At 39.4% G+C, this 67,862-nt stretch overlaps 1 protein-coding gene across 2 annotated transcripts; it reads right to left on the bottom strand.

Moving 5' to 3' along the window:
• Positions 1 to 10,561: 10,561 nt before the first annotated feature.
• SFSWAP (splicing factor SWAP) lies at positions 10,562 to 60,878 on the bottom strand. Of its 2 annotated transcripts, XM_009911017.2 has the most exons (19): positions 60,456 to 60,878; positions 57,935 to 58,104; positions 57,259 to 57,396; positions 54,172 to 54,257; positions 50,493 to 50,718; positions 49,410 to 49,525; positions 47,934 to 48,069; positions 45,925 to 46,162; positions 44,858 to 44,989; positions 43,770 to 43,863; positions 41,027 to 41,201; positions 38,300 to 38,533; positions 36,018 to 36,208; positions 25,990 to 26,255; positions 19,807 to 19,962; positions 18,314 to 18,439; positions 13,863 to 14,033; positions 13,287 to 13,359; positions 10,562 to 10,990 (listed from the first exon to the last, which is right to left on the bottom strand). In XM_009911017.2, the coding sequence occupies exons 1-19, from the start codon at positions 60,719 to 60,721 to the stop codon at positions 10,925 to 10,927; spliced, it is 3,060 nt and encodes a 1,019-aa protein (XP_009909319.2). In that variant the 5' UTR covers positions 60,722 to 60,878; the 3' UTR covers positions 10,562 to 10,924. The 2 variants fall into 2 exon arrangements, with proteins under 2 accessions (XP_009909319.2, XP_009909321.2); XM_009911019.2 differs by lacking the exon at positions 19,807 to 19,962.
• Between the last annotated feature and the right edge of the window lie 6,984 nt (positions 60,879 to 67,862).

The following is a 67,862-nucleotide window of genomic DNA, read 5'->3' as shown; positions in this document are numbered from 1 at the left end:
TGCATATGCAACTCAAATTACAGCTGCACACCGGCAAATAGCCACCTGTCTGTGTACCACAGCATGATCTGACACAATGAGTGATCATCTGGAATGCTTTCCAGGGAGTTCTGCTATGTGCTGAACGCTGAAATACCCCTCTAAGAAGGTGGAGAAAAACAGATGTGATTGACATATCATTTTTGTTTACTGGCAGATCATTCACAGCCCTGGCCTCCATGCTATGAACAACAGGAGGATTTGGAAGGCATTTACAAGCAGCCCATTCTGCAAAGATCATGCATTTTCAGGGAGGTTCTGCAATTTCTCCCTCACTGCTAATTTCTGACTAGGCAATGGAAATGGCATTGAAAGCTTTTTTATAACAGAGTGAACAAGATTTCAGCTGAACTCAAACGATGTGACATGGATAGAAAAGGCAACTATATAAGAACAAGTAATGGGAAGCTGTTTCTTAAGGTAACAGTTCTTTTATACAGACTGTTGAGAAGCTGCCTTTGTACTGCTGACAATGCTTGAATGAAATCAGTGACTCTTCAGTGACTTTATAAAGAAATTGCAGACAGACCCTGCATTGCTGGAGCTTTTATTAAAGTGTGAAACTCATTACTAGCAAGGGGCTAAAAGGTATAAAACTTTGGTTTGGAAAGTTCCAGTGTTCACATGATGAGAGATCTTGGAAGAAGATAGGTTTTGAGTGGGCCATCAAGTTCAAAGTGAGCTTTGAGATACTCATTATTAGAAACACAAAAAATTTAGCACTTCAGGGTCACAGCTGCTTACCTCTTTCCTCAGAGGATGATGTGAATTTTGGCATGAGACAGGGACTTCCAAGAGACCTGAGATGAAACTGGACCAGTCATAAATGAGTCACTAATCAAGCAGAAAGCAGGCACCAGAAGAAAAAAAGTGTTTATAAGCATCCAAGGACTAGCTGCTTTCATCCAGCAGATCCCAGCCCATAGCATTCTATGATTCTATGAAATAGAACAATAAATTAGAGAGACTGTATGGAGACACCTGGCCACCAGCCTTTTAAGAGGCAAAGACATTATTTCCCTGAGCTGATGGTATCAGTTGATGGCTGCCCAAACTTGTTATTATTTTCAGACTTCACAATATGTTCTGCAGATCGCCAGCAAGGTGAAATGGGAAGGGTAAACTTTGAAGCATAAAAAATAGCAGCCAAGTGCATTACCTTCAGCCATAGCTACAGCCCAGTGGCAACAGAAGTGAATCACCTGTCCTTGTTTAGATGATGGCTAAGCTAAGTTGTTAATTTCTTATGACTCAGTTTTTTTTCACAACTCAGTTCTCAAACCTGGACATTATTCTGCTTGGTTCCAATGTAACTGTGGTCTGACTTCCCAAAAGATGCCAGCTGTGGGATCTAAGCTGCATCTGTCCAAACCTGAACAAGCAGTTTGTAACCCATTTGAATCTACTCGTGCCATTTTAAACTCGGCAGGCTATTTTAACTGGCATTTAGAATACATTCCCTTCTCTTTTTCCTGTGCAAACAGGAGGAGATTTCCCACAACATAAATAATAGCATTTACTGTATCTGCATATTCTTAAAGCATAAAAACAAAGAATATTCTTTCTTTATAGAACAGCTGAAATCTTGTGTTTGCTTGTGGCTGGAATATGCCCACCCCGCTTGTGGAAAACACTAAGAAGTCAGCAAGATACAAAACTTAACTTTCAGTGATATTTCAGAGTGCCTCTGATGGTGCAAACTTCAGCAAGCTGTGTGCCGCAAGACAGCAAGGCTCAACTGAGCTGCAGGGAACTGGAGCACTCCCCTGCCTCATGATGAGCATCCAGCCCATAGAGCAGAGGTCTCTCACCCATGCACATCCTCAATAGCTGTTTCTATTTCTGTCTCACTGTGAGATGTCACCCACTTATCCATAGGAGGAGTAAACTGCTCATTGCTTCAAATAGAGACACAGACAATTAAACCAAGCCCCTACTTGCAAAATGGGATTCAACCTATTTGCCCTCTGCAAAAAAAGGACCTTAGGTGTTACAGAAAGCATATTCTGAGCTTTCCCAAGCCATAACTTCTGCTTTTAGCTTGGAGGATTGTCAAAAAGAGGGCAAGTTCAATGATTCTGAAGGCCTGTAGCTCAATCATTCCTGTAAAGCAAGCAGCACTCTGACTGCACACTGCCTGTTATCCTCAGCTCCATGTAAAGTGTCACTGTCCTGGGAAGGAAACGCAGAGTTGTTTCTGCCCCTGCTGAGAGAAGACTTCATTCACTGCCAAAGTTGCACTGGCATTAAAATCCAGCAAATTTTCACGGTCACAGCATAAAAACATCCTTTGCACCACCGCTTATTGTGCTCATGCTCAAAAACCCATCAGAGTGCCACCAAAATCATTAGGTTGTCAGAAGAGAGCGAATGCCTCTTTGCCAGTTAAGGAACACCAGACAAATGCCATTGGGTTTGCCAGCACAGCTCACTCATTTTTACAGCGTTCTCTTAACTTCAACATACAATATCACTCTTTGTCCACTTTGTCTCCTTATCTACAATGCTTTAAAATAGAAATAGCTTTAGGAGCGGGTGAAAGATGTGCTTAATGTTTGCCAAGTGCCCCACCATTAAAGTCATTAGTCAGTATTGGTTCCAAACAGAATTTAACGTGCTCCTTCTGCAGGATTAGCAGATACATATAATGTTTTTGTGCACAATGACAGCTTGGGGCTGTAAACTTCTACCATTTCCTGATTAAAACCTGTCAGATGAGATTACACCCATTCAAGAAGAACAGAACATGCAACTGAAGACAAATTGTTAGGTGAGGTATGAAGGTTTAAAGCCTAAGAAATTTTTTGGCAATGGGATGTGGTGGGTTCAGGGGGGGTGCTTGAATTGGCTCAGGAAGCTGCCAATGTTCAGCTCTGAGGTTTCCCAGACTGCAGTGTTTTATCACATCTTTAAATGTATCTTTTATCAATGGAAAGGAGGTCAATACAAGATACTTCAGTTGTACCTTCTGTAGTCTTTGAGACAACTTCTATTGCCTATTGTGGTACAACAAAGGGGATTCACCTTTGGATTTTGTATAGCTCTGCAAAGCTATTCCAGAGACACAAGGAACAGCTTCAACTGGAGTATGCAGAGTGGAGGCAAACCCAACCATTTCTACCATGATTAAGATGGGCAGTCTTGGAGTGTCAGCAAACATGAAACAGAATAGCTGAGGTTAGCAGAGCCCTCTGGAGATAATTGCATCCAAGCCCTCAGGGCTCAAAAGGATGTCCATGTCTCTGTGCAGTCAGGTTCTGACTGTCTCCAGGGATGCAGACTCCATAGCCTCTCTGGACATTGAAAACAGCCAGTGAGTTAGACTTGACAAACAAGTGCCAAGGAGCAGTGAGGGCCAGCCACCCCCTGAAGGATGGGGGCTTGTCAAGATAATGCAGGTGTCAGAGTAAAGACCTCATCGTGCTGGACACAGCTTCATGGTACCCAAGTGAGTAGGGTAGGTCCAGGAACAGCAGCTGGGATTAGCTGAGAGTCCAGATCACCAGATGTGTGTGGTGACAAAGAAGCTCAGAAGCCAACTGAGGAAGTCAGCCTGGAGGTCAGCAGGGTCCACAATCAGGCGCAGGCACAGCTGTTCTGGACCTAGAGATGGACATACCTAGAGCCATCTTAGCAGAGCGAAGGTGTCAAGCAGAGATGAATCCTCCAGTCAGAGACTGTGGGTGAAGGTTCTATGTGAGGTTGGTCAGATCCATTAAGGTCTGTCAATGCTTCCAGGGCTCTGACAGAGAGAACACATATGAGCTGGAAATATCTTCCAGCTGATAAATTGCAGCACAACTCAGAGGGACAGTGTGAACGCAAACAGATAAGGGCCCCGCACAAAAGCATAATGATCTCTATTCTCTGTTTGCAATGGCAATTCTGAAGAACTATTAACTCACAAACTCAAAGGCTTGCACAATTCATGATTCAACTGAGTGAACTGGTGGCTTCTTATTATGCAAATACAGGAGATGTTTTGTTCTGGGAATATAAAACGATTGGGGCATCTAAAGAACCTTTATTCTTCTGTCTGTCATTATTATACCACTACACTTAAATCCCACATATTTTACCATAAGAATCCACAGGAATAAGAGGCTTCCTGCTAGAAATACAGCTCTGGAGTAGTTGCCTTTTCACTCTCGTGTTGAGTCTCCACTGGGAGAAGGTTTCTAGGTGAGGTCAAGGCCAAATAGCTTTCTAGCTTCTCTTGCAGCATAGACAGCTTACTGGAAATGGACTGCAATAATGCCATTTTAACACAGGCTCCATCCATCTTACCATTTTTGAAGGCAACTCCTTAAGATTTTGATAAAATCTTTTACCCCTTGTATTGTGATTTATAATTTTCCCTGTGTGTAAACTAGGGCAAAACCCTGAGGACAGTGTCCTTTCGATTGTCACAGTTTCTTCAGGCTGAAATATCTTCTCACTTGAGAGGTATTTGATTTGACTGAAATACCTTCTTTTTCCACCTGAGTCAAGGTGGAAAACCAATCATCAGTCCTTAAAAATATGAATTTCTCCTTTCCTTTTTTCCTTAGAAAATGAACTAGATTATTATCAGAAAGGAGGAGCAGAGATTAGAGGTTACTTCTGTTTCCTTCCTTCTGATGGCAAACCCTCTGACCTGCTTCTTGATCAGAATTAAAGTTATTTTTTTCCCCCAGCTATACCACTTCTGAAGAAAAGAAGCTGTTATAACAAATGAAAGCAAGAATTCAACAATCAAGGTTGCCACATCCTAAATAAATAAAAGTAGAATAGAACAGAACCGAACCAGACCAGACCAGGTTGGAAGAGACCTTCGAGATCATCGCATCCAACCTATCATCCAACACCACCTAATCAACTAAACCATGGCACCAAGCACCCCATCAAGTCTCCTCCTAAACACCTCCAGTGATGGTGACTGTACCACCTCCCTGGGCAGCCCATTCTAATGGGCAATCACTCTCTCTATGAAGAATTTCTTCCTAATATCCAGTCTGAACCTCCAGATACACATCTTTGGACTGCATCTTAACCAACCCCTCCCTCAAATTTTTAATAGAGGAAATACAAATAAAGTATGTATGGGACTTCTCCTTGGAAGAATACATACTTAGTATTGATTTACAATAAACAGGACAAGGAAAAACTTGGATGCCCAAACGATACCATTTTCATTGAAGTAACAGATCACATCTGCTGCTCTTGTCTGGGAAGTTGATCTGCCCTTCTCCAGTACTGCATCATCATGGGCTGAGGTGAATCTGATGCTGATATTCAATACCAAAACTCTTTATCTCAGCTCAGAGGGTTTGTTTATGTTGCTTTCCTTCCTATCTGTGCTGTGGGAGAGGGGCTTGTGAGAGCAGGCTGTGCTAACCCAGAACACACATACTGGGTTTTCTCTTACCCCACACCAGGCAGCTGTATTTATAACAGTCAAACATCATCAAGAAGTCATCACATTTTCCATTAGAGATCAACAATTTAATACTCAGTCTAAAGAGAAAAATGAGTTTGTCAGCATGGATCTAGATGTGTAGCCATTTTGTCCTTATCAGAAAAAACCATGTCACAGCACGTCCCCTGAGAAGAGTATGGCAGTGATCCAGAAATGGCAGATTACCACCATCGCTTTTGAAATGGTCTGGCAGAGCTTTTTGTAATGTTTGTCATGCTGCATGTTCAGGATTAATTGTTGCCAGGAGATTACCATCTTCATTCATATTAAAGATATTAAATTAATACCACAGAAGTTTCAAGTTCACTGGAAGGTAAAAGAGGATTTGTTATAAACAGTCAGGACTTGCTTTAAGATTATACAAGATCCAGTGGGGCATTTCTCTACCTATATTCACCTCCTGTGCTATCCCTAGCAGGGAAAATTAAGGGAAATATCAACAGAATGCTTTATATCATAGTATCATAGTATCAGTCAGGGTTGGAAGGGACCACAAGGATCATCTAGTTCCAACCCCCCTGCCATGGGCAGGGACACCCGACACTAGATCAGGCTGGCCAGAGCCTCATCCAGCCTGGTCTTCAACACTTCCAGGGACGGGGCCTCAACCACCTCCCTGGACAACCCATTCCAGGGCTTTACCACTCTCATGGTGAAGAACTTCCTCCTCACATCCAGCCTGAATCTCCCCACCTCCAGCTTCATTCCATTCCCTCTAGTCCTATCACTACCTGACATCCTGAGAAGTCCCTCCCCAGCCTTCTTGTAGCCCCCTTCAGGTACTGGAAAGCCACAATGAGGCCACCTCGGAGCCTTCTCTTCTCCAGACTGATGGTTCAAATAGTAACAAAAGCAGTACCACACCAGCTGGCCACCAGAAAGGCTGAAACCTAATGGCTGTGCAAGCAGGTAGCAGTTTCCAACCTACTGCTCCAAGCAAGCCCTTTCTGTCAGATATAACACTTAACCAAACCTGGCAGAATCCATCTAAAAGCAACCCGAAACACTCTGAACTTGTTTGTTCTTAAACACTGAGCTCTCAAGCTTTTAAAGAGATGGATTTAGAAGAACTGAAAATTTTCATAAAGTTATAGCCAAGCTAATTTAGGAGCTGACTAAGGATGTTAGATCAGAGCAACGCTGTATTTCAAGCTTTTGGATCATGAGGCAAAAGAAAAATTAGTAAAGAAGATGCTTTAGCATTTTACTAACCACAGGTCTTCTTTGCTTAGTAAAATTACTTGCTGGGTATGGATAGGAGAAGAGAAATAGATAAGTACAATTTAATTAAGTAATTAAATAGGCTTTCCCAGTAAAATCTCTTCACAAAGGATAACAGGCATTGCCTTACATCCAAGCAAACATGAGTTCTAAATGTTAGTGTTTGCTGAAAAATGGAGACTATGGCTTTGATGGTCTCCAATGGGTGAAGTTTACAAGCGAGAAAGTGCACATGCTGAAATAATTGGTGTCAAACAAAATGTTAAGATATCAAGTTACATGAGATGTGAAACCATGATCAATGCCAAGAGCCTGCAGATACATCTCAATGGCTCTCATCCTCCTGACAGAGCCAAACTGTTCAATGTCAACCCATTAATTCAGCTCAACAGAAGCTGCCTTGGAAGTGGAAGCAAGGTCTCTTCACCTGTAGAAAAGCAAGTACTACGGTGAGATGGGCAAGTGGTTTTATCAACAGGTTACCCACCAGCTGACTGAAGAGCCAACTAGGAAGCTGTTGAACAAACCTAATTAATTCAAATCAGAGCATCTTTAATAGACGTTACTACAAATCCATCTTTTGAACTACAGAGGTTGAGCACAGCTGATGAAGTCTGTGCTGAGAAACATGCTCTGAAGGAAACTGGTAACAGGGATGGGAGGATAGATATATATAAGCACCTCACACCTCAGTTCCACTTGACCATGAAAGGTGGAGAATTTAAGGCTACTCTTTACCTTCGCTTTAGTAATGCCTTTGTCCTGTTAGCTTTGTTTCACAAAGCTCTCCAAATCTGAGAAAGTCTAACACCTACAAGTACCCAAGGCTGCAAATGATTCAGTGGTTCAAAACTTAAAGTTAAGTACTTCTTTTTTCTTTTTTCTTTTTTTCAACTCAGTTGAACCTGAATCTCTAAAGAGAAAACAGATACCTCTTGAGCAGCTTCTGCTGTTGGTGAGGAGAATGATTGAGAGGAGGCTACTCTGCAAGAAAGCAGGGAGAACAGAAGTTTTGTTGTATAAACTGGCAACATTAAGAAAAAAAAGAAAAGAATTCTTTTTCAAATTCCTTCCCAACCTAGAACTCCCAAGACAACACAGGAAAGTTGGCTGGCAAAAAAAGGCTCTTCCAAGGTGCTTAGGAAAGCAAGGGATAGCATTCCAAGTCCTTCTGGTATGCAACATGCATGCAGAGAATTCAAAGTACCTCCAGCAAGAGAGTTGCTTAAATTATGGGATTTGACCACACCTAAAGCAAAGCAATCTCATGGTGTATTGTTCCCCCCAAACTGAGAAATTATAGTTGAACTCCCTTTTACAGCAACCATATATTCCCCCACCCCTGAAAAAATGTATTTGGTAATACCACCAGGTGACACAGGGCCTCCTTAGGCCACTTGATGTGGCCACACAGCAAGGAGCCAGCAGAAACTGTACCATCACAGACTCCATGCTGGCTTCACAAGCAGTAACAACAGAGCTTGTGCCTGTGAACACACCAAAAAAAGGAGCAGTAATTTCTAAACATGAATATATACAAAGGAGTTATTCTGGCAAAGCAGTTCAAGCCCCTTTAATATGGCAAAATGTCCATTCTGGGTGGAAAAAGAAAACATAATCAAAACACTACTGCTTCTTAAATTCTGGAGAATTCAGCTGCCCATGAGAGAGTGCTAAATGCAAACAAACCTCAGTAAACAGTAAAGAGTGTATAAAAATGCAGTTTAATCTACATTTTCCTGGAGCTAAACACTCCATCTCACTTCATACCACAGAAGGGAATAAGTAAGTTTTAAAAAAAGGAAAGGAAAAAAAGGAGAAAGAGACTAAAAGACTTGCTCACAAGGAGGGAATTTAAGTCATTAAAGCAACAACTTTTCCCAAAGAGAATAAATCCACAAAGCAGCAGCCAAACAAGCTGCCCAGTCTATTTTATCAGGGTTGGGCTTTTTTTCCTATTACATGACAAACAACTGGCATCCAAGCTGCCAATTATTTAACCATGCTGAGACTTTTAACTCCATTTAGGAGGGGGAAAATACAGCTGCTGGAGATGTAACACAGCACAACAATCTACCAGCTGCCTACAGAATTTGCTTGATGTTCTTTCTTATCTGTCTCTACTAGTATTGTTTTATCAACACATACAGGGAAAAGGTGCTCTCTCATACTGGTTGCAGGTTACTTTGTCCTGGTCAAAACATCACAAATGACTTGGAAATAATTAGGTAAATGGTGGATGACATGATTCTGCATTACCATTTAGATAGCTCCGTTTCATCACAATTTATGTGCGCCGTGAAATTTGTCTGCATCCGACACAGCATTTTGTATTGTCTGCAGGAGTAGAAATTCTGCTAATTATTAGTGGCCAAAAACTGAAGAGAAGCCAGATTACTGTTCCCAAGGGTTTAAATATTGTTCCTGCATTCCAAATGAGCACCAGCCAGTGGCAACCAACCACCATTTGTGTCACTCAAAGGCTAGCTTGTATCAAGACATTTTTTCCCCTTCCCCTTGCTTTGAACAAAAAAAAAACCCAAAAGGAGTTATTATTAATCTCTGTAGCTCTATGTAATTAACTTACCAAGTAGTCTGTGAGAAAGTGTAACTTCACCACACTAATTTCTCTAATCCATGCCCAACCTTCACCTACTCTCTGTAGAATTTGAGAAGTAGGAGGACATGAGTCACTAGAACCATTACCTTTCTGATCATAGACTACAGATTTTTTCCATGAGTCAATAAGAGCCCTGACTCCACTCTATGAAATCAGGTAACTGGCAATAAGGACACCTTTTGAATACACAAATTACTACAAAACCTCATAGCTAAAAGCAGGCTTGGGGAAGAATTCACACGTGCCTTTTTGTATTAAGAATTTATCAGTTAAAACTTAAATAGCCTCGGTGTATCACAGAATCACCAAGGTTGGAAGAGACCTCAACGATCATCAAGTCCAAACTGTCACCTCAGACCTCATGACTAAACCATGGCACCAAGTGCCACATCCCATCCCCTCTAGAACACCTCCAGGAATGGTGACTCCACCACCTCCCTGGGCAGCCCATTCCAATGGTGAACAATTCTCTCAGTGAAGAACTTTCTCCTCACCTCAAGCCTAAACTTCCCCTGGTGCAGCTTGAGACTGTGACCTCTTGTTCTGGTGCTGGTTGCCTGGGAGAAGAGACCAACCCCCTCCTGGCTACAACCACCCTTCAGGTAGTTGTAGACAGCAAGAAGGTCAGCCCTGAGCCTCCTCTTCTCCAGGCTAAACAATCCCAGCTCCCTCAGCCTCTCCTCGTAGGGCTTGTGCTCAAGGCCTCTCACTAGCCTCACTGCCCTTAAGCAACAACAAAGCAAGCATAATAAATAGATGTGCAACTATGCCGAGGCCACGAGCTTTCTGGAGAGCATGATCTGCTGTATGTCAGTAAAACAAAAGTCACTAAGCACCTTTCTCAAGTGTATTAAAGATGTGAAATCAGAATAATTCTGGGTTTCTGTTGCATGATCACAAAAATACACTCTCTTCTCTGTGGCTAACTAGATCAAAAGGCACATTAAGACAAAGGGGCCACTGATCATTAGTTACTGGCTTCAAAGCATTAGCTCCTCAAATGGGAGGCTCAGAGACCTTCCTAAATGATAGAGAGAAAACCATGTCCCTTGCCCCAGAACTGTTCACTGCAAAGAAGCAATCTTACATTGTTCTGTGCATGAAGGATGATAAAAAAAGTGTTTCTCAGCTTAAGGTGGTCAGGCAGGCTAGACAGCAGAGAGTGAAAAATAAAACCAAACCCACAAATCTACACCAAAAGTCAATCCCAAACAATGAAGGACTCCATAAAAACTCTGCCTAATGAAAGATGTTTCCTTCTTTATTATTGTGTAATACTTTCACAGAAACATGGTATTTACAAATATACACATATAGAGCGCTGATCATAAAATGTTACTGAAGAATTAGTCAAAAAAATCAATTTACAAAACCCAAAAACTTTCCAAAGATACTCTGGCTGTAAAAGTTTAATGAAACTTCAAGGAGATGCTTCTGTACACAAAGTCAGGTTTTAGCTCCTCGAGTTCTGGGAGTATTAGACGGGCTGTGAAACGAGTGAGCCAAGCTCAGCTGTACATTTGAGATGAGGCAGTTTTTTTTATTGTTCTTCTCCTACAGTTGCTTGATGGTCAGTTCAACAGGTCTCAGGAGGCACTCGTGTGTATGTTTTTGGAAGCTGCAAGCATTGCTCTCACTTTGGCCATTAGATCCTATGGAAAGCAAAAGGAAACTGATCAGACGTGTCTGGGCTTTGAAGGGAGCTAAAGCATGTGATTGCAAAAACTTGCATGAAAGGGCTGGCTTTATGCTCCAGCAACATGGAATACTTAGATGCACATAGATCAACAGATATTAACAGTCCCTAGGCTAAATTAGTGACATAACCTGGACAAAGTTCCTAGACAGCAATTGAAGTCTGCTTTTACTACAATGCTACATAGCCTTCTGCATAAACATTGACAGAGGAGTTTCTACACCACAGAACACAGGAATCAGTCAACTGAAATGGAAAGAAACTATGATTGCACCTTCACCAAAACTGTAATGGACACACAACTACCAACCACTGAGGTTTTAAAAGAGAAAAGGAAAAAAAAAAGACAATAGCTGGGAATAGAGTTCTCACAATTACTACTTCTTTTGTTTGCTTTGTAAACCTGAACTGAAAATTTACCTAGCACTGGTATTTTCACAGAGTGACTCAAACTGTGGCTAAGCCACATTGCTGTGAAACCAAACAGCAACTCTCAGTCGTGTCTGAGTAACCAGTGGAAACAACATTACAAAAGGAAATGAAATTTCAGGTAAGTGGCATCAAACAATTGGGTTGAAAAAAAGAAATAAAAATCACAAAATAGAAAGTATCTATCAAGAATGAATTGAAGTTACTTAAAACATTTCTTTACAAATGTAATATAAATGACTTAAAATCCTGAGTTCTTTTGAAAGCATTTTTCACCTGAAGCTCTCCCAACACTTCATAGGGGAATTCAGTATCATTATTCCACTTTACAGACAGAAGGATTTGAATGAGAAAACATACTGAATTGGTCAGAGTAAGCCAGCACACTGACAATCAAATAATCTTACTCATGATAAGGTAAATTAAAGTTCTTTGGGTCCTTAAAGATAAAAAGATGCTAAACCAATCTATACTGGGAAATATCTTGCAGATTCACAGAAGTTTCATTACTCTGCTTTTTGCAAATAGTACCTAAGAAGTGTATTTTAATATGGCAATCTTTCCTCCTCCTACAGCTGCACTTCAAGCAAGCAGACTAGTATTAAACTAGCAAATGCTATGCCATAAGCAATATTTAACCCAAGAAATGCATGAGCCAACAACCTCTGCCTGAAAGGTGTTATGCTTTCAGAGAGGGATGTTTACTTTACTTTGAGGATGATGGTGTAATTCATATCTTGGCTTTCATAACATGAGCTTCCACGTATTTACTTGGTAGCCCAAGAAGTGCTATAACATTAGTAGTTCATTTTCTTTCTATTTTCCATTTTCCTGAATAGTCTTTGGTTTAGGTATCAAAAATGGATCAAATGTGGTATGCAAGGTACTAGTATTACTTCCCAACCTTGACTATTTCCCCAGTGGAAGTAAATCTTTGAACAAAATTAATTTAGAGAAAGAATAATCTCTCCATTGGGGGGAAAAAAAGGAAAAGAGAACATAGAAAGCAATTGTGATTTTATATTTGAAATTTTCAAAAGCATAATGAAGAGCTTTCCTCTTTTAAACCAGGCATATTCAATAGAAAGAAAGTTAAACCTGCACACAGACTCTAAGAGGATGAGTAGAATAAAAAATGTTAATGATATGATGCAGTGGCTTTTAAAAAAGGAATGGAATTACTTTGACAAAGGTTGGATATCTTAAAATTGTGTTAGAGAAGCTGAACCCATTTTGATTACTGCACAGCATGTGGAAGCACATAGCCCATATGCCATGATTCACAGCAGACTTGAATGTATCAACAAAATCCTAACAACAGTTCAGAGACATAAACAGCACCAAGGCTAAGATTAAGTGAGCTGAAGATGCTGCTTAATGCAAGGCAAACACTTAACTCCAGTTTGCATGAGGATGTATTTTTCCTCTTCTGCCAACACTACAAACTTAGCCTTTGCCAAGGCATTTCTCTTTCCTTCTTTCTTCCAGGAAACTTAAGAGCACTACATGGTAAGATGGGCTCTCTGTAACACCTACTGTCACTAACTGGGTGACTGTAGCATAAAGTGGACTCTCACATCTTAGCAGTGGAGATACTGCAACATAATGAATTAAGCTTAAGTCTTTAGAGGCTTGATTATACTTGAAAGGGCAGTAGCTAGAGAAGCAATAAAATTGTTTTGCTCATAAGCAAGCAGGTTAAGAATGACAACGAACAAGTCTCTAGATCAGATACAAAACTCAGAATTGTACACAGGAGTAACAGAAGAAAACAGTATGATGGACACAATTAGGCAAAATACTCTGAACTGGCTTATTCATACCTGAGTGATTTTACTCTGCACTGAAGACACGATTGCTGAAGAGATTTGGCCATCTTTTTCCTGAGAAACTCCCCTAAAAAGGTAAAATTAGAATTAAGAAATTCAGAGTGAATGTTTTAAAGATGCATTTCATTCACAATCACAGTTCTGGGGTTCACTGTACAAGTCTCTCATATGTTAGTCAACAGTTCTCTCATTCAACTAGAGACCATGATGAGTCACAAGTCAGAAGGGTCACTTCTACAACTGATACAGAGAACCTGAACAACAGCCCAGCAATTTTTAACAGGAATGTTCTAGATTCTGTAGAAATTATTTCATTATGAAGCTCAAAAGTCTACTTCTAAGTGTTATGCCATTTAGCGAGAGTTCCTAGGTTAGCCTTGGGTTTACTCCAGCGGGCAACAGGGACCCAATGTCTTCATTAGACTGATGCACATAGTGGCATCCTCCCAGTGTCTTCTCTTTTTAATATGCTCTCATGCAACAAAGAGCTCCTCACCACACAAGTTAGGTCAAAAGACACACAGTAAAGAAACAGCAGCACTGCAGTGTTATAGTAAAAGCATAGATTACCTGGAGCGTTCCTGACTGGATTCCCTGCTCTCCACAGGAGAGACACTAGCTGAATGTACAGAGTTTTTGTATGTGGATGGTTTGTCTGGTGACATGGATGGTGAAGGAGACCTAGCTTTGGACTTGGTACGTGATCTAGACCGCCTCTTCTTCTTCTTTTCATGGGGACTTCTGTGATAAGAAAATATCTTAATGAAGGATATATAGAGCAATATTACACTAGCTCAGCTGAAGTTACTTTTCACATTCCTAAGACTATGTAGCCCTCTTCCACACGACACTTCTCATACGTTCAGCAACATCAGAGTCTTAACCCAATACCGCCCTTCTGAGGTTGTGCAAAATACTTTCTCAGTAGCTCTTTTTAACATATGTTACATTAGAGAGCTACTAGTACCCAAGGTTATCACTAGGAATGCTGCTTCATGGGTACACAGGAATAACTGACCAGCATTTGATAGTTTGAAGGATGGCAATGAAAAGTCATTGGTGATTTGCAGAATAACTTTGCTAGAGGCAAGTTCCTTTCCAAACAACATCAGACATTTGGAATATAATAAGAAACGTTAAGAGTCTATATCCCTTACAATTTCCTAGCTCATAAACAAACTATTGAATCAACTATGCAAAAGATCTACAAGGCAAATCCATGCTTCCTTTGTTTGCTTTTTAAAATAAATTACCCCTTTCCTTGTGATCCAATTTGCAAGGCAACAAACTGCAGGCTCAAAATTCTAAACAAGCTCTCGTATACCACTCCAAAAAACCCAAACCTAGCAACATGTTTTAAGTACAAACCATTTATGACTTGGAAATTAGAAACACAAATGTTTGTCACTCTAAGAGCTGGAATAAAGGGCTTGCAGGTAGCTATGCACTCATTATTGACTGAGGGGAAAACAGTGGTAGCCTCCTCCTATGTAATAGCAAGCTCAAAGAGAATTCAGTTAGTAATATACTGGAGATGGAACTAACAAAATCTTTGTATATGGTCAGGAATTTGTATCTGTAGGATTTACGCACCAGCATTGATATTACTGTAATTAGAATTACTAGAGTAATGCCTTAATTAGAGCTAGGCAACACCTCATTGAAGGCATTTCTCTCTAGCATGCACTGACAGAAGTCTCCTCATAACAATGTTGTTGAAGCTTCAGTAACACCTTAAAACATTGTAAAACAGGTGAGCCATCTTTCAAGTGTCCCTATATTCACAGAATCATAGAATGGGAGGGGTTGGAAGGCACCTCTGGAAATCGGAGTCCAACCACCCTGACAAAGCAGGATCACCTAGGGCAGGCCACACAGGAACACATTTAAGTGGGTTTTGAAAGCCTCCAGATAAAGAGACTCCACAACTTCTCTGGGCAGCCTGCTCCAGTGCTCTGTCACCCCCACAGTAAAGAAGTTTTATTTCATGTTGAGGTGGAACTTCTGTGTTCCAGATTGTGACCACTGACTCTCATCCTATCACATGGCACCACTGTAAATGTTAAGAAAATTCCCTCTCAGTCTCTTCCAGACTAAACAGCGTCAGGTCACTCAGCCTTTCCAGTCCCTTCAACCACCTTATAGTTCTCCATAGGACTTCTGGTTCTTTTATTTCTTAGGAATTTACTACTTTAAAAGCAGCTATGCTATAATACATTAAACTCCCATATAGATATTGTGCACATCTGATGCTTACAATTCATCATACAAATATCTATTTTTTACACAGAATTTAATGTTCTAGACCTAGAATTGCAAAATCCCTTACATTTTTCTTCCATAATTAATCATTAAGCAGCAGGAGAAAAACCCCAGAGCCCTACTGGCCTCTACCATTCCACGACTATAGAAAAAACACCATCAGCTACAAAGTTATTCCTTGACTAGTTAATTATGTACTGTAATTGCTCAGTTTCCTAAAACATCATAATGTAATCAAGCTGTAAATGCATTTCATATCTAACTCCCTAAAATCTCAGAAAAGATTCATCATGCAAGAGGAATATTTTACAGTAAGCCTTCTCAATGTTTTTCATCTCAGATTATAATGAAGAAACATCACAGCAGCTGAAGAAAAGTGTCTATCAATTTGCTATTTTTAGAACAGTCCATTTGCTAAAACTAGGCTTATTTTGAAGTATTTTTCTAGGTACAAAAGCTAGCATAAAGGGACTATGCATATTCTCCGTGGAAAGTAATTCAATGCAACTAGATTAAAACACTAATTTGCATGAAACCTCTTTTTTAAAGTGACTATGATGGCAACTGAGAATAAGCAGAAGAAAAAACAATTGTATTTATTCTAAAGTGCACCTTGTTCTGCAAGCAGTGAGCTTTCCAAACAAGACAAAGGAAAAGCACAGCTTCCGAGTTCTTACATTATTTTCTTCTGGAAATACATCTAAATATTTACCAGCAATGCCAGTCATTCAGCATCATGACTGGTATCAGACTAATGCCCTGAGCAAGTTTAAAACATTACAGCATTTAAAAATTATTTTAATTTTCAACCCTAATGGCACTACTGGATTCTTAAGCTTGCCTGCTTCTTACAGAATCACCAAGGTTGGAAGAGACCTCAAAGATCATCAAGTCCAATCTGTCACCACAGACCTCATGATTAAACCATGACACCAAGTGCCACGTCCAATCCCCTCTTGAACACCTCCAGGGATGGTGACTCCACCCCTTCCCTGGACAGCCCATTCCAAATAGCTAATGACTCTCTCAGTGAAGAACTTTCTCCTCACCTCCAGCCTAAACTTCCCCTGGTGCAGCTTGAGACTGTGGTTAATAAAAACTGCTCAGCTGACTGCTGCCATGTAAGACTGTAACCTGCTCTCAGGCAAAATACATTGTTCACCCATAGAAAGCCCAAGTAAACTTTTAACAGACCTTGAACCCGATACCTCTCTTCCTTATGCCACTGTGAACAATCTACTCCATAACTGAGGACAAAAACCGGTCCACCACAGCATCTACATATTTACTTGAAAATTTAAGATGTCAGTCCTAACAGGGCTAAACCAGGAGGCATTCTGCAATTAGAGCCTCAAAAGATCCTAATCCTTGCTTAACTACAACACTCCTTCCTCAGCCTTCGGGGTTCCACACTTTTTGCACTTACTGCTGTATTTCAATGTGTAGTGTTCCATTTTCCTGTTTGGGACCTACAAAAAGTTTACAGTTTCTACCTATATAAATAACACTGTTTAAAGAAGAATTTAGTTTGCTTCACAACTGCCATCATAATTTGCCACTTGGCATGACATAGCCCCCAAAATAATTTACAGCTTAAAATGCTGAATGGTCATGCAGCAGATCCACCAAGACTGTATTAAAAATAGCCCAGATCTGTGAGAAAAATCCTATCGTGTTTTTATAGGAAGAAAACCATTTTAAGCTTCCAGATCTTTTCTGCTTAACCAAATTTGCATGCTCAACTCCACAGAAGCCTCTATTATCTCGAGTTGATGAATGTGAAAAACGGAATCAGTTAAAGTATACTGACGAAGTTCTCAATTATACACGCCACACATTGACTAATTAGAGGCTGTCAGGAGATGGGAAGTTATCTTAAGAAACAAGAGACATTTTTAATAAAGTTGGAAGTGATCTCTTTGCTTTTTATTCCACAAGAGATATGGAGAAACAGGTTAAAGACTAAATCTTCACTGATATGGTGAGAAAAAAATTCCATGGGCTCAGTTCAGCAACTTAAATGTTTTGGATTTTATGTACAATTTAGGTGTATTTATACATAGAAGCATGAAAAACGTTCACCTCCTTGCATGTCCAAGGCACAACTTGCCACAGAGAATGCTCTGTGAGAGAGAAAACATTTCAAAGCCTTCTGGGCACACACTTTGCAGATATCTTTCTTCTGCTTTTGGCAAGCTGAAATAATGGTTAGTATCGTACTTTGATTATATGTTCAGAGCAACTACAAACAAAGTGCTCTCAAAAAAGGCACCTCCTGATTTGTATTTCACATTCCACTCTGTCAGTAAAAAACAGCTAAGTGCAAAGCATACTCATTGCTGAACTGGAGTATACCAGTAGGAATAACGTAATACCTCTTTATGATCTTTGTGTAGCGGCCATATAGCTTGCACAAGCAGAGCATGAGAAAATGACCCAACAAGAAGGAAATATTAAAGTCCAAATAAAACCTCAGCTCTTGCAGCTAGGAGATAATAGCATATTAAAGTTCGCTGATTCAACTGCAAATGTAGTGTTCAAACATATACAAGACCGAGGGAAGAACAAGCACTTCTGTTTTGTTTGGGGTTTTGTTTTGTTGTGCTTTTCTCCACAGAAGTATTTATCTATTAAAATAAACCTCCAGAACATAAAACTCTTGGTAAGTGCCCACCTAGGGAGCACACAACACACCAGGCAATGTTTCAGGTCTCTTCCAATGCCAGGACACATCCTTCTGCAAGACCAGGCACACTTACTTGGAACGTGGGCGTTTCCTGCTATTTCCAGGACTATTACTAATGCGGTAAGCTGTTGGAACACTTCTCTCATCTCTCCGCCTTTCTGGTGTGTGAGCCCTTCTTCGAGGTGACCTTGATCGTGACCTGAGCAGGAAAAAAACATCCAAAAGTTTGCTTTCTTGTCATTTATTCCATTATTTTTTATTTCAGTGGAATTGTGCTGTCACCAAACGCAAATATAACACCTTTCACATGCCTATTTTATACCCACATGGGCTATCCAGTCTCCAAGACTTGTCAGCTACATAAAAATTTCTTACCTATCCAAGACATTTAGGATGTCATCATCCATTGCTTTTCACTCCCAACTGGGGAGGGTGGGAAAGCCATTATTTTTTGGTATTGTGTGCTAATGTCAACTTCTGTATTAGTAAGCAGAAAAGTCCAGTCACCTTTTTGGCAATAGAGTTTACTAACATCGGTATGCAGAAGTCCAATTTGGCTTCATGCCTGGGGTTGTCAGGCCCAACCTTGACTTCTCAAATTAGTGGTACGTTTTTAGAACTGCTGTGTCACAGGGATAAATACAAGTTTTTTGTTTTCAGCCTTCCAACACTGACAAGTCCAGGAAATTTTGTCCCTGATGTTGCAGAATAATCCTAGCAGAGACAATATTTTCACCTGTGCGAGTGACCAACAACCCATGATCGGTGTTGTTTGGCACTAGCACTTCAACTGGAGGTATTTTCCCTAGAGAAGGGAGAAAGAGATCAAGAGGGAAAAAAGAAAGCATGCCCAGTTAAGATCAGAGAAAAACTCCAGAACTTAAATTCTTTTTCTCTATGATTTGGAATTAAGTGGATGTACAAGTAAAACCTGAGTATTTCTTAGTAACAAAATAACTGGAATGAGAAAAGTTCTAAGAGAAGGAAGGAAGAGGGGGGAAGATGGAGAAAAGGGCAATTCAGGGATCCAGCTTGGAAAAAAGAAAGAAAAAACACAAACCCCAAATCCACCCCAAATTCCTGATAGTAAGTTAGTATTGTTCTCACAAAAAGATATAGTTCTATTAATTTTACTTCTATTTGCTTATTTAAAGTCTTCCTTTCTTTTATTTAGTCTGGATATGTCATTCCATATATACCAAACACTCATGCTTTGAAAACACCTAATATTCTGTGACTAAAAGGCAAGCCATTTGCGATAACACCGATCCTCTCCAGATTCACACACACACACACTATATATGTATGTAATACACACACACACACTCTCCTGAGTCATTTCTCTTACACCTACAACAAGAAATAGCAATTGAAAATGAAAAAAAAAACAAGGAAAAAAAAAGGAAAAAAAAAAAAAAAAAGGAAAAAAAAAGTAATGCACTGGCAGGAAAGTGCTGCAAATTAACTGCTTTGTCACTTAGAAATCTGATCTTTACCAGGCCATTCAGAAAGATTAAAAAAAGGAAAAAAACCAACAGATTATAAAGTTTGGGGTCAGTCAGACACCTTGACATTTTACCAGGATTTCCCTCTAAAGAGCTCCAGCAGTCAAATCTTTTCGTGGTCGAAGTTGCCTGATAATTTTCCCGCTCTGTTGCTGCTGCCATTGATGAGTTGCTCAGACTCGGCTCCATGCTCAGTGTCCCTGTGGATGCTGTGAGTCTGTGATACGGAGGCACACACTTCACATTCAGAATAACATCTCCTAGTTTTGGTATTAACTAGAATCTTGAAAAGGCTCAGTCCCTTAACCAAAAGCTGAACTTTAGTAAAACATGCCTATATGGACCAGCCTAAAAAAAGTCCAAACAATCAGAAAGAAAAGGCATTAGCTTAATTTTCATGAATTTACTTTAGTGGTTCTACAACATTCTTTTAAATCACCAAGTGTTAAGAACTTTGGCCATTAGATTCCAACAATTAAAACCAGCTCAACACTTTTACTGCAACACATCAATTATTCCACTAGACTGTCATTTCAAAAGGCACTCTATTCCTTTGCAGTCAGTATCATTTGTGTTTAGTAGGGCCCCAAAAGTTCAAAGGGTTACCAAGTTTGGCATGTTTCATCAGAAGATAGGAATTAAAATATGTGAACAGACATTGCCTCAACAATAAGAAAATCAGTTCAGAAGGAGAAAAGCAAACTTTTTAAATGAAGAACATCTGCTTCTAAGTCTCTTAACATTGAGGCAAAAAGTCTCACACATATATACACACAGGTGTACTCTATCCAAAGTAACCTGTTAATGAAGTATGCACTACTGTTTACACCTTGGTAATGATGTGGCTTATTACTGCTCTATTACTCAACAATATTAACAACAATAAAAAAAATCAGTACCAAAGAGAAGTTTAGACTTTCCATCTCTAGATCAAAATGAACATTCAAATTCCATCTAACCAAATCACTACATCACCTGGTACGTAATGAGTACCTCCGTTTCCTTTCCTCTCTTCTCACACACACACAAAACCCACACTCACATACCAATACATCATTAGCTTAGATCATGTACTACAGAAATCTATTGATAGAAACCACAGATTTAGATGAACATTGTCATTATTTACACTTACTGCCAACCAGCTGTGAAACCTAACTTCTCAGCTAGAACAAGGACGTTGAAAGCCCCCAGTGACTGACAACCTGCACTTCTTTAAAAGCACCACTGCCAGGGACATTTCACACCATACTTTGTGATGGTGCCTTGAAGAAGATGAAAACAAAGACACTGATGAAACATTTACTACAGATGACCAAAAGGTACCAAAGGCTGTTTGTTTTCCAAGACAGATTTAACAAACGCGCCCCATCTTGACAGCGACTGTTTATTACATACGACTATTTGTCTGTCTGAGACTAACACCTCCACAGCAATCCACGCTGCAATACCTTACAGCACTTTTGGACATGGTTTACTGTTTCCACGAATCTTTAAATCATCATGTTGGTCTAGAATTAAAATTGTACACCACCAGGAGCTCTGTGGGGCTAATGCTGGTACAGAAGTTTTGTTCCAGAACATAACATGCATTTATGTGGAGAACTGCTGTTAGCACACCACAGCACAGTTAAGCCGACATATACGGGCTCCTGACATAGCTACAACTTTTGTTAAGTGGCTTCTATAAAAGAGGATTTGGTTGTACTACTCAGAAAAATGAACACCCAAAGACTAGTTTTAAATATGCAGAGTCTCTAGACCTCTGATAATGCAAAAATAAATGATAAGCAAGTGACACAAACCAGTACAGAGAAGCGTATTGCAAAGTTCACCTGCAGGATTTGTAAGCACAATATGCATTTTGGAAAAAAGAATTGTTTAAAATAGAGAAACCATAAAGAGCGAGCTTGAAAAGCATGCTGAACATCACTTGAATACAGAGCAAAGAAGGTTACTGCACACATCTGTTTAACTTCTCTTGTCATGTCTCACTCCTTATTAACTTGTCATAGTAAGTTATACGGTAAAGGTTATTTTTTAATCTTACTCTTTCAAACAACTTTGTGCCATTTAGTAGCTACTCAAAGTGTTTTTAAACAGAAGCTCAAGCAGTGTCTATATGGAATCCTTACAAATTCTAAGCCTTTAAGACTGCTTCCCAAAGACAGGGCATGCATTCAGAGGCCATTATTAAACTTCAGAGATTACAAATCATTATCTTCTAAATGCAATACAGTCTAACAAAAGAATTATGAAATAAGCATAGCTCCTCCTTTGCTGTCACAGTTCATTTAAATACTACAATAACTTCAAATCCAAAATGCTTAATTTTCTTTGTGTAGATCCTTCAAACCAAATAAGCTACTCTCTTAAAAAAAAAAAAAAAAGTTATGAAGGTTTGTTTATTAAGAAAAGATCTTTTTTCCTATCCTACATTATTTAACAGGAAGTAAACAAAAAGAAAATTCCAGCTGCTTTCGGTCCACTTGAGGTAAAAATCATAGAATCAGAATGGTTTCAGCTGGGAAAGACTCCCAAGATGACACATAAATAATAAAGTATTAAAACTCCCTGACTTTATATTGGAATTTGTAGGTTAGAATGTACACTGTGAACAGAACAAAACAAGGCAGCAAAACCTCAAACATACAACATTAGACTGAGATACTGAAACAAAAAAGCCATTCAAAATTGAGATGTTCCAGTGTAACTTAGCCTCGATAACCACACAAGAAAAGCTATCCCTAAGTGCCATCCACTTGATACAAGGTGAACCTCTACAAACTTTTTACACTTTATCTTCACACATCTACTCATTACAGCGAGCTGTAATATCCAACATTTTGGGAATCTAGGAGAAAACAAAGTTGTCCTGGGTGAAGCAGTGGCAAAGCTGAAAGGCAAAGAGATGTGAGAGGTGCCACATTTTGGATGAGACTAAGTATGGACATAACTCTCTCTGAATCAACATTGAATGTATAAACACATTTTTAAAAGAAAGAAAACCAGTCATAGCTTCTAGCTAGGCAACATGTGCCTTCTTTCTGCAATTACTAAAACAAGACATTATTTTTCTCTAAACACCTGGAAGATAAAACACATCAGTAACTGACTGGGTTATGAATCAGCCTACTACTCTTGATTACTCTGCAAATTTTCTGTTTTCAGGAGCAAGAGCTTTAATTTGGGAAATACAGTGAGCATGTTATGACACAGGAAACACTTCCAATAAAACAAACCTTCGGTCACCACCATTTCTTGCATGATGGACCCTAATTTAAAAGGTTCAGCTAGAAAAGACTTCAAGAAGTAAGATTACTCAATATTCTCCAAACTATAATTCTTGATACAGAAACTTCCCACAGTGCAGTGTTCATAAGCTCCATTAACTACCTTTACCACTGAGACACCATGAAAAAGTTTCTAGTCTCTCTGTTATCAATTTGAATCCATTACTTATTGTCCAAATTCCGAGGACTGAGGAAGTCCTTCCCTCTTTTATGAAGTACATGAAGACTCATTTTGTCTTCCTTTAATCTTCCCAGTCATTCCAACTCTTCTTTTTCACTTCTAACAGTTTTTGATGATTCCATCTAAACTTCCTCCTGCTGGTCTAATTCATGCTACAAGATGCACAAAACTGGAAACAGTACTCTAGCTGACGCCAAACAGAACAGCATCTTCCAGATGAGGAGACAACTTGATGCATCCTGCATAAGGCTTGGTTGTCTTTACTGATTACATTAAAGTAAATCAATACAGTCACTATATTAAGCATCAGATGCAGGAGAAATGTATTCAGTACAGTTGAATTAGAAGAGGTCCTTGGGCAGATTTTAAGCCTTAGCCACGTTCTTGTGAAATGCTAAAGACAGGAAGGTACATTCAGATTTCTAACAGGTCTCCCACCTGATGTAATTGCCACAAAAAGCATTTCATACAGCCTGCAAAGAGCTCAGAGGGAATGGGCACCCACTCAGCACTGATGATACTGCACTCAGTTCCCAGAAACGGCAGATTTCTGAGTGGGAGAGAAACCCTACTGAGCCCTTTGCTTAAACTGGTACTCACAAAACAAAACCACATGCTGAATGGAAAGCCCTTTCCCCTTCAGCTCTAACTTCTGTCACCTTTTATAATGAGTAAAATGTTTTCAGTGCAAGATGCGATGTGGTTGTTCTGAATAACTTTTGGCCTTCTCTGGCTGTAGAATTCAACAGATAACCGAAGAAATATCCACCCAGATTTAATCAGGTGTTGTACTGATTCCTCATATTAAGGCTTTTTTGTCTCTGTTACTTGGTTTGTGCCCAGAGGCATGCTCAAGATGGCACACATGGATTAGTTCCAACACATTAGCCATTCATAGTGTTTTTTGTGTAATTTCTCCACCAGCTGAACTATGGTCACCAAAAAACCCCAACCCAACCCTAGTAAGACTACCCACTGCGTATGTAGTAGACTTCAGTACGCTGTTGTCTTTTCACCAGCAGAATCAAATGTAGACCAGGTCGTGGGAGCATTCAAGCCCCTAATAAAGGCTCAGCTATCTCACTGAAGTCACCAAAGGCCTATCCTAGCATTTATCAAACTGAACTGTAAGTTCCCATTAATGTGGTTACTGCCTGATGCAAACTCATGCAACATGCAGGATTATCTTTATCCTACTGAGCAGCACATCCAAGTACTGGTAAGGACCTTTTTGGATGACTCCTTCTCCTTTTCAAGGTACCACAGAAGATGATTTAAATTTGTTTTAGTATTACTATCATGTTTCTCCTTGGTTTTACCATATATCAGTAATATCATGGATAAATATATGCAATGTAGCTTGGATGAAGTGACATGGGAGGCTCAGGTGAAGTAAGGCTTGAAAGGGAGATGAAAAGATGAGTGATTCACCTGAGGAGACCTTTCCCCAAGATATCCCTAACTCTGAGGCAACTTGCATTCACTTCTTTAAGAAGGAAAGCTTCACTCAGAATCATTCTCTTTACATGCTGGTAAGCACAGAAAAGGAATGGCACACAGTATTTTGGAAGGTGCCTTATACACAGATTCTCACGACCATCTATTGTCAAGGGCAGGCATCTAAGCAACATTTCCACCTGATCCTTTTAGCCTGAGTTAGGTGCAGTATCGTGCATCTCTGAATAGTAGAGATGTCTTCAGCAAAGTTTAACCTTAAACATGTAGTATAAAATCAAAAGTTGTAAGGTGTTAACACTTCATCACATTAGTGTGGTTAGACACTTTGTTAAACAAACAAAAAAAAAATTGCACAAAGAAAATGTAAGATGAGAAGTTTTGTCACACCACAGAGGGCTGGAGGCTGTTTGCTCAGGAAGAAGCATGTGTCATAGACATGGCCACAACAACAAAGGAGTGCATAATTTTGCATGCAGCACACATAAATAGCTGTGGTAGTATTGATATGCACCATTTGTTTGAACTACAAGCTACTTAAACACTGTTCTGTAGCGGGATCCAGGGAATGCAACCTCAACAACAGGTCCTTCCTACTGTCCACAGTAGCTGCTCTGTGACAGGGGATTTGCATGAGACAAATTTTAATGACAGTAAATTTTCAAGGTGCCTAGATGAAAATGTCTTAGATGTAATTAACAGTATTGATATAATACAATATATATTAACTTATAACGGGATAACGAATAGCAAATTTAATCTCTTTAATGATTAAAAATAGAGTTAACTGCACTGGGCTACACTCTCCTATGGCTTCTCTTACTCATCAACTATGTTTGCACCCTTCTTGGATTCCTGTAGTATCTCTCCTGTCATTCATCCATCATATCTTTTTTCAAATGCCACCCAGATGCTTCCTTTCCTTCTGAGCTTTACTATTCTCTGCTTTTATTCCTTATCTTAATATTGTTTGTTTACTTTGCTCCACCACAGACACAGACTTAGACTTACTAGCAAATTCTCTTCCTGCTATAATTGCGTTCCCACATACTATCACCAGGTCTTTCACAGACCAGAGTGGAAAAAGCACTTACTGGTACACATTCTGCACTATGTAAGTAGAAATTAATGATTCATTATTTCATGAAAACTATTTTCAAAGACCTTCCACATTCAATGGTATTTACTGTCTTCAAGGTGACTATAATCTTTGTAATGGCTATGAAGATGCTTCTGTAATGGAAAAAGTGCAAAAATGTTTTAAGTGTTAGTCCACACAGAACTCTTAAAGAATACGTTTGATTTCCAAACCCACCTTGAATGCCTGACAGTTCTATAAGCAGTGGGAAGTGAGTGCTTTGCTTTTGAATGTGATCTAGATCTGGTCTTTGATGATGAATGATACTTGAACGGTGATCGAGATCTTGTCCGAGATCTTTTCTTGTGTTTTTTCCTTTTCTTTTCTTTTTCTTCATCCCTAGGAGGGTCTCTGCTTTTGCTTGAAGGCCTTTCTGCTTGTTTAACTTCTAAGCTGGGTAAATTTCTGACAGCAGTCACAGGACAGGGTATACTATTGACAGTCTGAAATCAAAAGTTAAAGAACAGTGTTCAGCTTTTTTAAAGTTGCATGCACATTTTTAATTTGAGAAAGTAATGTCAGCACGGACAACACATAAGCACCTCAAGTCCTTTACACTAAACAGAGGGCTACATCTGCTCCTGTGTAGGCCACATACATGCACATTCTGCCAAAGAAGGTATCCTGCTTGGTAGTCTTGCCAACATGTAATACAGACATTGCAGAAAAGCTGGTACAACAGTAAGGAAAATAATAACTAACAACTACCTTACACTTTTTGACTCATGAAAGTGTGTGAGAAATACATCCGTCTTAAGCAAGTCGTCGTTAGATCAATAATAATCTAACCTCCCCTGAATGCTTTAAAAAACACCTCACAGTGCTGCATCAGTATTATGCAAATTGTGCTTAAGTAAGGCTGACATCTTCAAAAACAAGCATCTAGTAGTATTTGATGGAGGACCATACAGTTCCCCAAAGATATATGTGCAAGTCAGGATATGCATGCCAAGACTGCCAGCTTAACTAGGGCATCGTTCTGAAGTTCTCATCTTTAGTTGTTAGAAGAGATGTGTTCTAAAAAAACCAAAATGGGTACCATCAGATATCTTTTCATCTATTTATCCCTTTTACTTAAAAAAGGATAAACCTGAAAATACAATTAGGAACTACTGACATTCCACCTTAAGTTTTAGTGTCACTCTCATCCCTGAACTGTTCCGTTTCGATTACAGCCTCAAGGAAAACACCTCAGTGTCGATACAAATTATTTATGCACTTTGCAAAAATAAAGGTTTGGCATGTAAAGGGTTTAAAAAAAACCAAACACATTTAAAATCACAAAAATTGTTAATCTCAGAGAACAGGTCCATGCAGAATTGATGCTGAGTAATACTCGCTGCAGTCAGTTAAGCAAAACATACCATACTCCACGAAATTTTCAAATTATCAGCTCGTACCTGAGAGAATTGTGCTCAATATCCTGTTTAGAACAATTCAAGTCAGGCACTATAGATACGATCCTCATTTCAAAGCCTGTCATTCCCCCAGCTGCCATTTCAAGGCAACTGGAGAAATCAACTTTCCCTCTGCCGTAATTTCTGCTCCACCTGGTCTGACACTTTCACCGTTTGATACAAGGATGCTCACCGTGATCAGAATAAAAAGTAACACATTAAAAACTGAAATAACCAAATCAGAAACAGGTGGATCTTTTCCTGTCTTTTTACCTTTCTCCATCTGTCAATGACAAGGCAATAGTTGACCACATTTGAATAATTGGAAATCCAGCTGTGCTTCAAGTTAGAGCCTCACAACACTTTTCTGAGCTTTAACTGATAATTGCTATCACAACATTTGCAAAAATGGCAATAAAGCAGGACTAAAACAGTCTGCTTCAATGACTGCAAACATTTTACAGCGTGATCATTCTGTGGGTTTACCACTAACTTTACAATCTGTGTGTAACTGCAGACACCTTATTTCCAAACTTCAATTTCCTAAGAGACCACCACAGTCAACTTTTGTTGCTTGACAATATTATTCATCTCTTTGCACAGCATCTTAGTCTCCACTTTGAACATTACACTACTGAATATGTAATAGACCAGTTTTCCTTGAAATAGACACCTCTGATAGCTTGAAAAGAAATAGCTGTAGGCAAAATAGAGTAGAGGAAAACAAGAGAGCGAAGAAAAAAAGCAAGGGTTTTCAGTGCCCAAGTTCATTTAGCCACATAAAACATAAGCTATCACACCATTGCCAAAAAAGAAATTAATAAATAAATGTGACATTTACTTTTAGCTCACATGCAGTAATTCTCTCAGCAATCAGAACTAACAAACCCACAGTGATAAGCCCCTCTGTGTATCCACCAAGAGCACAAGATGCTGAAACCATGAGCTCTCCTTGACTTTCAGGATGCTTAAACTACAGAGTGACAGCACTGTCCAAACACCTCTGGCAGAAGCACAGATGAAGGCTGGCTGTAGATTCAGATACCACTGATTCAGGTTACTAATGAATGATGATGTTCAGAAGGCCACACAGAGGTTAACTGTAGCTACCCCCAGATGAACATACACGTTCTGAAGTCCAAGACAACAGCTAACACACAGGGAGAGGTCACCTACCTGTCCAAACCTACATAACACACCACTGAGACCAGGCACTCAAGTGACAGTTTTCAGGTTGCAGTGGAATCATCAGCTGTGTGGATAAATGTCCCAATTTCCTCAGTGGCAAATCTGGTTGCCTCCAAGATAAAAGCCACCAGCAAAATGACTTGATTCACCATCAGAGCAGAACACAGAGCTCAGTGACAGAGCTTAATTCACATCACCAAGTTGCCAGGCCACAAAGAAAATTACTAGGTGTAGAAATAATGCTATTGAATAAAAATATTCACAAACTGCCTCAGTGGGTGGAAAAGAGTTTGTGTCTTCACTAGTGAAAAGTGATCCAGGCAAACTAAGGTAATAGAAACTAAAATTGGAGGCATAAGTCAAGAACAAATATCTAAGCTAGAACCAAAAGTGGGAGATTAAGAAATACTTCCAAAAGGCAGAAACACTCTTACTGACCATGCTCCACCAGAAAACTGCTTTGGAGAACAGGGGCAACAAACTGGTTAGCTGATGAATTTTATTATGTATCTTAAGGGATGAGAGATCTGTATTTTTGAGAGCTCTTCTTAGAAGTTATCCTGCAAAGATTCAGACAGCATTCATTGAATCTTACTTTGTCCATTTTGGATAATAGCACATTTTTTTTGGGTCCTTACTAAACACTATGGTGTCAGACAATACCACTGGTAGTTGTTCTTCAGCATTTTATTTGCATGACTGAAGAAAATCTGACTAAAATAACACTTCCTACAGTAAACACTTGCTGTAAAAAGAAATAATAAATGTGTGCCAGAGACACCTTTCTGGAAAACAGATGATTCAAAAACTTGTTTAGCAGGAATAGGTTAGGAAAGAGCTCTGTATCAGGAAGAATTGATAGCTCTATGAGAACAAACCAAACACTTCAGTAGATTGCAAGACATTTGCATATTTGCAGTATTCATAAGACCAGAACACATATTTGTTCTTCTGGGGTCACACTACTTAATCAACACACAAAGCCAACATTAGAAATGAACCAAAAGGTTCTTATTGCAACAGAAAAAACTCTAGCACTGTTCATGGTACAAACAAAAGAACTGGAAAGAACATTATAAATACACTTCTACAACTGACTAATATTTCTTCTACTCTGAACAGCTGAATTTGGCAGCAATTAAAATTCTATGTTAGATCAAAATTGGAAAGAGTGAAGAATGCCAGAACTGTGAAGAGTTAATCAACAATTCTTTTACTTCATCAAAATCTGAAAATACTCCAGATTCTTTTCTCCCACTGAAGGTTCCCCAAAGCTTACAGTGAAGTGTTCCCTGACTGAGAACTAATACACAACTCTTCAGTAGCAACAGAAGTGTATGATTGCTGTGCATCAAAGTGAGCAGTTACTGCTTCTGGAACAGTCTTCAGCCCTTGCCTCAATAAACTGGCCCAAGATGAACAAACAGTAGTGACAAACATTTCCTTTAGAATAGGTTCCTATAGAATAAATAAATGTTTACTACTCAGACTCCACAGTTTGATCAGAGTTTAGCTGCTGCACTAAAATGTGAACAGGACACTGACAGTGAAAGGTTCTCCAGAGTCAGAATTCTGCATTCTCAGTCTGCTTTTTGTATGGATCAATAAACCTTTCTATGTTTAGTACTTTGAAGACTAAAATCAAGGAACATTCTTATCTCCGTCACCTATCTTAAATACTATGGCAGTTACTGATACTTACTTTTTTCCTCCTCCTGCTAAATAGTAATTGAAAAGTATTTACGGTATGAGGAATTACAGCTCATGTAGTTTTTGACAGTAGGGTTCTTGCAATAAAGAGAGTTCCAAATGCCAGCAAGCTATCCAGCTCCCAAATGCCACATTAGTATGTGACATTTTGGTTTATGTTTTTATCTGTCCTTTTGGAAAGGCAAGATAAGGGAAATTTACAAACAAACTCCTTCCCTCTCATGCTAAACATGAGATCTAGATACTTGCATTTTGAAAAAAAGAAAGTAAACCATGAATGGCCCTGAATTATTCCAAAACGTTTTTTTCTTTAAATACTTCTTGGATAGTTTTCACCAGACAACTACATTTTGTTCACAAATTAACATTAAGAAAATATGCCAACAGAAAATTATGTTATACATCATTACCTCGAAGAGGCATGCAGCAATATCCACAGTCTAGTGGTGAAAAGAGTAGGATCAACTCTAGCAGCAAGTATAAAAGATGTCCATTATCCACAGCTGTTGATAACCCTGTTATGCTTGGCAAAACTTGAATAGCATCATCTTTTTAAGCAGTGCATGCTTCTATTTCACCCGTAAACAGAGTCTTTTCACAGGAATAAAAATAATTGCTACATACAGGACAAAAGTAAGGACAAGCCATGTAAAGAAACAAATGATAAAACAGGGCTTCAAAACAGGGAAGATGAAAGAGACAAAAGAAGTTTTGCTTTGTGCTATAGAATCTTTATATTCTAAGGCACAACAGAAGATGACATTTGGGACAAGCCATTAAAATAGAGTTGCTTTCAAATCATGTGCTTGTCTGGTTCTGCAGCATTATGATTGTGTATTCCTCTCCTTGTTTAAATTGGATACTAAGGTTTATACAGGTAACTGTTTGGCTGTAACCAGCTGTCTTTCACATGCTTATCACAGTAGCATCACCCCTGAAGCATTTCTGACACAGGATAAAATACGAGATTAGCAGAATAATCCGCATTAGAAATCCATCGGATACACTATTATGCCTTGCAGACAAAAATTGGATGGTATGACACTTGCAGAACACCTGTCACCACATCAAGTAAGTTCTCTGAGTAAGTTAAATACACTGTGCAAGTGTTGGCCACTAAACCATGCTAATTTTCTTCTGTTGAGGCTTGGCTGCATACATGCGGAGAACCACGGCTCCAAAAGACACTATTTTCCCTTTTTCAACCTTTTGCTCCCAAATGCACCTAACAACAATGCTGCTCAGATGGATAATCAAAAGTTTTTATGTGGCACGCTTGCAGACAAGCAGTATTTTAACCCCTGGAAAAGGTAGCAAAAATGGGACAGGCTTTATATACTAAGTGTACTGTACCACAGCCTACTCCCAAAGGTGATGTATTCAGAATTCAACCCATGCCAAGAGCCAGCACATTTGCTTTATTAAGCTGGGGGAAAAAAAAAAAAAAAAGAAGAAAAAAATTACATAATTCAAACCTACCATCTTAAAATGAGCTCTCCCAATGCCTAATCTACTTAATTCAGGTTTTAGTAAACACATACAGGAATGTGAAAAACTAGCCCTCATTCTACTTTATAGAAAAATACCTTCTTAATTTGAAAACTTAAAATACATTCTAATCATTCTGGAATGAAGTTTGAATTTCAGATTATGAAGTACCTTGCTTCATTTGTTTAAAAATGAGAAAAGCACTTTATTGCAGCACTCCATATGCTCTGCATGTCTAAAAGAACAGCAGTTGTTAAAACTACAGGTCATGTGCTGCTGCAGGACAAAGGTTGCGTGTTCACTCCGGAATGCAACTTCTCCGCTGACACTACCTGACAGATGAGCTGGTGCGCGCCTCTTGTTAAAAAAATGTCCATGTGAATGAGATACATAAACACAAGAAGTGAGTTGCCACCCAGTTACTGTTCACCCATGTCCTGCCAAAGGGCAAAGACTTCACTAGCTACATCACTGCTACTTCAAGCTGATCAGATTTTGGAAACTGAGCTAAGTTACATCTTTTCCAAGCAGCGGTTTGAGGAAACACCAGGCACAACTGTAGCATTGTAATGCATGCAAGAACAGTGAGGAGCCATTTGTGAAAAGCTCTGCTGCTTCATTGCTCAAGCTCATTTCCCAGTCTTTTGTTCCTCTTGCTTGATTGCATTTTAAGGAAAACCATCTATAACAAATAATTCGGCTATGGGAAACTAGATCTGACTATTTTTAAGATTCAGCTGAAGCCATAAAAAAGCTTGGTAGTGCTATATCCTGTGGTATTGACTGTACTCTATGTGCAGTTAGTAGAATCAATTTTGTTCAAAGCTTAAGGTATATTCAGTACCAGCATTTCTTTCAAGAAATACCAGGTATCAGGAAAATCTGACAGAGGTCAAAAAAGCTTTGCTCATTCAATGCATTTCTACACAGTGTGATAAGCAGGTTTTCAGCACAAATGTACACTGTGCATACACATAAATAGCATTTCTAGCTTTTATACAGTTATTAAGCAGGGGCAATCTTATGGAAATTATGCACCTCCTATAGACATTCTGAACTCCTCTTCATGCTCAGTCATTGCATACCTCAATCATGACTCCATCTTTTGAGACACATTTTAAGCTACAAAAATCATTCCACTGCCTTAACTCTACAACCACTGCATATCAATCTGTGCTTCCTGGAGTCCTTATTAGATGCTTCTTCCCTCAAAATGGGAAATGAAACAGGTTAAGTGATGTTTTTGGTGGTCTTAAATATTTAATATATTTCATTTTCTGAAACCTCCCCAATTAGTTCCACTGACCAAACTACAAAACTAATTTCACATCACTCTACCTTTTTTTATATATGTATTTCTTTAAAATACAGCCACTGTAGTGACTTCATGTCACTCTTGCCCTCAGTATTTTCAAAATCATCTTTCTGTTTCAAAACATGACTGAAAAGGTTTTACAACTCCCTGTGCTACATATTTATACACTGATTTAGACATCAGGATGCAGCTTACAGGATTCTCAGTGTATATAAACCAGAGGTTAACAAATCCACAATATGATCTCACTTATCTTTTTCTAGTATAAGTTCTTCAGTCAAATGGGCTGTTACTGACAGGCAAACCAGGCAAGGAGAGCAAAGGGCAGCTCATGAATTGAAATGAATGTAGAAGGAAGCTTTCTCAAATAAGGCAAACGGAAAAGACAAGAGCTTGAAAAACTTCCACCTTTCAAAATAAACTTTTACAGACAAATATATACATAAACCCATATAGTTATCTGTATTAACATATATGAGTATGTCTATAAGGAAACTACACTTTGGAGGACTATTACTTCCAAAGACACAATGGCCTTTTAGACTGTTCATTAACACAGTACTAGCACTCTAAGCATAAGATTCAATTTCATCTCAAAAAGTGAGGTCACACCAGCAACACTTCAATATATATATCTGAAACTGTAAATAAGTCCCTTTATAAAGAATGCATCTCCAAACAATTTCTATTGCTAATAATTAAGTGAAACGGTTTATCTCACATTTCTTAAATATAATGCAGTTTTCTGTGTGAGAAAGAGAGGTTCCTTGTCTTAAACTGTATATATGTGGGAAAAGGAAAAAAACTTTCAGCAAACCAGCTCACTGAGAAGTGGGATTAGGGTGTGTTTTTTGTTGAAAAGTCCCCTTGCTTTTAAGTAAGTTCAGCTTAGAACTTCAATAAGTTCAGATGTGAGTGAGAGAGACTCATCTGCTCTTCTGAAAAAAAAAGAGTCAGCTGCTCCTGAGGAGTTACTAGTTATTTTGGGCATTCTCTTAAAAAACATCAAAAGAACTCTGGTTAGAAATATCCATGTCTTTGACAAATCCCCTTGGGAAGGGGAGCTGAACTGCATGGCTGGGGAGTTCTGCACTGTCATTGTCTCTCTTCAATATGTATCTGATAAAAAGTACCAAACTCTTGTACCAGTAAGGGAATCTTTAGCAGCGGTACCAATGAGAATCCCAAACAAGATCTCTTTTGGGTTGTGACTGCACCTAATTTTCTGCTACTCTATGCTGGTATAGATCACCCAAACAGTCTGTTCTCTTGAAAGTGTTTTGAGGTAGATGATTTATTTGGAAAAACTCAACAAGTAGGCAATGAATTACTTGTAGGTACTAGAGCTCTTTCTCTGGGAAAGGGAACAGTGGAAAGCCATGTCTTGTAACCAGTCTGTCACAACCAGTATCTGAAATGTTCTCAGTACCAAGATATGAAGCTTTGCTTGATTAGTGCAATAGAGCGACTTACAGGCTTTAGGGAAGCAATACAGTTTTAAAATAAAAAAACTGTGGTTTTCATTTCCAAAATATTTGTACTTACAATCTGCATGGAAGGTCTGGCTGCAGCATATACAAACACAGGAATTTCGATCTAGCTTGTGAAGGATTCTGCAACAGTGCCCCAATCACCAGAAATTTCTGGTCCTACTGAGGATAAATTTCAGGAAACTACAGAGTCTACACCAAATCTCCTTCCTACTTTTTCTCTACATCTGTTTACAGATATTACACTGAAGACATAAGAGTAAGGTGACTTCACTGAAAATGGATTTTGGCAGATTTTCTTCTATTAAGACAAGAGATTGTCTGGACTTGTTAGAGATGTCCATACAGGTGCTGGAAACAGACTCCCCCATCTTTTAGCAAGCATACATCAGATCATACTGGAATAGGATGTGCTTATGACAAAATGATGCTTAGGATGGATAAAAGCAAGGGACACTCCTGGAAGTAAACCAATCACTGCTTAAGAACAATACTGGCAGAAAGAGAAAACAGCTCAGTGAAAAATATGGAACAAGTGGAGAAGAAAAAAGAAAGAATTGAAACTAAGCAGAAAAATAGCCTGTTTTCCTCTGTGGATGAAGCTAGGCAATTAGTAACTTAAATATACAGTGCAAATGGGAAAGTGACTCTTCAATAATGAACACAGTGCTGCTGCCAAAACCTGCAGATGGACAGAAAAGCTTCAGGACAGTGCTATGATGCATGAACAAATCAATACTTGAAGGATTTTTCTATATAATAAATTCAAATCCCTCATTTAGGCTTTAAAAATTGTAGTTACTCTATTGAAATCAGAAAGGGTTTATGTGAAACACGTTACTTCTCAGCTGTTTTAAACAGCACTTTCTGTTTGTTAGTAGGCAAAAAATAAAGGCAATGCATGTCTTTAATCAACACAGGGTTTTAGACTTTGGATTTACATTTCATTACTGAAGTTTCAACTGTTTTGGCCCAGGATTCCTCTTTAACTTTGTCAACTCAAAAATTCTTAGTGTTGTAGAATTGGTTTCTAGAGGCTCTACCCAAGAAGTTGTTTTTATTGTAACTATTCATTAACAGACTGACTACTAACAGTTCTGCTGGCTGCAACAACAATGCAGTTACTTCTGCAGGAGAAATCCTCTTTCTGATGAATTCTGATAACGCAATGTACGGCTATGAGAAATCAGCTTTCAATTTCCTTTGGAACAAAACAGATATTAAATAATTACATTTCACTACAGATATCCAAATACTCTAGAAAGGTAAAGCATTCTAATTCATGGATTGGTTTGATGATGAGGGGTGCCTTCTAACCTAAAGCTTTCTATGATCTACAGACCACTAGCAGGGACCACCTGTAAGCTCAACTTGCTTTCTGAAACTGGCTAACTGATCTCTGTGTTATGCATCACATTTCTCTAGCACTTCTTTAATGGCAGATGGGAGACATAGGTAAGATGATTAGAAATATTAACTACTTAAAATTCAAATTTCTCTGCATTTTAAAGAGCTTCCATCACTTCACTCAACTCCAAAACACACTGTCAGACTCAACACTCTGCAGCTAAGTTTTCTGCTAGCTTTATGGTAAAGAGAAATTTATTTTCTGCTTACCTCATTATTAAAGGAATTCTCTTCAATTTTCTCAGCTTCTGCCTCTGCCAGAGGGTTTTTCAGGGTCTGCAGGAACAGTGCAGCTTTCCTTTTGCGCTCTGCTTGTAGTTGCTTTTCTTTTGATTCTTTGGAGGCCTGTGCAAGCTTCTCTCTTGCTGCAGCTGCTAATCTATCTTCTAGCTTCTGCTTTGCTAAGAAAGATAATTAAACATCAGTTTAGAGTGAGTCACTTGGGGAACTCAGATTTCTTTGAAACAAACACAGTCCAACACAAAAATGAAACAGCCCTTCCAACCATTCTCAAACCTTTCCAATACATCCAAAGACATAACAGGTACATACAAGTTAGAAACTATGAAATCCCAGGTATCTTAATCCATAAATGTAGCATTTGCTTGATTAAAAGTAATCCAGATGAAATGAAGATTTTAAGCTTAATGAAAATGGCATGAGAAGGCAATCCTGGAAATTTCAGAATACTTGTCCTTCCCTATTTTACAAAAGCTATCTAAAAAGGTAGCACTGCAAACTCAGGAGTTTCTTCTTGTACTTCTCAAAGCAATGCAAACCCTCTGTCTTGCTCCTTCTACAGATTGGGTCTTTACCTTACATCAGCCCTATCTACATGCATGTTAGAATATTTACACAAAAGGGCTGCTCCAGAAATTTTCAGAAACTCCTTTACCATTGTTATGTGATTACAGAAAGAGAATAAGCCAATCTCACTGTGCACCTCATGGAAGTGAAGGATGAAGGATGGACAAAATACCCACTTTTGTGCTCTCTGCACATACAAGATGATTGGATTTTTTTATTCAATTGCACAGTTTTTCCAACACACAACTTTTTCCAAACATGTTTCACACTTCATTTTTGTTGTCATACAACATAATTCAGATTTGCTTTACATACTTAGCACCACAGCATACTTTGTGCTACTGAAGTTTACAAAGGAACTGCTACCCAGAAACAGCAACAAAAAAAAGTAATTTTGAAAAAAAACAAAAACAAAACCAAAAACCACCTCAATTCCTGTGGCATACACATAGTTGTAGTCGAAGTATTAAGTTTTTAAGCTGGTAAATGCTGACAGCATCTCCACTTTATTGAACACACTCTGCTGTGAAACGGCCTTGGGGAGGAATGGGGGAAGTTTGATCCCTTTAAAAAAATAATTTAATTCAAATTCATACAGCATACCCTTCTGTCCTTACACATACAGACAGAGTAAGGGGAAAAACCCACACAACAACTTAATGGCATTGCATAAGAGCAATAAAATACCAACAAGGTGATATTGATCTGTGTGGAAGTGCTATGTAACTAAAACGTAGCTTGAAGCATTTCATTGTTCTCTGCAGAAATGAGAAAAGGACATGCCTTTTTCTGGGCTCTCTTAATGCAATCTGGACACTAGAAGTTCAGTGCTTTACTTGGAGGTTATAATGGAAAAGCAAAAGAAAATTCAGAAAGATCATGCATTAGGGCAAAGCATTCCAGTGTGTTATGAGGTCGATTTTAGCTGAGCAAACAACGAATGTTTCATTCTTAATGCTAAACAGGAAACTGTAGAAAAAGAAAAGAATTCCGATTCCTGTTTGTGGTGGGTTGAAGTTTCCCCTCAGCATTAACTTTTAAGCCAGACCAACTCAGTTAGAAGCAAATGAAGCTGTATTTACAAGCAAACTACATTCTACAATGGAATGCAATGAATATGTACAAAATACACAGTATTTACAATATTATACAGATATTTACAATTAGCAAAGAACACAGAAACCCCCCTGGTCAAAAAGACCAAGGAAGCAGCTCCACTGTTGTCCCCACCCCCATCCCCAACCTCCCTGCACCAAGAGACAAAGAGGAGTTGAGAGAAAAGCAGTGTTAGGCTTATCTGAAGGCCAGCCAGAAGCAGCAAATTATCTCCCGAGTGAAGCAAAAACAGCCAAGATCAGAAGAGAAAAGAAAAGGAATGGGAATGGAAGTGAAATGTGAAGAATTGCTATGATACAGCTTCTATTATCCCAGATATTTATCCAATGAATTTGTTTAGAATAATCTTTTGTTTTCCTTTTTATACCAATAGTGATTTATTTATATTTTTCTACTTTTCTGCTCAAAATCTGCAGCTAAATTTTAAAGGCATAGCCTAAAACTACCACAGGGTTAACATGACACAGTAAAGTTTCAGAATGCCCAAAATGCCATACTTATGGACATGAGAGTTTGGTAGTTTGCCTGAAGCACTCAGCCCCTTTTAATTTCACTGTGACATGGGATACCTTGCTTAGCTTCCAACTCCTCCTGGGTAAGTTGAGGTTTTTTCTCTTCAGTAGTAGTACAAGGAGTGGCAACAGACGGAGTATGATTTGAAGCACTATTAGCATTCTCTTGGCCTTCCTTGCCTTCTTCTTCCTCCTCATCACTGTCATCATCCAATTTAACACGATTTTTCTCCAAAGGAAGAAGGTCGTTTTCTTTGGCCTTGATTGCAAAGCTTATTGGAGCAAATGATGCTGTGAATGAATGGGTAAGATTTTACACATCGTTAGGCTACAGTAGAAAGTAGGTTGAATTTCTTGACTTTATCTATTACTCATGCAGGCTATACAACAAAAAAAAAGAAAGCTGTATCATCCTTAGGCTATGGTAATTATTTTGGGGAAAAGGACAACTTTTCTTTAAACAAAACCACAAACGTTAGAAACTCCACTTGCCTTCTAAAGATCTATCTCAAAGTATTTTCCTAATAATTCAGTAGCAGCAGGGGAAAATAAAGGTACTCTAAACCATCACAGGAATTACATTTGCTGAGATGAGATACATAATCTCATATTCTGTCCCAAATAAATTCTAGTTTTTCTTTTCCCAAATGAACAATCTCCTCTTCCAGGCTTAAGAGGAAAACAGTCTGTGCTCAGGATCCTATCTGGCACACTACAGTATGATATGGTCCCTTATGCTTCCTAAATCAACGGTGTGCACAACAATAGCATTTGGCAGGCTGAGAGAACAGTATTTAAAGACTTATTTCTATCCATATGAAAATTAATTACTTGGGGGAGCTAACAACATTTCATTACTGGAGATATAAATACAAAAGCTAAGTACTTTTCCCCAAACATCTTGGCTGGTCTTGCTGCAGCAAGATTGGTGGTCAACTATTCCTTTTAAGTGGCTATGACTACTCCAACATAAAAGGACAGCACAACAAACTCATGTCAGCAAAGTCAAAGGAAAAAGTATGTCTGTAGAACCACTGGAATACCACCATAAAAAAGAAATTGTGGATCACTTCAAGCTAGGTTGTATTATTGGATCTTCAAAGAATATTAAGCATAGCTAATACATAACTAAATGTAAGTCTGAAGTAATCCTTTGACCTCACAGAATTTTCCTTGCAACTTTAAAAAACATTTTCTTGAAGAAAAGTAAACCACACAGAATTTATCTCCAAATCACTTATCCAAAGTGCAATTTTTAAGAACAAAGAATGGACTTTCTCACACATCTCAAGTGAAGCAACATACTATCCTATGGTCTGCTGCAATACTTATCTTTCTCAGGATGCCTTCTGCATATATATCCTATATGGAAATTGTAATACAATAATTAAATGACATACCAAGATGTATAAAACACAATCTTTGCATCTTGTTAATCCTGGGCTAAGGAAACAGGCTCAGAAATAAAGAATTCAAGAATGCCAAAAGAGGAGATATTAAAGTAGTGGTTTACCCACTTTTTCATAAAACAAATCCTAAAATAGGGCTTTAGTCCCTCAGCTGCAGAAGAAAAATCTAGTGCAGATGTTGTCTGTTTTGCAGCCAAGTACTGTATTTAGGTTGTAAGAAAGTGGGATTTGTACCATACTAAAGGAAATGAAAATAGGTTTATAGGAATAGGACTGTCATGAAATGACTCACTGGTTACATTCCATCATCTAAACTTCAGTGGATTATTATTATTATTAGTACAGCACAGGTTCTAGTTTGCCATTTATAACAATACAACAGGAAGAAACAATACCCTTTTCTGCTGTACATGACATTCTGTTAATAGGGCACCTTTTAAGACTGCTCCTTCCTTAAGGAAGGGACTCAACCTGCCCAAAGAAACAGCCAGACAATGACAGCAAATGCCTGGAAGCTTACAGTCCATGGAAAGAAAGAAAAATTGCAGTCGGGAGCAGGAAGAGAGAATTCCAGGGGCCCATGGGGAGCAGATAAATTTATCAGCACTTGAGAAAGCCACTGAAGTGGCAGGAAGGTAGCACCCATCCACTGGAACACAGGTGAAGAGTGATTTTTCCATTTCTCCTTTTTTTTTTTTTTTTAGTGGCTTTCACTTCTAGTTATAAGATTTCAGTTTCCAGCTTTTACTGAGAAGAAGACAATTTAATATATCTTCTCCTGATAGACCAGGAAGTCAGTTCCCAGGTATAAGCAATTGTTAATACTAATAATGTGTCATCTGACTTGGATTGGCTCCCAAGAGATCCTTGCATTTTGTCCCACTGCTGCTATGACTGCAAGAGGAAAAACATTCCACTTAGACATGAAAAGGGTCTTTTTCCTGCATGAGCAATCTTCAACACAGGAAGACTGAGAACTGAGTAATAGGCCTAGTGTACTTCCTCCATAGGCATAGCTGTAAATCAGACTACTGCTTTTATTCACAAGGAATAACTTCTTTCTTGCACAAAGCTTGCAACTGTCAAGTTTAAGAAGACAAAAATAGGATTATACTGAGGTCAATAATAAAAGCCTTCAACTTTGCACAAACTTAAATAAAACAATTTATTCTATCAGACCATAAATACCTGGTAGTCTGATAAGAAAGAAATGAGAGCAATCAAATTACTTATTTCAGTCCTTTTTTTCCATGCTTCCAGTGAAAATACTACCCACATGATGAAATTATTTTCCTTACCTTGCCTCTGCCTTTTTTATTCCCCTTAAATATATGGTAACAAACATTTTCACACCCAACAAATCATGCTAACATACCTTTCACCAATTTGCCATCACTGACAGTTTTAGGAGGAACATCCTTTTTAGTTCCTGGAACTCCCTTAGCACTTGGCTCAGATGCATCTTCCGGTGCATGTTCATCTGCAAATTGAGTCTCATTCGGTGTATCACCAGCAGTATCTGCTGGAACATCTTCAGATGAGGATACTCCCTTTTTCAAAAGAGATGTGCAAGTTTACTAACTGGTCAGTTCATGAAACAATTAATGCACTGCATGTAGAGCTGTAATTTTGTCAGCCACTTGCAAAAAAATCACATTATCACCTAATCACATAACAGCAGATTTTACATCAATAAGCACTCAGGACCAAAAGTCTGCTCCTTATAAATAATGCATTGCCTCATGCAAACCCACAGGCTGCAAAAACAACAGACTTGCAGCAAGAGTGAAGAAATAATTTTTCAGATGGTATGCTTTTGCCAACAGCTGTTTTAATAATTATGGGGTTTAAATTATTTACTTTTCCCTGCACCAAGTATATCCTTTTAGGTCTTGAACTCCAGAGTCCAGGACAAAACTCACTGAAGTTAATTCATAGCTACAGAATGAAAACCTGAGACAGTTTTTGCTAATGTACAACTGCATGATACCTTTACAGGGATGAGCACAGGTTGATGTGTTTGATTTGTTCCAACATTTTGCTGAAGAAAACTGAGCTTATCACTGTTTTCTGTGGCATGGATGCACACAGAATCACACACACACACAGAATCACCAAGGCTGGAAGAGACCTCAAAGATCATCAAGTCCAATCCGTCACCACGGACCTCATGACTAAACCATGGCACCAACTGCCACATCCAATCCCCTCTTAAACACCTCCAGTACAGATGTGTTTTATATAGAATAGAATAAGCCAGGTTGGAAAAGACCTTTGAGATCATTGAGTCCAACCTATCATCCAACACCACCCAATCAACTAAACCATGGCATCAAGTGCCTCATCTAGTCCCCTCCTAAACACCTCCAGTGGTGACTCCACCGCCTCCCTGGGCAGCACATTCCAATGGCCAATCTCTCTGTGAAGAATTTCTTCCTAACATCCAGCCTAAACCTCCCATGGCACAGCTTGAGACTGTGTCCTCTTGTTCTGGTGCTGGTATAGACATGTCTGGGGTTTTCTCCCTTTACTGACTTGTTGTTACTCGTGTTGAGACTTTCCAAAGTAAGGAACTACAGGTTCTACTATTAACACGACTGAATCATTCAAGATGATCTCTACATTCACAATATAAAAATTTCAGGATGGGTATTGTAGAACATTATAAATATTTACATGGTGAGTCAGGCAATGACATTATGTAATATAACACTTAAATGAGCCTCTCTCCAACAGAAGGGTTGCTTTCCACTGGCTGCTGTTAAGTATACTTGATGTTGAAATACCAGGTATTGAAGAGATACTTTCATTGGTCCCTGCAGCCATTTCCTAACGAACAGAACTAATTTCTGAAAATCCTCAGAGGGGAAGAACATAAGGGAAAAAAAGGACTTGAGCCTGTATTTACGGAAGCCAGCAGTACAATTCCCTATTAACTTTAATGGCCGAAAGGAGAACAATCAATTGCATTAGTTGCCTATACGCACATTACTAAAACATAAAGATAATATTGAAATCATTAGTCTAAAAAATTAAAGAGAATGGCATAATCTACAAAAACCACGCAGCAGGAAAAATATGCATTGCTACATATGACCTCAAGGGACTTCAACCAGTTTCTACTTGCTTCTTAGCTGTACTCATTGAACACTTAAAATGAATCCTTTCTTGTTACGCTTCAATGACTCTACAATTTCCCCCCAAAATACACGTTAACAAGTCCTTATTAATTATGCAAGTAGTATGAATTCAACCCACTGGGTTGTACATTAGAAATTCTAGAACAACAGTCACCAATGTGGACCAGGGCAATTTTGCATGTCATTTATCAACTGAACAAGATCGTATTTACCACAGCTTATCTTTAAAACCAGTGTTTTCAAAACATTATTCATGATTAAACCAAATATTAGACACAAGCGTTTCTAACAGCAACTAGTATTGAATGTCTTCACTTTCCATGAAGTGATATTGAGGAGTTTACCCACAGGCTTACCTTCCTCAGTTTAAGGTTCCCTAATTTAATTTAATTGAGATGACAAACGACATAGGGCATCAAAAAAAATAGGACAGCTCTTTCCCATGAAAAGTTATCATCCAGATAATGTATTTCTGATACTATGTGTAATTTTCTTTTCAGTAAGGGAACAATCTAATGAGATTAGCTAACGTGAGAACAATGAAAACTGGTCCAGCTGCTGTGCTACAAAGAACTATGAGGCTTACAGGAAGGCAGGGTTATGAAGAAGCTGTACCTAACCTTTCTGACAATAGAACACTTAGCCCAATCCTACCAAGTTCTAAATCTCCCCAGAGCAATCTTCTCTCACAGAGAAAGCCAGAAGATTTTCAGGTTGCCATTTTATATTACCACCACACCGAGCAGCTGCTTATACTAAAAAGCAAAAACCAAGCACCACACCACTTGACATATCCTTATTTAAATGCTATACAAAACTAAAAAGCAGCAAGAAAAAACATATTCACGTCCTCTGCTGAACAGTTTCTCCATAATTCAGTGCTTCTTTTGAAAACATGTCATGATAGCACAACAGATGAACAAGTTCTTTTCTTTCTTACATTGCATTTGTAATATATGTATATACAAACACACGTACCTGACAGTTGTCACTGCTCTCCTTTTGAAGGAAAAACTGCTTTTTAAATTCATAATAAGCATTATACTGGTGCCATGGTTGCAGGAACTCAAATCTGTTAAAAGAAAATTGAGTATGTGAAAATGTACATGAACACAACAATCCTTTGCCATATAATTTTCTCTAGTAAATGGAACACTACTTGATGTTTGGAAGCATTGTAACTTATCACGGTATCACCAAGGTTGGAAGAGACCTCAAAGATCATTGAGTCCAACCTGTCACCCAAGACCTCATGACTAATCCATGGCACCAAGTGCCACATCCAATCCCCTCTTGAACACCTCCAATGATGGTGACTCCACCACCTCCCTGGGCAGCACATTCCCATGATGAATGACTGTCTTGGTGAAGAACTTTCTCCTCACCTCGAGCCTAAACCTCCCCTGGTGCAGCTTGAGACTGTGTCCCCTTGTTCTGGTGCTGGTTGCCTGGGAGAAGAGACCAACCCCTTCCTGGCTACAACCACCTTTCAGGTAGTTGTAGAGAGCAATGAGGTCTCCCCTGAGCCTCCTCTTTTCCAGGCTAAACAATCCCAGCTCCCTCAGCCTCTCCTCACAGGGCTGTGCTCAAGGCCTCTCACCAACCTTGTTGCCCTTCTCTGGACACATTCAAGTGTCTCGATGTCCTTCTTAAACTGAGGGGCCCAGAACTGGACACAGGACTCAAGGTGTGGCCTAACCAATGCAGAGTACAGGGGCACAATGACTTCCCTGCTCCTGCTGGCCACACTATTCCTAATGCAGGCCAGGATGCCGTTTGCCTTCTTGACCACCTGGGCACACTGCTGGCTCATGTTTAGGCAGCTGTTTATGTCTACACTTCCAGAGGATACACATTCAGAGCATGCTTTCCAAAGACGTTTTTGTTAGGTTGGTTGTTTGGAGGAGTTGGGCAATAATACTTCGGCATTACCATTAAGTCAGTCCCTGAATTTCAATTAAAAGAAATACAGTACTTTTCTTCTAGAGACCTGCATGTCCTGGTAATGTATTTAAAAATGCAATCCTCAGCTTTTAAAAAGAAGTCAAAATAACATTTTCTCTCACCTGAGATCATTCTTGGCACGAACACTGGTTTCAAATTTTATCCCATTCCTAGCAACGTACTCAGCCAGCTTATCAATAACAGGTTGGATATCTGGGGGTGGAGGTATAATGGCAACCACTGGAGTAATTGTGCTGAAAACATCAAAAGTACATGATATTAATAAATATAACAGAAATATCTTTCAGACTGTTGCTTTAGCAGAAAACCCATTACACGGAGGTTTGTTCTCTGGGTTCATTATGCAGTTTAAATAACTCGATTTTTCATTAAGCAAAATCTTCATAGTAGGATAGAACAGAATAAAATTAACCAGGTTGGAAAAGACGTTTAGATCATCGAGTCCAACTTATCACCCAACACTATCTAATCAACTAAACCATGGCACAAGGCACCCCATCCAGTCTATTCCTAAACAACTCCAGTGACGGTGACTCCACCACCTCCCTGGGCAGCACATTCCAATGGGCAGTCACTCCTTCTGTGAAGAGCTTCTTCATAACACCCAGCCTCCCCAGGTGCAGCTTGAGACTGTGTCCTCTTGTTCTGGTGCTGGTTGCCTGGGAGAAGAGACCAACCACCACCCAACTACAACCACCCTTCAGGTAGCTGTAGATGGCAACAAGGTCTCCCCTGAGTCTCCTCTTCTCCAGGCTAAGCAACCCCAGCTCCCTCAGTCTCTCCTCATAGGGCTTGTGCTCCAAACCCCTCCCCAGCTTTGTTGCCCTTCTCTGGACACCTTCCAGCAAGTCAACATCTTTCCTAAACTGAGGGGCCCAGAACTGGACACAGTACTCAAGGTGTAGCCTAACCAGTGCTGAGTACAGGGGCAGAATGACTTCCCTACTCCTGCTGACCACACTATTCCTGATACAGGCCAGGATGCCAGTAGTGGCCTTCTTGAGGGAGTGACAACCACATACAATATCAAAGACCAAAGTGGAATCAAAGTTGTATAACTGAGCAATATTACTGAGGAACCACCAGTAATAGAACCCTTCCTATATACTTTATATAGAAGTGCAGGAAAGATACCCTTCCATCAAACAAGTAAATTTCTATGTGGTACCTTGTAGTCGTTGTGGTAGAAGTCAACCCACTGCTGCTGTCTGTTGTGTCTGGGGGAGGTGGAGGTGTAGTACCAGGGGGTGGAGGTACTGTTGCTACCCCTGTAGTGCTTGATACAGTTACCCCTGCAGGCAACGCATTGTAATAGGTGGCAACATCTATTCCTGGAGGTGGAGGTGCGAGGCAATAGGTTCCATCAGGTAGCATATAGTAACTATAATACATGGGTGCCACAGTTGCTACAAAAAAAAACATATTTAAGGACAATGTTTTAATTAGAAGAAAAACACTTAAAAAAAGGTATCAGTACAAACACACTGAGGCTCCAGATTCACCAAACACAGTAAGAAATGGTATCTAATTTCTTGTGTGAAAAAAAAAAAAGCAAAGGAAGACAAGAAGAATGTTCATATTAATGCATTCAGGATGAATGTACATTAAGGGACAGAATCAGAATGTACTGAAGGACAGCTGGAAGCCAAATAGGTATGAATAGAGAAGTGAACCAGAAAAGGCCTAATAAAAAAAATCATTCTTCCTAATCTAATTCACCGCTGGCAGTTTAACTCAGTTAAAACGAAGATGCATTAAGAAAGAAATGCACATATACTCAGAATTCACATCTAGAAAGGTATACACACACATCTTAAACCACTCTACTGCTATACATAGACACAGGCCTATTTACAGAAACCTCAAAAAATAGACAGGTTTTGTGATTTAACAGCAATACAATGACCAATCAATATGAGAAAGTTTTCCAAGCTAGAGGCTTCTCTGACTGGAAATATTTCCTGAGAGTGCAAAGACTTATAGCTTGCTTTCTTTATAAACAATATTTTACAATGCTTTAATTAGCTTAATGCTTTTAAGTGGCAGTTACTTCTTGTACATCTAAAGATTTTCTGCGGGAAGATGGATAAACAAAAAGAAGTCGGGTAAAATATTTCAAAGTATTTACAGTAAGAGTTTACATTTCTGGAGGTAAAGTTTAATCAGTGCTTTAAATTATAATGAATTACCCTCTTACAAGTTTCATAAACATTCCTGTGTGGCAGTGTTTACTTTCTTCAAAGAATGAGTTATATGTAAGAAGAGCAGAATAAAGATCTGTTAGATTTTAAAGGCAAGGAGAGGAGCTGCAACACAACTTTCCACACTGCTCACTTATAAATTTAAATACATCATTGCTTTTGTTGTTCCTGTTGAGAAAAAAAACCCAAATTTACTATCTACTCTTTTGTTAAGGAATGCCTTCTGTAGCTATAGAACTTAAAAGCCTGCACTCCCTCTCAGATATTGTAACAAGAAATATAATTTCAATGGTCGCTTTTCAATTCTGAATTTTGCATATTCCTGAACTTTATTTTCTACTTATAACATTGCACCAGTGCACAGGATAAAAGGAAAAATAATCAATAATGATAGGAATTTACTGTCTAATAAATGATTTGTTTACTGTAAAACTACTTCCAACTTTAGTAAAGAACATTCTACTAAAACCTGGGTTTATCACTTTGGTGACATCCTTCCATTTACCTGGTTTTACTTCTGCAGATTTTTCTTCGTGTTAGATATTCCAAGAAAATTGTTCAAGCATGGATTTACCAAGTGGATTTTGCTTAATATAATAGGTTTTATGAACGGGAATCTCATTAATTACTTTTTAGGACAGTTTTATATCCAATAGTGAAGGCATTCATCAGGCTTCATTAACGGCAATTGATGGACGTTATCAAAAATCATTAAGGGTATTGTGCTAAATACATTCACAGACTGGAGACTTGGCCTCCTGCCTGCCACCCCTTCCACCCCATTTCTGTTTTCCCTAAGTAGATAACATGACAGCTACTCAGTGGGAGAATGCACCTTCAAAGAGGCAGGAGATTGAAAAAGGATAAATATCAGTTACGAGCGATCAAGAACAAAGCTAACGTATTTTCTTCCCAGCAGTACCCACACACCATTCATCAAGACACACCACCAGCTGCCTAATCACAACACACTTACAATCAGAAGAGTATTCTGCCTGTGATGTCTGTACAGCTGCCCCATCTGTTGATTGTGGCGTGGATGAGTTATTATCTGATTGTGCTTTGCGCACCAGCGCTGCGAGTGGATGATCAGGGTCTACCACCTTCAAAGGCTGCAAACACGTTGAAAACAGAAAAACAGATTAAAATTTGAAGTACATATTTAAAGCATCAACTTAACTCGGAAAACAAATTTATCTGCGCTAACAGTTATCAGTAACATTGTTCACACGCTGAAGTTACTGGGTTGTTTCTGTAGCTCTCGCATACAGAATCAACTTCTTTTTGGGAAACTGGTGGAAGACAAAACGAAACTCAGGCTTCACTGTGAAGAGAAATCCTTGACATTAAAAAAAGTGGGCGTTTCTTCTTTACTGCCAAGGCTGGAATAAGCACAGAACCTGACTTGTCTAAATATCATGCAGCACCAATGCCATTTCTCTGAAAGCCTCAAATGCGCACAACCATCTGTCATTGCCATTATTCCATCACTGCTCAGCTCAGGGAACAAAAATAACTAACACATCCAGCAAAACTTACATTTAATGAGTAGTATGTTCTGCCAAAATATTATTTGTTGAAACTATTACTTCATGTCAATATTTTATCTACTAAAATCTAAAAAGAAAACATTCTCTCTCAGCTTATATATACAGAAGGTATTAAATATCTTAATCTCTTCAGCTACAATACAGGTTCTGTGGATAAATCCTTGAGTGATGCCCTCAATACCAAAGGGCATCAAAAATAGAAAGGCCATGCCTTTAAAATTTAGCTGCAGATTTCGAGCAGAAAAGTAGAAAAATATAAATAAATCACTACTGGGTGTAAAAAGGAAAAGGAAAGATTATTCTAAACACATTCATTGGGTAAACATCTGGAGTAAGAGGAGCTGTACCATAACAGTTCTTTCCCCTTTTCTCCTCTTCTGATCTCTAACTGCTTTGCTTTGCTCAGGAGAGATAACATGCTTCTGGCTGGCCTTGGATAAGTCTTAACCCACTGCTTCTCTTTCTGCCCCTCTTTCCTATGGGACAGGGGTCAGTGGAACAGCTTCTCTGGTCTTCTTGACCAGGGGGGTTTTCATGTTGTTTGCTAACTGTAAATAGCTGTATAATATTGTAAATACTGTATATTTTGTACATATTAATTGTATTCCATTGTAGAGTGTAGTTTTTGCTTGTAAATACAGCTTCATTTGCTTCTGAGTTGGTCTGGCTAAAAGTTAATGCTGGGGGGAAACTTCAACCCGACACACTTACAAACAGAAAAATGACAATTAATGTACTAGAGAAAAGGTAACTTGAAAATTTACATCAAAAGAGACACAGATACAACAGGCAGGAAAGAACATGTAAATGTTTGTTAACTGAAGATCCTAATGCCTGCACATCAGAATATCTGTGCCCATGAATCAGATGTTTTACAAGGTAAAAAGTTATTTTGACTGTACCTTCATGAGCTCTTCAAGCCGACTGCATTTTTTAGATGCAAAGAGACTTGGATGCAGATAATTTCCATCATCATCGTCATCATCATCATCTTCTTCCTCAGATTTGACTCTTGAGTCTAAACAAAAGCAGTGTCTGAGTTTTAGCTGGGATTCCTATGGATTTGCATTGCAAGGAGAGAAAGGCAATACAGGACAAGCATATGTTCTAAAAACCCCTATTGTTTTCATCTGTTTATTCACTAAAACAAAGATACAAGAAGATATTGCTAGCCAGCAATGAAACTAAAACCTCAGTGCACAGACCACCTTTCTGCTGCACTACAGCTACACTAGAGTTTCTAAAAGCTCCAACACCAAAGCAGCTCACGTCTGAAAGGCTGCCAAACCAATCCTTTCTTTTAAGAAAAATCTCTTCTGATTGAAGTGAAATTTTGAATCATCAGCTCAATGTCAGCTACTGGCTCCCAGCATTGCTATGGCAACACACCAACAAGATGTTTGGCCACTTCACCAAAAAAAGACCCCAGTGGACGTTTGTGTGACTCGAATAGAACAGAATAGAATAGAACAGACGAGACCAGGTTGGAAGAGACCTTCAAGATCATCGTGTCCAACCTATCATCCAACACCACCTCATCAACTAAACCATGCAACCAAGCACCCCATCCAGTCTCCTCCTAAACACCTCCAATGATGGTTACTCCACCACCTCCCTGGGCAGCCCATTCCAATGGACAATCACTCTCTCTGTGTAGAATTTCCTCCTAACATCCAGTCTGAACCTCTCCTGGTGCAGCTTGAGACTGTGTCCTCTTGTTCTGGTGCTGGTTGCCTGGGAGAAGAGACCATCCCCCAACTGTCTACAACCACCCTTCAGGTAGTTGCAGAGAGCAATAATGTCTCCCAGGAGCCTCCTCTTCTCCAGGCTAAGCAACCCCAGCTCCCTCAGCCTCTCCTCATAGGGCTTGTGCTCCAAACCCCTCACCAACTCTGTTGCCCTTCTCTGGACACGTTCCAGCAAGTCAGCATCCTTCCTGAACTGAGGGGCCCAGAACTGGAGCTGCCCCCATCTGACACACTTACGTTTTTTCTCGTCGGCTTTGCTTTCGGAAGGAGCGGCGTATCGTCCCTCCTTCATGGCCTTCTGAATGAATTTGTAGTAGGGATTGAGGTAGTGATCAAACCGCAAGAAGTCAAACTGGGAGTTGCGTGCTTGCTTGGCTTTCAGCATTATCTCAAACTGTGCTCCCTGCTTGCAGACAAAGTTTGCAGTTCGTTCTATAATCGCATGCATTTTTGCTGTTGGTGGCTGTGGGAGTAAAATAACATGCATTTGTACTTTCAGCAGCAGCTTGTAAAGTGTTTTAGAACTCCAGAGAGAATTAAAAAAAAGCTGTGGTTCCTTGACCTTCTTCTCAGCTTTCACTAGCAATTCAGTTTCAGAATCACAGAATGGTTTGGGTTAGAAGGGACCTCCAAAGGTCGTCCAGTCCAACCCCCCTGCAGTCAGCAGGGACATTATCCGCTAGATCAGGTTGCTCAGAGCCTTGACAAGCCTGACCTTGAATATCTCCAGGGATGGGGCCTCAACTACCTCTTTGGGAAAACTGTTCCAGTGTTCCACCATCCTCATAGTAAAGAATTTGTTCCTAGCATCCAATCTAAATCTACTATTCTGTAAACCCAAACTGCTAGCCCTTCTTCTATCACTACAGGCCCTTGTAAACAGTCCCCCTCCAGCCTTCTTGTAGATCCCCATCAGGTACCAAAAGGCTGCTATGCAGTCTCCCCAGAGCCTTCTCTTTGAACAATCCCAGCTCCCTCAGCCTGTCCTCCTAAGAGAGGTGTTGCACCCCCCAATCAATTTCGTGGCCCTCCTCTGGACCCATAATCAGTTTCAACAAGTCAAAGCATATCAGCACTAAAAAAAATAATCCCCATCTTTCCTAGCTGCTCATTCATTTCCTTTTGATAGATACTCTCCTTCTATTGGCATAATTCTTTTTGCCATTGCACACCAAACTGAAGAGAGAAACAAATTCTGGTTGAGTCCAATGTAGTAAAACATTCTTTAAAGCCATATAGATGCTTCTGCTGGCACAAGACAGAGGTGCTTCTTGACAGTGGTGCCAACATAAAATGTCCCTACCTTAAAATACCACAAGGTGCTGTGAATACTTGACATATCTGGTCTTCTCAACAGCTGCCCTTTATTCTGTTATCACTGAATATGCAAACATTGTTCCCATTTGCTTAGGAAGAACATGTTGCATCTTAAGGCCAATATAAGAGCTGTCATTCCTACGTGCTGTCACATTCCCATAAAGAATCACTGAACAACTTCACAGTAAAAGACAGAAGTAAATTAATGAAGTTAAGCAGCATCCATGCATTTCCACTCCTGAAATTCCATCTAAAGAACACTGCAAAATCAAACCCAAGAAGTGAAAAGAACATGAATACGGTGAAAGAATGAACTTCACCATTCACTGTCTTTAATTTCATACTCAGATAGCTCTGTTTTGTCTTGTGCCCAATAAACTACAGAAGCAGATACTTGGTGTGCCTATAAAGATTGAAGTGTCACATTAACGATTCATTTTAGCTCTGCATTTATATTGGTCTAGACACACAAGTATTTTGCAAGCCTCAGAATATCTTTTCCAGAAGACTAGAAGCACAAGAGATACTGGTGTTCTATTTAGGGGGAAGGGGAAGTGTGAGTGTGATCAAAGAGCACATTTTTATAAATTATTTTCAGTCAGTTGGATCCTTTACTAGAACAGTGTGTTCAATCCAGAAAGTAATTTGTTGTTTCAGATTTTACTTGTCCCTCTAAAACACTACCAAAGGTTATTTTAATTAGAGGCAATGAAATTCTCAACAAACTGATAACATTTTATGCATTGCCAGTCTCATTATTTAATCATTCATCAAGTTTCCCAAGTTCTGTGGTTCATACAGTCAAGAGATTCATAAACAAAGCTGCAAATCAGCAAGGAAGCTCAAAAAAGATTGTAACTGAAATTACTGTCTGGGCTTGAATTTGAAACTGACAGCAGTATAAGTCCTGGAAAACAGGCACTATGAATATTAATATGCTTTTAATTGACTTGTAAGACTACCCACTTCACTGACCTACAAAACTTCAGAAACTTTAGAAAGTGAAAAACATTAAATGGCAATCAGAGATGCAGGTATCAGACATATTCTAGTTCACAATCACACTTAATAAAAACACCAAACATTTAAACTCAGAAGAACTGTTAAAACTTTTGAAAGTAAGAGTACTTGCCAGAGCAAAAAAACCCTTCTGAAAACTACTCCAACATCTTAAGTGCTATCATCTAGTTAGGTATTTTGTTCCAATCTTTAATCAGTATTGTAATTAAGAGCTTTTCATGAGTGGATCTCCCTTACTTCCAAGTTTAGCAACTATCCCTCAACATACAGTTACCCTAGAAACTAATTTTAAGTCTTAGGCATTCTCAGCCTCTCAATATTCTCATCTGGAGAAAACGAAGCAATTTTCAATCTCTCCTCCTAAGTTTAACCGATAATTTCCTCTTGGAGACACTTCCATAAGCATCTGCACACTTCTTAAAGTATAACAAAGAAAGTCATCTTTGCCCATAACACTGACATCAACAGTATTAAGCAGTAGATGACCTCCTGCAGCCTTGACACAACTCTTGTATTTTGAGCTCCAGAACGACAGAATTACTGCAGTAAGCCCCACAATGCAACCTGCAGTTTACATGTAAAATACATCTTAAGTTTCAGAACAAAATGCAGGCAAAGCAGCTATCTAAACCAACAAGCACTTTCACCAGCAGTTACTTTTTAGAAACAGCATGCAAATGCTAAATAAGCAGCTTCTCACTGTGAGAACTCAATGTTCTTTCTCAAAGATTGAAGCAGAACTCATAATTTAAAGGCAACAATGTATAAAAATTCTTCCCTGAACTCAGAAGTAGATTTGTAAGCATTTCACTAATGAAATGTATAAGACTGAAAGAATAGTAGAGGAAGTAAAATTAGAACATGTAGTGCTCCACATTAGATTTGTTAAATAGCTCTTATTTCATATATGGGGAAAAAAACCAGAACAGGATAAAAAATTTCAATTAAAAGCTAATGAAGCACAAAAATACTTTTACACAAATGTCCTGTGTTCAGTATTAGCTCCCCAAACAGTGTTTTGAATTCTACTGGCTACAGTTATCAAGTTGAGAAAGCAGCCCAAATACCAATCAACACTTTCACAACCACAGTTCAAGAGAAAAAACGTTATCTGACTTCTCAGTATCTTCAACACAGAATTGCTTTTCTCCTTGAATAGGCTAGTCTTAAACAAAGCCTTTGTATTTCATCACACCCTTCAGCTCAAAAAGGAATCCAGAAAAAGTCTTGAACAGAAGCAATCTTTTGGTTTAATGATCCTTTAGATTTGGAATGTAAACCTTGGCATCTCTCTAAGTACCCATTCCACAGTAACTGCCTTTTTTCTGCACTAAAACAGTATTACAAGTGATACTAAATGCACTTAGTGTAAGCGCTGCAATAATTCCAGCATGAAAAAGAAGATTCAAAATAGCTGATAGAACTCAAGAAGTCAAGAATGAACATCTGAATTAAGCTACTATTCTAGAATTATTAATGAACTACACTAAAGTTAATGGAAAACAAAAACCTCAGTAAAGCCTTATAAACTCCTTGACAATTGACAGAAATGTAGGTTAAGTTATATGCACACACATACCAGCTCCACATCAGAAGGTACGTTCAGTCCCGGAGGGGCAACAAAAGGTTCTTCATTTTCTTCTACATTTTCTGTCTGAGCTGTTTCTAGAAGAAGTGACAAAATAAAATACTATAGGACTAGACATGTCAAAGTACCCAAATGTAAACAAAAAAAAAAATTTATTAAAGTATATCTAAAAGCATGTGCCATCAAGGAATTTCTCAAATGAAATGGTAAGCAGCATTTGCACTGAAGCTGTTTCAATATAGCTCCTCTCCCTGATGTTATGTGTAGTTTAAGATTGCATAAATTATGTTTTAACAGAAGTGTTAGGAAGAAAAAAGCCCCATAAACTTTAGCCCTGAATACAGTGCTGAAGACAAACAGGTGTCAACTCAAATAGAAAAACATTCATTGTCATTAACATTACTTTTTACTTTTACAAGAAAACCCATACAAAATTAAAGGGAACCATTTTCAATGCACTGGGTGAATCATTTCCTAACAATGATTAAAATATTACAGATATCCAGTATCTCCACAGCTGTTAAAACTCATACATCTGGGCTATCTGCATTCAGTGTCCTGTTATTCAATCATTTCAGCCTATGCAAACAAACCTCAATACTTTCATCAGCTTCTTTACCCTAATGAAACTTGTATGGGAACACAATAGGGAGGCTGAAACTCAGTTTTGTCACCTACAGAGATAAATCAGTAGCTGCCTAATAATTGAAATAAATGTTATCATTCATCTGTGAGTTCAGCCTAAAACTGCTATGGCTCCTTTTCTACTGTTTAATGTATCCAAATATTGAACAGATTTATCACATGAAATACTCAGCTAAAAGAGTTAACTCTTTTATCAAGGTCAATTTGCATTACATTAGCTTATTTGGTGCACCAGAAACAGTCCTCTGAAAATATTCTGCTTTACCAATTTTTGTAATAATACTAAAAGTTAAACTTTTCCACTTCAATTATCTGTTCTACTAGCTATAAGAGAAAATGTATTACAGTTCTATCCTAATAAATTAGGTGAAATAAAGTGCATGAAAACCTGACTATGGGAACTATGAGCAAAGACTGCAGACAGCCTAATCATGCACAAGATGTCATAGCAATTGCTGCATACAAGCTCTCACCCATGCAACAGAGTTAACTTTTTTGTTGCTGTCTGGCAGTTTGATTTGTGGTATTGTTTTTCAAATGAATGCAAAGTAGTTTAACTCCACACAGGCACATAGAATGTTTAGCATCAAGGAAAGGAGGAAGAAGCAGTACACAAGCTCCAGCTAACATGTGAAGTGCTGACAGAACTACAGCCTTTAATTCACATTACTGTTACCTGCATCTTCCAATACTGGAATTTCCACAGCTATGATTTATAGAAGACAAATGCTAAGAATCTGTAGTTCTACATTACTGGAAGTAGTTACCATATAGCCATCTAGTAAAAGTCTGTACAGTTTAACTACAGCAAAATATAACATTGGTGTTTCTGTCTCACTTTTGCCCCAAGTACTATCAAGTGTTACTAGAAAAATGACCCTTTGTTATCCATCATCACAAAAAACTTTCTAGAAGATAAAGGAGTTTGGTTAAGAAAGCTGACAATGGAGACGATGTCCCAATGATGTCCTATGAGACTTTCTACTTGTCAGCAGCACTGAGAATTCTCACATTACACCACAAGATTTTGTAATAGCTCAGCATGACACTTCCATGATGCATCAAATATTAATTCACTAAATATGAACTTGCTGGAAGACTGGGTAGTTCTGTCTCTTTGCCAATCACTAAGTCATCGCATTTTAGCATTATTCCTGAAAATCTGACTTCATTAAGGCTGAAATACATTATTCCAGACAACTCATCATGCTAGGAAAGAAGAGTAATGTGGAGCAATCCAGAGACAACTTGAAATCATGACAGCTCTCTTACCAAATTAAACTTGAATGATTATTTTTTTTTTGTTATACACTTGATCAGACTCTGCAACATCATGGCACATTTCCATGAAGTTTTGCAAAGGCCTCCTACAATACAGACACCCCATAAAGTTCAGCAGATTCCTTTCAGTGACAGGCAGTGACAGGCATTCATCTTTCTAACCTCTCTGCGTGTGGTGGGTTGTAGAGATGGGGGAGCCAATCTGCAAACATGCTGCTCTCTATCAACTCCATTTTTTCAGGAGGTTTATTCCTGCTTACACACGTCCACACAACATGAAAAACACCCCCATGACAAGAAACACTCAAAAATTCTGTGTAAAGAGATCTTAGAAACTATTTGATTATGAAATTTAGAGACAAAAAGGAATTTAAAAAAAAATAAATAAACCCCAGAGAAGACAACATAAATCTGCATCAGTACTAAAGAGCAGCGAGGAAACCCTTGGCAAAATGCAAGCCACACTGATGCTGCCCTGACCCAACCTCTCACATAAAGCAGCAAAACCCAATAGTTTTAGCAGATAAAATGATCCTGCATTGTAGCACACACCTTGGTAAGAAAAGCACACCTCCTTCCACAGTAACCCATCAATATAGTTAGACAACACAATTGTTAAATACATCTCATTTTATTTAAGATGTAGTTCAATAACTTCCTTAAGGCTTCATGTTAAAACTGTGGAGTTATTGTAATTCAAGATGGGAAGATGGTGAAGACCACAGAGAAGGGCATGCTATGTTGAAGGCACTTGTAATAGTGTCAAAATATAAACAAATAAAAAAATGTATACTCATGAATTACTATTCTATATTTGTAATGACCTTTTCCTTCTTGGCCAAGGAACAGTGTTAACAAGACAGCCATGTGATGAATTACTTTTTTTTTCCTGACTAAGATCTGCAAGACAGCAGATCTTAATTTCCTGTCCTGACTACTGTAGTATTGACTGTGCCACGGCAGAAAAACATTTAAGCACAGCGAGAGTGAAATGTGCAAAAACTCAGTAACACAGTTACAGAAAGCCTGTACTGAAATGCTTCAAGAATCCATCCTTGGCTTTTAATGAAACATGTTTTCAATCTTCAATTGTGAGAGAGACAGAGGTGCTGTGCTCTTCCTCTCAATTAACCCCTGCTGCATTTACCTTACCTCTTTGTTTTGCTGGCTGATGCTCCTCTTCTTCAGTGGGTTCTGAAGGGTCATAATAATCACTGCCATAACTGAATCCCACTGCATTATAGGTACCATCCTCTGCCAAAGCTTCGCTCAGTCTTTTATATTCCTCCTCTTGAATAAAAATGCAATTACCAATCATTACAACATATTTAACAGCTATTTTTTTTTAAAAATTGAAAAAAAAATAAAACCTTACTTTATTTTTTAAATGAGAAGTTCTCAACTAATCATTTTAGTTTTAATTAAAAACTGAACAGTAAAAACACAGCATGTACATATGCTGACCATTTATTTCTTCCTGAAGAGATAAAGGCTGTGGGTTAAAGCATTCTAATGTAATTATGCATACAAGAGCACAGAATTTCATTATACAACACTGAAAAATGAAGCAGAATATGTTTATTTGGGGGGGGGGGAGGGGTTGGGTCTGAAATCCCAGTCTGCCCCCAGAATCTGGGCAATTTCTGTGTGGATCTATATTTAAGCTATCCTGAGGTCCTCTCACATACGCAAAGACTCCCGTTTTTCGAATCCACTGGGTACTGTCAAGATAACATCAGAAAGAGAGTAAAAAAATTAGGAGTAAATTTAATTTCACAATTATTTATTTAAACATGTGCTAAACTCAGGAAGTTTCCTTGAGCAATACCTTGCCTCGCCTCCTCCTCAAGCAAGTCCGTATGCAAGGCTAAATACCTCTCTTCATCACAGAGGGCTTCTATTCTAGCCTCCTCTTCAGACAATTGATAATCTCTGTTCCACGTGGAATACTCAGCATCATATTCAGAAAGGTCATGTAGGTGACCACGCCCATCATACCTGCAAGACGAAACAGCTGGTCAATGCAAGAAACTTAGGGCTTGGGTTTATGCCACTACTTAAATACTTACCCATTAAAAAAGAAAAAAAAAAATAATGAAAAATACTTATACGTTACAACATAGTTCCTTTTAGAAATTACTTTTAATTTTGCTAATCATTTGTCACCAACTATTGGTAATTTAATAGGCTAAATTCCTCTCCACGAAAACTAATGAATTATTACAATTAAAGGCAAAAGTATCCTTTAATAGTTTTAAAGTGGGATCCATTTCCTTAACAGCTCTTACCGTACGTGCTTCAACCAACCAATCAATGTCACTTGCAAAATAAGTTTTTTTCTGGAAAGTCAAATAGCTTACATTCACACAAACCCGAATACATAAATACCTATCCGTAAGAACCAAACGGTCGAAATTTCCTCGCTTCTTTCTGCTAGTCCCGAACTCTCAGGAGATATCTTCACCATAGAAACTTGCGTCCATTGGAGGTAAAATCATGGCTAGGCTCGGCCCCTAGCCATTTGGCTGAGGAAATAAGTTCTGGGTTATGTGATAGAGAGACACACATACATAGGAACAGTAACATATACATGCAATTTAAGGAGGTTCACCGTAAAAACGGCCAAGGTCTATGACGTATAGTTCCTTTCTACTAAGCAGAACTCAATTTTATCTGCAGGAAAAGCACTGTGTTGGGATAATGTTTATGCATCAGTAAGAGAAACTGATCGGAAAGTGACAGTAAACTCCACTCCGCTGAGGTGTCTTCCCACACACAACTCTTGACTTCTGCCAACTTGCTAGACCAAAAATAAAGAAAGTAAATATGCTTATAGCGAAAAGTTAATGAAATGCATAGGTCTGGTTAATCAAGCTCTGTCCACAGGCAAACTTCAACCCATGTCTTCTGACAGCATTATGCTTTTTTCAAAATGGTGAAAATGAAGACTTTCTGCTGCTGGAGATAAAAGGATTCTAAGCTTCCAAAGGAGTTTATAAGATTAGTAGTTGCAAGCTCCCCTGGCTTACAAACGTATGGTTCTTAATGTTTTCAGTATTAACTGTACATACATGCACATACTCAGTTTTTGCTCCCAGCAATTTCTCTACCACCTGTAAACTGGGTTACTGCTGTACAGGATCACAAAAAAGGCCTTCACCTACTGTCACAAAAGTGATCTGGACTAGAAGTGTGCATAACAACACTTCTGTTCTCACGTAAGAAATTAAACATAGTTACAAATGTTTATGGCTGGTTTTGGATGGGCATTTTTCTCCCATTTTATGGAAAGAAATGAAAAGATCTTCCCTTACTGGTATTTTTTTTTCCAAGCCAAATACAGCTGTTTGATCAAATAATGAAAAATCAAAGCAATGAAATTGAGGGAACAAATATCTACAGTATGCCATGTGATTCTTTTCAAACCAAAATCCTTCCATCTTTCCAACTGAGGTATTCAGGTCAGCCACAACACTTTAAATTTTACTTTCAGTGCTCCAAATACACCCAACCTGACCTCCTATTTCTCTCTCTCCAAGAAATTAAGAAATTCATCCTGAATTAATTTCTTTCTCAATTCCATGCTACACTGCTGAAACAACTTGGAAACCTGAAGAAACATCAAAGCAGATTCTATTACTCTCTCTGGCCATGAACCTGCACCTACTGCCAACCAACCAAGAAAATCCACCTCTGACATACAATCTGAAAAGCAAGCACTCAAAATCAAAGCCATTCTGCCTAACACAGTGAATCATGGCACCAGGAACAAGAAATTAGGCCAAGGATTGCTTTTGGGGTATTTCACCCACAGCCTGCAGCTCGATTACACAGGAGAACCAAGAACAACCTAAGGTGGATAAATACATTTCCACTCTCCACAGTGCATCCTTCTTGCTTAGAGAACAGATGAAGTACCTAGCAAATACTCCCTTGCAATAAGGCTCCCTTGGTTTCCAAGTGAAAAAAGATCATGTTTGTGGTTTGCGCTGAAAAGGAACAGATCAATCCAATTCTCCACTCCACTCTGAAACCCCTACCCTAAGAAGTGGTGCAGAAAGACCCAGCGCACGCTGTCAGCAAGAAGGGAACCTCCCAAAACTGCCAGAGTGGGGAACCCCAAGTTCCCGCTGCCGGGGGGGCGGCACTGCAGTGTTACAAAAGCAGCACTCGAAGCACTCTACTAGGAGGGGTTGCCCTCCATCTCTGCCAGCGAAGCCCCACACGTCTGCCGGAGTGAGCCCTTTGTTCATCCCCCGCCCTCACTTGCCCACAGCATAAGGGGGGGAACAGAAAGAGGCTATAACAGGAGATCTCGCAGCAGAGTCTGGGGGTTGTGTTACACCGACCTATCGATCATGATCTTGGGGTCTCCCATCCAAGGAATAAGGTGTCGCCCCTGCTCCTGGTACTGAGCCTTCTCATCATCTCGAAACAGCTTGCAGGCATAGCCGAACACCAGCAGCTCCACACGGCTATTCCCACCTCCTCCTCCTCCTCCTCCTCCACCTCCTCCGGGGGGCCCGGGGACCGCTCCCCCGCCTGACAACAACATTAAGGGCGGCGGGCCTGCTTCTTCTGCAGTCCGTCGAGAACCTCCGACCCCCCCGTACATCACCAGCGGATGCAGCGAGGAGGAGGAAACTCGCAGTAACAACGACTGTCCGAGAAGCGAGTCCCCCAGAAGGCCGGGCCCGCGCTAAACTCCCCAGCTCCAGAGCACCACAGTCGCCATCACCCGAAACAAAATGGCGACTCTTCCGCTTCCGCTAGCGGAGCGGAGCTTAGGCCGGCTTCCCGGGGCAGGCAGATTCGCCGTCGCTTTGGGCAGCCCGAGTGTGAAACCGAAGGGAAACGCGGCGCAGCGAGTCGAGCTCCGCTGTTTCGGCGGGACAGCAGCGTGCGGCAACAATAGCGAGCGGCCAGACGGCCGCCGTGACGCCACCGGCGTGACGAAAGTGCGGAACCAGGGGCGGGGAGGAGCGGCGGTCGCCGGGCCGGGGAGGGGCTGCGCGGGTCCTGTCGCGACGCTGGGGGTGGGGTAGGGTGCTTTCGTGGTACTTCTGGGGGTGAGATGTGTAGATGGAGTTTAAAAAGAGGACCAGGCGGCTTTGTACGGGCAGGAAGCTGTGTCGCCTGGTGTTGTCATCGTGCTGAGCAGCCCCGCAGGGGTCTGACGATAGGTGGTCATAGGCGAGATGGGCAGCGATAGAGCCAAAAGAAGTGGAAGGACTGGGGGTGTGGGTCTCGGCAGGAATGTCTGTGGGAAGCTGTAGCAGAAAGCGGGGATCCCGATCAGGCTGCGCTGAGGAAAAGCTGAGGCTGGGCCTGGGAGCCAGAGCAGGAAGGGGAAAGGCTGTGACGCTGAAATTTTTCAAGCTTGTTTGCCTTGGGATTATTGTTTTCATCATTCTTACAAGGACTGCGAAGATGGACATGGCACTGTGTATTTTATAATAACAGGAAAAGACACTGTGTTTTGCAGTTGCCCACAGAAGTTAATCCGTGTCCTTTGTTACAAGAGGTTCCAGATGCCCACAAACACAGGCAGAGCTGGTGGAGTTTTCCTGTGTGAACAGCTTACTGAAGTCATTGTACACAGAGGAATTACAGTATCACAGTGTCACAGTATAACTAAGGTTGGAAGAGACCCCAAGGATCATCGAGTCCAATCTGTCTCCACAGACCTCATGACTAGACCATGGCACCAAGTGCCATGTCCAATCTCTTGAACACCTCCAGGGACGGTGACTCCACCACCTCCCTGGGCAGCACATTCCAATGACGAATGACTCTCTCTGTGAAGAACTTTCTCCTCACCTCGAGTCTAAACTTCCCCTGGTGCAGCTTGAGACTGTGTCCCCTTGTTCTGGTGCTGGTTGCCTGGGAGAAGAGACCAACCCCTTCCTGGCTACAACCACCTTTCAGGTAGTTGTAGAGGGCAATGAGGTCACCCCTGATCCTTCTCTTCTCCAGGCTAAACAATCCCAGCTCCCTCAGCCTCTCCTCGTAGGGCTTGTGCTCAAGGCCTCTCCCCAGCCTCGTTGCCCTTCTCTGGACACGTTCAAGTGTCTCAATGTCCTTCTTAAACTGAGGGGCCCAGAACTGGACACAGGACTCATGGTGTGGCCTAACCAATGCAGAGTACAGGGGCACAATGACTTCCTTGCTCCTGCTGGCCACACTGTTCTTGATGCAGGCCAGAATGCCATTGGCCTTCTTGGCCACCTGGGCACTCTGCTGGCTCATGTTTAGGCAGCTGTCAATCAGCACCCCCTGGTCCCTCTATGTTTGGGAGCTCTCCAGCTGCTCTGACCCCAGCCTGTAGCTCTGCATGGGGTTGCCATGGCCAAAGTGCAGCACCTGGCACTTGGACTTGTTGAATGCCATCCCATTGGACTTTGCCCATCTGTCCAGTCGGTCGAGGTCCCTCTGCAGAGCCTTTCGATCCTCTAACTGACCAACATCTGCTCCCAACTTGGTGTCATCTGCAAACTTGCTGATGACTGACTCAACCCCCTCATCCATATCATCAATGAAGATGTTAAAGAGGACGGGGCCCAGTACTGATCCCTGGGGGACACCACTGGTGACTGGCTGGCTGTGGCACCATTCACCACCACTCTCTGGGCTTGGCCCTCCAGCCAGTTCCTAACCCAATTAAATAAGTAAAACAGTGAAAGCAGTGCAGAAGTACTAGAAAGGAGAGGGATAGCTTGTGTCAGCGTTTAGAAATATCTGCTACCATGTAAATTTACTGAAGGAGCAATGTAGACACTTCCTTGGACACTATTCATCTGGAGTTATGGTACTGAAAATAGTAATCCATGGAGTTTCCATGCTATCTTTCAAAGTCAACTACAAAATCTGTGTAAACTTTATAATGCTGATTTTATGTACTTGTGATGCATCTGCAGTTCCACCTGTCATTCTGTGTCCTTGAAAATACCATTAAAAGTCTAGTAAACATCTGTACCTGAGAGCTACTAGTGAACAAAACTGCTAAAGGCAGATGCTTCAGACTAACCTTTCTCTTTTATAAAAATAATGACTGAATTCTTTTAATGAAGAGGGAAGTTCTAAGTGTAATACTTGCCTTTGAGAAACAAAATACATGAACACTGTGGAGAAAGGTGGGAACATTGCTTGAACATCGTGCAACAATTTTAGACCAGTTGGGAAACATTTGGGGTAAGAAAACAGGAGAAAAAATAGAGAAACAACTCTGGGAGGGGGGGAAGTTTGTTAAAGAGTTTGTGATGGGGAATGTAAGAAAGCAGTAAGTGGTGAGGATTTTGTGACTTCTGTAAGGTTTCTGGTAATGCAAATGGTTCAGCAAAGTAGTAGCATGGCACAAAAATAGCTTTATACTATTGAAGTACTGAGTAATAAGATAACCTCAGACCATTTTACTGAGGCATCAGCATCTGAGACAAGGACATGAACTCTGCATGAGTCAGATAAAGGACAAAGGTAAAAATCTTACAAAGAATGCAATTACAGGAAAATTGAGAGTGTGTTTTAATGATTGCTGTAATGGTGAAGTGGATAAAGGCAAACAAACAGCAATTCCCCAGGCAGCTGATCCATTTGTAGAAGAACCAAGAGGCCACCAGAACACTCGGGAACGATAAAGCACCAGGTGCTGATAAGTTATTAAGAACAGGAGGGGATAAGACTTTAAAAACTAATTTGTTTCGTGGTTTGGAAACAGTGTAAAGAAATGGAAAATAGGAAGCATGTGTCTATTTTTGGGGGGGAAAGAGGACAAAGTGAAATGTGTGGCCTTGGGGCAGCATCATGCTGTGTATTGCAGCATGTGATGTTCTAGGCTATTTGTTCACATGTAATTAGAATTTCTGTAAACAGAAAAGAGATTAGGAAAGGTTCCTGGAAGAACTGGGCTGCAGCACAACAATTATTTTCAGATTATTGAGTACCTGAGGGAAACAACTAGCAACATGAGCAGACTACAGACAGGGGTCTTTAATATATTTAGGAAAGCATGTCAGAGTATATTATGAATTTGCATTGTAATAAGAAAGTATTCATCCCTTTCTATTTCCCCAATATGTGCAAAACAAGTAACTTCCCTCAACTTTTTTTACTGTTTTTCTACTTTGGCAAAATTCAGTGAACAGGCTTGTAGTCTTCTATGTTGGCTAACAGGCAACACAACTGCTTCTGAGAGTTCTACCATAAAGGATTGTATTGATCAACAGAAGCACAACATTTTTTATGTTAGGAATAGCTTGCCTATCACTCTATTAATCTTGACTTTAGCACTCTCAAACCGTTGAAGTAGGTTTGTTATTTATGTAGAAGAAATACCACCCTGGCTCTGCTTAGCCAAGATCTTAGACTGGAGCCTAAGATGTTTTTCTCTTGGTTATCTGTTAATTTACATTGTAATAAAAAAGTATTGGTCCCATCCTTTTTCCCCAGTATATGTGAAAAAGGTAACTTCCCCCCACTTTTTTGCTGTTTTCTACTTTACATCATCATTGGGAAAATTCAGTGAACAGGCTTGTAGTCTTCTGTGCTGGCTATCAGGCAACACAACTGCTTGTGAGAGATCTACCATAAAGGATTGTATTGATCAACAGAAGCACAATATTTTTTATGTTAGGAATAGCTTGCCTATCACTCTATTAATCTTGATTTTAGCACTCTCAAACCATTGAAGTAGGTTTGTTATTTTTGTAGGAGAAATTCCACCCTGGCTCTGCTTAGCCAAGATCTTAGACTGGAGCTGAAGATGTTTTTCTCTTGGTTCATTGTGGAATCCGACATGAACCTGCACTGCTGTCAGACTTCCTTATCTCAGTGGGATCTTGCAACAGAAGAGCTTCTGTGTTTGTTAGGGAAGGATGCATGGTATCTGCATGATTTCCTTGAGCACTGAAATTGTACGTAATTATTCTCTTGAAGAAGCTATCTTCTAAATCATCATGACTTTTTGAGCAGATTTTGTTGTTACTTCTGCCATTACTGTAGCATCCAGATATAAAACACATGGTAATTCCAATCCAATTGAATTGGAATCACATTTTAAATACAGAACTGCTGTAGAGCAGTAGCTAGGTAAACAATTTATGGGTATGTTAATGACTGCAGTGTGTAACTGGCTGCATTAATGACTGGGTGCAGAGTAGTGCTTAAGGATTTCCAGCTCTTTTTAATTATAAGCTTGCTGTAATTCATAGCTTATTTGCTCACTTTATACCCAGAGAGTTACTTACCTCTTGTATGAGTTGTATAAAGTTTCTATTTATCTCATTCTCTTTTAAAAACCCATAAGGTAAAACCTGCTCTCTTCTTTCTAGCACAATGTTTCTATCCATTGGCCACCTTTCTTATTCTGGTACATTACACAGATATGCCATGGATCCTTTGGTAGGGCTTTTTTTGGTTTTGTTTTAGGTTTATGTGTTTATGTATTTCACAGCCTGCCAATTTTTATGGCTGTTTTCTTCAGTTACTGTCTTTAGGCAGAGGATTGCTTTATTGAGGGTGGTTGTAAGAAGCAAAGATGCACTTAAATATAAACAGGAAAAAATACACAAAGCTTCTCCCTTTTCCCTTGCCTTTGCTTCCTCTTTATTCAAACCCATCTTTGCTGCCATATTTTATACGGCTTTTTATTACTGCCTGCTTGAAAAGGGTAAATTAAACCTTATGAGTAGCACTAACAATCAGCATTGGATTTGCTCTTCAGTTCTTTTATAGCAGTAGTTTGTTTTATTGCAGTTTCCCCCCGAAAATTGTTCTTGTGTATGAGGCATTTTCAGTTAGTATGCAACAATTTCTGTTACTGTACAGAAGATTTGTAGAGAAAATGAAATAGGCTCAAAATATAATCAGTTTATAATTAACCAAATTCTTTACATTCAGCATTCAGCATAGATATGCTTTTGTTGTAAGTTCCATAAGGAATGTGTTGTAGTTTTGTTTGCAAATCATAGTGTCACCGGGCAGTAACTTCTATTGGTTTGGGGGTTTAAGTAACCTTCTGTCGTGCAGATAGAGTAATCAAAATGAACTGCTACTTTGTAGACAGCACTGATGTGTTTATGAAGAGCCTTCAAAGCTGATAGTGTGTCTGTCTCATGGCAGGGAGATTTTACACTAAATTCTTCACACAACAGAACAGCTCACCCTGTCTTACAATCTGGCCAACTGTATTTAATCTCCTTGTAGCCCAGTACGAGGAATCCTCTCTGCAGAAGACATGAAGGTCATAGCTGAGCAGGTTTACTGCATACAGAAAATAAACTTATTTTTCCTATGAGTGGTACTATTTGTCTAGTGGTGTGATAACATTCCTGATTAAACCTTGATGGTCATTGATCTGCTGCTTGTAGAAAACCCCACTTGCTACACAAAAATTAATTGCTTTATGATTTTCTTTATGCTCTTTTGTTTTGTACGTTACCTCATTGGGAATGTACATATAGCAGAAGGTCAATGTCTACCCTTGGGTAACCCTGTATTAAAGCCACTGTTATTTATTTTTAATAGTAGCATGCTTGAAGAACCCAAGACAGATTCATTAGCAGGAATGGATTGTGGTGCCATGTTTATTACTAATAACAACAAGGAAATACAGATTATGAATGGCTGCTATTGGATATGGCGAAACGAATGTAGTAGCCAGGGAAAGGCTTATTTGCACACTTCATGGCTCTGGTAATTCGTGGTTTGTTTGGGGGGTTTTGGGGTGGGTTTTTTGGTTGCTTTTGTTTGTTTGTTTTGTTGTTTTTTTTTTTTTTTAAATGAAGTTCAAATTGTTCTTCAGCATCCACTGCTTTTTCGAAGCCTCTCTCTCAAATGATGCTAAAGCACTCCCGGCCCTTTGCGTTCTTGGGAGAAATCAATACTGCACTCCTGTGTGGAGATAATTACTAAAGATTTGGGCTGGGTAGACAACTATTCATTCCTAGAGGAAAAAGGTGGAGCAGCAGCAGTTTGTATTGTTTATTATCTTACTTTATGTTCTGTGATTTTCTTTTCTGCAGAGTATTTTTTTTCCTGGAAGATTTTCATTTTATTCACACTTAATTCTTAAACGTTTTACCAAAGATTAATGATTCCAGATAACACAACAAAAAGTTTTGTTGATAGGAGACAGCAGAGGAACTCTTAAGCTTCTTATACTGGGAGCTATGGTGAGTGGTGATCTTGTTTTGTTTTAAATGCTGGTAGTTGAATGTCAATAAATGTAGTTCATTGGTTCCTTTAACCCATACGAAAAGACATGGGAATGTGTAAATATAAAATAAAATGCACAAAGAGGAGTATTTTCCCCTTTGTTGTCATATTGTTTGTGAACATATTGGAGTGCTTTACTTTTAGTTTTGATTTTTTAGTTGTTTGCCTCACAATTGCTTTTTAATTCCTGTCAATACTCCCAAATAGCAATTGCTCGAGTCTGTTAACTGGCATTCACATCACTGGGGCCTTTGTTGACCCATGACAGAAAACAGAACATTCAGTCCATATTGTAGGATGTGTTTTTTGCTTAGGTTTAATGGAAAAATAACTTAAAATGTGACTGGGTTGTGCGGTCATATTGATTGTTGTCAAATAGAAATCACTGTCACTGCACCTTTGTGTGTATGTGAAGATGTCCTCTGAAAGGTCTATGTTCAGAGTTACTGATGGAATCCGCTCAGACTTGCAAGAGCAATTGGTACCTGGACAATTTGCCTAACAAGCTTGTAGGCAGAAATGAGGCTACCAAGCCCTTGGTAGTG

Source organism: Dryobates pubescens, chromosome 25, assembly GCF_014839835.1.
Source record: "Dryobates pubescens isolate bDryPub1 chromosome 25, bDryPub1.pri, whole genome shotgun sequence".
Lineage (NCBI taxonomy): Eukaryota > Metazoa > Chordata > Aves > Piciformes > Picidae > Dryobates > Dryobates pubescens.
This window is presented reverse-complemented; position numbering and strand designations above follow the sequence as displayed.

Excerpts from the sequence above, each read along its gene's own strand:
- SFSWAP (XM_009911017.2), bottom strand. The coding sequence starts at position 60,721 with ATGTACGGGGGGGTCGGAGGTTCTCGACGGACTGCAGAAGAAGCAGGC. Across the intron at positions 36,209-38,299 it reads GGAGTTGGAAGCTAAGCAAG|CAAAGCAGAAGCTAGAAGAT; the intron begins GTATCCCATGTC and ends TATCTTTCTTAG. Across the intron at positions 10,991-13,286 it reads TGCAGAGTAAAATCACTCAG|GATCTAATGGCCAAAGTGAG; the intron begins GTATGAATAAGC and ends TGCTTTCCATAG.